General features: G+C 40.6%; 1 protein-coding gene across 1 annotated transcript; it reads left to right on the top strand.

Moving 5' to 3' along the window:
• Positions 1 to 16,802: 16,802 nt before the first annotated feature.
• LOC148034219 (THO complex subunit 4A-like) lies at positions 16,803 to 53,462 on the top strand. The gene is made up of 5 exons (XM_087679194.1): positions 16,803 to 17,137; positions 17,731 to 17,892; positions 17,979 to 18,047; positions 18,238 to 18,431; positions 51,725 to 53,462. Exons 1-5 carry the CDS (start codon positions 16,895 to 16,897, stop codon positions 51,852 to 51,854), a joined length of 798 nt encoding a protein of 265 aa, XP_087535320.1. The 5' UTR covers positions 16,803 to 16,894; the 3' UTR covers positions 51,855 to 53,462.
• The last annotated feature ends 18,627 nt before the right edge of the window (positions 53,463 to 72,089 follow it).

The raw sequence follows: 72,089 nt of genomic DNA, 5'->3' as shown, positions 1-72,089 counted from the left end.
GTACATTTGCATGTCCAATGCGTTTGTGCCAAATTTCAATGTCTACAACAACACCTTTTCCTTTGGCATACATAGCAGCATTCATAGTAGGAATTCCAGCATCTAGAGTGAACATACGTCCAACTCTACTTCCCTTTGCTACCAACCTGCACTTGTCATTGAAATCTTCTACAAAGCAGCCCTTTGCATTAAATCTGACTTGCAGCCCTTGCTCTACCATTTGACCGACTGACACCAAATTCTTTGTAATAGATGGCACATGTAATACATCTGAAAGACTCTTTGTCTTACCATCATGCAAGGACAAGGGAACTTTTCCAATGTGTGAAATTGGGTGGCATGAGTCATCACCCGTCTGCACATAACCTGCATTCTGCAAATCCTGCATCTCTCCAAACCATTCTGCATGGCTAGTCATATGATTGGATGCACCTGAATCGACATACCAAACATCTTCATGTGTTCCCTTTCCTGTAACAGCATTCAACATATGTTGCATAACAAATAGACGTTCATTTTTGTCTTCATTCTGTCGTGAAGACGATGCATAGTTTCCTTGCTGCAACTTACCACTGCGGATATCATCTCTCTTGGCATAACATTGGGCTGTAATATGACCTGTTTTGCCACAGTAGTGGCACACAATACCAGAGTTGTTAGAACCTCTGTTCTGCCATCCACCTCTTCCACTAAAGCTCCCCTGCCTCTAAACTTACCACGACCTCCTGAAACCTGCATATCGCCAAATTGCTGATTCAATCTGTTTTGCTGGTTGTCACTACCACGTCCTGTACCACGGTCTCTTGAAGAGAACCTACCACGTCCCCTTCCTGAACTGGAGTAGAAAGCCTGGACCTGTTCACCACTTATTTCAGATGTCTCACTCTGCATGTTGATTTCTTCAATAATCATTAGAGAGACCAACTCATCAAAATCTGGAAATGGCTTTCTGACATATACGGAAGTTACAAAAGACTTCCAAGCCTTTTCATTGTTAAGTCCACCCAAGGTAGACGACACCAAATCATCATCATCGGGCATTGCATCAATCGCTGCCAATGCATCTGCAATGCTCCTTACCTTCAATGCATACTCATTGATAGACATCTTCCCTTTCTTCAATGTATTCAACTCTTGCTTGAGTTGAATCTTTCGTGCCTTTGTATTTACAGAAAACATACTTTCAAGTATGGTCCAAGCTGCATATGCATTCTCTGCATTTCTAATGTGTCCCAACATATTATTGTCAATTACTGCAGACAACCAATACATGATCTTCTTGTCTTTTGCATTCCATTCCTTTCGTGCCTTTATCTCTTCTGCAGTTGGAGGATCACTCACCTCCGGCTCCTTTTCTTCACCTGAAACGAACTCGTAGAGGCCTTTTCCAATAAGAAAGTTCGTGACACGGAACTTCCATGAAGGGTAGTTATTCTTGTCGAGCTTCTCAATGATGGGGCTTCCACTGTTCTCTGCCATTATCACAAGAATAATACCAAACAACAAGCAAATCTTCTGCAATCCTCGACCTGTAGTGCACAGCAATACACTAGACAGCCTTTTTCACTGTCTGCTCAACAATACATGCAATCTGCAACCTGTTTGCAGATAAACCTCGTGTTTACTCACTGGTAAACACCTTTAATCCTACAGATCTGAAATCTGTAACCTGCGCACCCACTGTCGGTCGATATAGCTGAAGTCACAGCGTACCCTGAAACTGTTGTCCGCAACTTGCGGCTCTAAAACAGGCCCTAAAACGGCCGCAAATGCCCAAAATAACTGCGGTCAAGCCCTAAAGGGCTTATCTGCAGAATTTACAGTGCTCTTCGTGCACACCAAATCTCACTGCAATCTGAGATTTTTGCTCTGCCCTGCTTCCGGTGCCTCCACAGGCACTATCCAAGAGAATGAGTGGAAGAATGGGAGAGATTCTTACCCGTAGCTTGCTTGCTCGAACCTTGCTTCTTCTCCTTTGCTTCAACCTTCGAAATCAGCCTCTCTCAATGGCGCGGCTCTGATACCATGTCAAGAATCGCGTGGTGGAGGAGGTTGCTCAAGATGCTGTGCCGAACACACACAGAATGCACAAGGAGAAGCTCACTCAAGAGACAAGAAGAGAGATGGAGGCCAAAACGTTTTCTTGCTGATTTCTTCTTCTTCTTCCACACTCTTTACAATGTACACAAAGTATAGATAAGATACAACATAAAAGGAAAGTGGCCTACTAAGTCAAACAATGCATAACCGACTACACTAGTCGACTGGTGCTATAACTATGCCAGCTGTAAATAGGTGTAACAACCTGAATATAATAAGTAATGAGTCAGTGGCCATGTGAGAGTCATAATGACCACCGACGTGCTAAGTGTAGACGTGTGGACCCATCTAACCAGGCGGTCCATCATCAATGTCCGCATGTGTTGAGCTTGTCATCTCAACAAGAGCATGTCAAGCGACACCCATATCTTGATCGCCTCTTGACCGAGGAAGAGCTCCACATCGCTAGCCACATTGATTCCAACGATTTTCTAACCGATGTCCTCACTTACATCACACACGTAAGTACCCGACCCTTTGCTCTACACCCCAAGGCTCAGTTGGAATACAACCTAGAATTCTATACTTGGCTCATGCGCAAGTAAACCTTATACCCAAACGCTGCATGCCCTGGATCTCCTAACCTTCGATCCTAGGAAGAATTCTTCTCATCCTGTAAAGTTGAAGATTTTCGAGCCACTCCATTAAATCTCATTCACCGCCCCCCTACGGACAAGGACTAACAAGTCCCTATTACTAAACCTAATAAAAAAAAAAGCATCTGCACACCGGTCCCGACACATTGCTCACAATCCCTCCACCTAGGGGTCATTAAGTTAGGCACATCCAGTGACCGCGGTCGGTCGGCCCTGCTCCTAACCCCCTAGCCCTTTCTTGCCCCCACTTCACGCCTATGATACACCAAGGGTAAGACACACCTAGGGAGGTAACACTCACCTATGGTTAGACCTGTCACCCTACGCTACACTCACCGCCCCTCCCTGCCGCACAAACAGAGTCCTCAAGTGTGGGACATCACCCAGGCCTACCTGTGGTTAGACCCAGCTCCCCCTTCCACAAGCACGCATACAAGGCACCCCACAATAAAGAAGATACTCCCGTTAGGTAAGAGCACCGCACTTTCTCTTCGCAAACAGTGCAAGATGTGCCAAACCATCAACTTCGAAGGCCCCATCACCCACTTGACAATATTACCCACACCCCCACGGCAGCCCAATCCACCTATGGCCCTACCCACAGTAGCCCAACCCACCTATGGCCCAACCCACCTATGGCCCTACCATCGCCTGACCAACAACTTTCCAACCACCTACCCTTCCCCAACAAACAGCTCGATGTGCCATGGGGCTGGCACCCGTCTCGAAGGGGGGTAATGTTAACCTCAAATCGGAATGGCGGAAACACAAAGGAAAAAACACAAAAAGAACATAAAGATAGCAAAGGCCTACAGGCGGCCTCGAAAACTAAACTGAGGCAAAAATAGCAACTTTCTTTAAAGGTGCCTCAAAAACTCTAAAAACTCTTGTAAAAGAGTGCCAGGCTCCCTCTTATGCCCCTTGTAAAAGAATAGACGAGTATAGGCTTAGGGCATGAAGCAAGAAGAGGGAATTAGAAAAAGAGACCTTGCCACAATGGCTGGTCATGTAACAAGGGATAGGCACCCATGGGGGTTTTAGGGTTTGTATATATAAAGTTTGAAAAGTGAATGAAAGCTCATTCTTTGGTGTGTGGCTAACAAGAGTCCTCTCTTCTTCTCTTCTTCTCTTCTTCTTGCTTGTGTGTTCTCTTGAGGGAGGGAGTGTGTGAAAGTGAGGGATCAAGAGGGTGAATATCTTCACCATCTCCTCTTTTCTTTTCCTCTCTCTTCTCTTCCCTTCTCTTACCTTGCACGTGGCTATGGAGAATGGAGCTTGGAGATGGAGGAGGCTTGAGAATGCTTGAGCTAGCATCTAGGATCGTGGAGCTATCTACTTATGTGAGGGAGGAGGCAACTCGTTTTGGCATCAAGGTAAGCTCACTACCCCTCGAGAGGATCGACGACACGTCGGCTAGGTGAGAGATAGCCATGAGAGCTCTCTTGGAACGCTTGAAGCAATAAGCGGTCCGTGGGTCTTGGCGATTGAGTGAAAGCTCCCACAGCCACAGTGACTTCTCTAAAGTTAGGTCATTGTCGATTTACCACCACCCATGAAATATAAGGAAGTTCAGTTCTTCTTGGGACACACATGATGCTATTGGAAATTCGTTGTAAACTATGCCTTGATCTCTAGACCCCTTTACAAATTACTGATCATATTTGAGTGGCCGAGGAGTGTCAACATGCTTATGAGAAACTAAAGAAGGATCTTACAATTGCACCAATCCTAGGAGCCCCTAATTGGAGCATAACATTCCATGTGCAAATTGATGCATCAAAGTTTGAAGTGGGAGCTGTTTTGTGCCAAATGTGGTGAGTATAATCTTGATTATCCTATGAGCTTTGCTAGAAAACAACTCATAGATATGTAGATAAATGCCTCATGATGGAGACAGAAGGCCTAGCCATGGTGTTTATTGTAAAGAAGTTCCATCATTATCTTTTACCTATGCCCTTCACCTTCTTCATTGACCATCAGGCTTTGCTTTATTTAGTCAATAAACCTTGCGCTATAGGACACATAGATAGATGGTTACTTTTGCTACTAGAGTTTGAATTCTCTATGGTTGTGTGCAAGGGTAAGTAGCACTACATGCCATACCATATGTCTTGCATACCCACAGGAGAAGTTGCTAGACCAGGGCATCGTAGACAACCTACTAGACATGCACCTTTTTAGCATGCCCATTGAGAGAGACCTATTTAAGGTCGATTTTACACCATATTGGGCAGATAACATAGTCAAAATCCTAGATCATGGATTGATTGAGAGACCTATAGACAAATCTATGCTAATTTTTCTTATCCTCGAGCTTCAGTACTATCAATTTTGATAGCCCACCACCTCTATAGATTAGGACAGGATGGATTATTACAAAGATGATTATGTGAGTACAAGATGGATGACATACTTGCTAAGGCACATGAACATTTTAGTGGAGACACTACAACATGCAACGTACTACAATCTCAGCTATGGTAGCCCACCCTATTCCGCGATACAACTAAGTTCATGAAGCATTGTGATGAGTGCCAAAGAACCAAAGTCCCCGTCAAGAAGGACAAGATGGAATTGACCTTGGTAATAGCACAACAACCATTTGACTTCATTGGGCTGATCAGTCACATTGTAGCACAATACTCACAAGTAAAATACATAATTGTAGCAATGGATTATCTCATGAAATGGATTGAAGCTCAAGCCACTAGAAAGAATGAACCTAGAACCATGGCTAAGTTCCTTTGGGAGTAGGTGATCTCACAATTTGGTTGCCCCATCGAGCTAGTCAGTGACCAAGGCACACACTTTATTAATGAAGTGATTGTCCATTTGCTAGCCACCTTCTTGATCATCCATTGGAAATCCTCACCATATTACCCCCAGGCGAATGGTCATGCACAAAATCTACAAATAAGATCCTAGTACATGTCCTAACTAAGATAGTCTCCACTTCACACAATGATTGGGACAATAAGCTCATGGTAGTGCTATGGGCCTATAGGATATCTTACAAGATGCTTGTAGGGTAGACACCATTCAAGCTAACCTATGGGACCAAAGTAATCCTGATAGTGGAGTTCTCCGTTCCGAGCTTGTGAGTGGCAATACAAGAGAGATGGCATGGAAAGGAAGCATGGACAGAACCCCTGGTAGAGTTAGAACACCTTTCTGAAACCCAACTTCTGGCAACTCATGTGTTGATCTATGAAAAGAAGAGATGCAAGAGGTGGTCCAACAAGCATGTAAAACAACATGACTGTGAGCAAGGTGACCTATGCTCCTATACTCTGTGAAGGGCCATTAGTAAAAGATGAAGTTCAAGGGATTGGGACCTTTCAAGGTTTGCAACATTAGTTGAATCAACAACGTAGAGCTCAAGACTCTAGAGGAGGGAGAGCATAGGCTTCTTTAATGGCAGTGGCTTCAAGAAGTACTGCCCTCCAACGCATCCACTACATGAACCTCCAATGCTGGACCTACCTATAAACATAAGAGTAACTATTATGAGAAAGTATATAGGTGCTTTAGCATACTTGTGCATAGCAATCATCACTAGCCACAAGACATATGCCTTTGATGCACTCATTGATGAGGGGGTTGATTGTAATGTCTTGACACATGATCATTGGATTCTCATTGGCCAACCCTAGTTGAAACCTACTAGTGCAAAACTTAGCCCATTTGGGGGGAGGGCATTCTTATTCACTACTGGGAAAGTGCAAGGTGTTAGTCTCTATTGAGACTGAAAGCCTACCAATGATCTTTTATGTGTTCCTAATACCAAATCCATTGGTAAGGAATTACTACTAGGACATGCATTCAAGAAATAAGCACACTGCAATGTCCACTATGACTCACATCACATTCACCTTGGGTCATAGTCCAAGGTTTACCATCCCTTCTCCTCAAAAGGAGATCCCATAACATATAGGCATAAGATCTCGTAGTACAAATATAGGAAAGCACCTCTCGACTGATTGCTACGGCTCCACTGCGACTCTCCTACACCTTGGGGAGATTGGCCCCAAGATGCGTCGCTCCAACATAAAGTACACACAATACAAGCTCCACTCTTTCATTTTGAATGTATTCCAGGAGATCCCATGTGTCCTTACCAAACAATTCCCAAAAACGATCAACTAGCCTACAGATTAGGTTGTCTCACACACTCAAGTGTAGGTCATCATAACAGAAAACAGGTGCTATGCATCCAATTCTTCATATTCTGATACCATGGCTGATATGCATATGCAAAAGTGGATGATCCTAATGTGCTCAAACATAATTTTCAATCATAAACGTGTCGTGCACAATTAGGCTTTCCAATGCTCAATTACTAGCTCGTTGTGGTGATGTAAGGATAGCACCGAGACAACGCTCATGCTACTATCCTCAACAATAATCAACACCCAAAATGCATCATTCAGACACCCCACCCCTTACTTTTAGGTAGTGCTTCTATTGCATAAGTGTAGGGGTTCATTTTGTCATGTTTTAATGTATGAAAAGCGATAAATCATAAACTTTGACAAAAAGATAGGGTAAATTGAGGCTAAACCTCATACTCTGTCACTATCATACATTCACAAACACTCATTATATTTTTTCTTATTTTTATGAAGCATATTTTTATTTTTTCTTTTTTTTTTAGCATTCATTTGATAATAATCACTATTATTTTTTTATTTTTCTTATACCAATCATTTCAACATACTAAAATTTAATTTTATTTTTCATTTTTCCCCATAGGAACACATTTCACCCACCTGAAACAACAAAACCATCATTTTACCCTTAAAAACCGCATTTCGGGTTTTGCCGGATTTAAATAGCGCATGTAAATCATTATAAAATCTGAATTTTTTATAGACAGTAATTAAACATGGTGCAACCAACACTCAAACAATTTTTCATCGCATAAGAACATCATTTCCTTCATAAAAAATAGTCATATCATGTTTCTATGAAACCCAAGATGCATTGAATGATTGCGTGACTAGCGGACAGAGCCTCCATTGCTCCCAATTACATACTGCACATCATGCTTCAGCATCTCCATTAATCTCCATCGTCATTTGCTTCAATCTCTTTCCCGATTCTTCCTTCAAGGTAATGTGCATGAACATCCCATAGAGGGGAGAGAGAGGGAGGAGAGAGAAAGACTAGTTTTTGATCTCTATGTCCAGGTAGCCATTGGAGGACTGGAGAGCGTAGGCATCAAGCATCAAGCTGCTGTGATCAAACTTGTATGGGTATATGGAGGTGGCATTATCCCTATTTCTCTCCTCTCACGAAATCATCGTGTAGAACCATGGTGCCTACATCTTCTTCATGACCGAAAAAAAAATGCCCCGCGCTCTTTCGTGAAATCTTAGGGGGCCCAAGGCCCCCCAAAGGGTTGCATCCCTTCAACTCTCAAGTGGCTAGCCATTTTCGGGCACTCCTCCCACATCTGGCCTCCAAATCGACTTCTGAAAAATTCTGGGCATCTGTCTCGAGGTCCTGCACTGCTTCGCTCTTTCTGGGGTCCATTCCAGCAGATGAAAAATTATGAAAAATCTGTAACTGCCAGTTGGTGTATCTTTAAAACACTTTAAGAACCCAATAGCTACTTCTTGCTTAAAATCGACTCGATTGCCTATGCCGCCTTCAACAAAGTCTAACTTTCCCTTGAAATTTGGATTTTTGAATTTTGAGCATGTTTCTCAGGCAAAATCCACCGCTCACACGTATGGTTTTACATAAGGCTCATCGCCGCTAGGCTCGTCCACATAGTGGCCCCCAGCGTCACTCGATGGGTGGATTACGTAGGGTTCAAGTGATCTAGGGATACCTGTAGGATTTATTTCCATCCTAGGGATAGGTGGCTTAGCATCATTAGGTGTCAGGAGAGCCAATGGGGCTCTCCTTCCAAAGAAGTTCGGTGGCCTATTCTCAAGGTAAGGTTGACCGTAAGGCTATGGGTATGGGAGTCTTCGAAGTAGTCTACAACGCATGGTGTCATGGCCGAACCTACCACAATTAGCACAAGGTTGTGACCTAGGGTCCTAGCACTCGTCTGGCAAGTGGTTCCCACCACAATGCATGCATTGGACATGTGGGCACATTGGCCATCTCATCATCTCCTGTAGTTTGGTTATGTCCATCCTTATCTTTGCCAGCTCTTGTCCCGAATCAGTGCCCTTCCCTTTGTCTTGCGCGCTTGGGCCTGCTCTCTCACTTGGGATTGAGGCCCTTTCAGAACTCCTGGTACTAGACTCTTTTCGAGTCTCTGGAGCTTCTTTTCTTGAGCTGGTCATCCACTCTAATAGCTTCCTCAAAGACACTTGCTAGTGCGTCTCACTGCAAGCTCGAGTTGCAGGAAAAGGCTTTGTAGAGCTCTTCATTTTGTATTCCACTGATGAATACCATGGATACCACTCTTTCGGTTGGTCTCTCACCCATTGGGATTCTCTTGAAGAGGCTCCTCACATGGATCATGTAATCTCGAATATCCTCTTTCTCTCTCTACTTACGTTCATGAGTCGCACTAGCAGATTATCGGAGTACCCAAGTTCAGAAAATCTCTTAATGAAGAGATTTTTCAAGCCATTGAAATTGGCACGCTCTGCAGCATCCAAACTTGTGTACCAAGTCCTGGGCCTTGTCACCTAAGCACATTCCAAAATCTTGGGAGCATTGAATAGGATTGATAAGGCCGTTGGCCTTGCAGACCTGCTCGAAATGTTCCATAAAGTTGTACAGGTCGTTATTTGCTTGGTATTTATCCAACTACTTCGCCACCTTAGGAAATTTTTATTGCCTCTTAAAGCCTTAGTTAACCCCTAACCTTGCTAGCAGTGATGTTCCTAATGCTACAGCGCTTTACTCTATTGCCATGTTATCTAGCACTCACTTCGTGCTCAGTGTGAGGTCTCCCTCTAGCGCTCTCTCACTCTTCGATCGATTTCTACCTATACTAGGGCTAGCAATCTCTGGATGTATCGCGTTTCCATGCTCTGGCGCAAGCTCCTAGTTTGCTTATCCTGATTGTATGCGACTAGGTCTTGTAGATCTTTTCAATGCCAGCTTCCTCTCCTCCTCAAGATCTGCTATGATGTCCTCTACAGGTCTACCTTGGTGTTCTAGCAAAGTTTGAGCATTGTATTTGTGCACTAACTATTGGATGGCCTTAGGAAATTTGCCTAGGTCCAGCTCTTCATTGTTTCTATGGCCTAACCTGCCCTCTTCCATGTACAAAGCTTCATGTTCTGCCAAATTGTCGATCAAGTTAATAAGGCCGGGTAGATCCACTTCCATGATAGTGCCTGTCCTTATTGCTTTTTGGCTTTTTGGCTGTGTTCTTCACTTAGGCCTACCTTTGGGGATTTGATCACCCTTCTATGCCTTTGGGTCTTCTCTTACTGGTAGGTTCCTTCAAGGTCTTGAGTCTCGATGAGTTCCTTATTAATTGCAACCAATCCTCAAGTTACCCTCACTCTGTGCTTGTGTGCATGTGTGTTCTTTTCCATGCACTAAGCGAAATCAAGCTTCTAGCTCTTTTCAAGTGTGCTTTGAGGGATGGAAATCAAAGTGAGTGAAAAAACAAAGTGTCTGGACAGCTCTAGCACTCTCGTCGTGGGTTTGGCCTGATAGGCTTGTATGTTCGTCCTCATTGCTTCATAGGATTCTCTGTTATGCCCTCCGCTCAATCATGATTCGTTAGCGCTCTACAACTCCGCTTGATGTGATTGATGGCTGGATCTAGATGGTTGACTAGTGTCACCTCTATGCCTGCATCTCGCTGATTCCTTTGTTACTTGTGCCAAAAAGGTATCTCAAGCATCTGTATGGTCTTCAGATGTTCATACGGCTGGTGTCTAGGTGGTTTGGCCCAAATTTCAAAAATTTTGGGGAAAATCAAACTCGGCCCAAGAGGTCCAAATTGCAGGGGTTGACCGACTAATTCGAACAAGCCAAGTGACTAATTCGGACGGGCCGAGTTCCTAATTCGAACGGTGGAGTCTAGTGTCCAAATGTTCCCTGGTTGAGTGATGGGCCTGAGTGATGGGGCATCCAAGTGTTTGATTCAGACGGGGCCAAATAGTGGGTGTTTGAGTTAAGTGGGTCGAGGGCCAAATACAAGAGCGGGCCAAAATTCCACGTGTCCAAGTCGAGTGGGCCGAATGGCCAAATAGAAGTGGACCGAGGGCCGATTCTAGGGCTTGTTCCAAGATTGGTGTAATTCAGACGGGTCAAACACGGCACATTTTTTTCAAGTCGACGAAAAATTCATCGCGCCGAGCGATTGTGGGCTTCACACTAACCGAGCACCTCCAGATCCTACCTGTGCATGAAGGAGAAGGTGTAGGTGTACCTATAGTAGGCAACAAACTTGTCGACAACGTGATTGAAGTGGGTCTACATAATGAAGCTCACTCTCACTCTCACTCTCTTAAACAACCAGAGTTTCAAATGAGCTCCCCCTTAGTCTCCTAGCTATTAAACCCTTGTTTCACAAGGTTCTTGCCACTTCTGCCCTCTCACTTGTTGACCTTAACCCCCTTCAATACTCCTTCCCGTTTTTCCCAGATCTATGCCATGTTTTTCCTGTTTTACGAAAACAAACCCTACACTTTTCCCTCCGATCTCTTAATCTTAACCTACTCTAAATGCAACAATAATAGAAAGCCAAGTATTGGGATGATTTCTCCTACTCAAGAAATCATCAAAAACCAAAAATACTTACTTGTAGCATGGATTAAAAACCCAAAACCTCCTATCTATCTCAAGCTCTAGTTTGGGGATGAAACCCTTACTTCGATGCGTGATTTGAAGCATGCAAGTGGTCAAGCTTGAATCCATTGGTCTTAGCAAACGGAACCAAAATGTAGAAGCAAGGTCAACAAGCTGAACCGCCAAGACCCACGAGCTATTTATTGGTCAAGCATTTCAAGCGAGCACTAATGGCTACCTCTCACCACATAGCCGACACACTATCCCTCTATATGAGTGTAGTGAGCTTACCTTAATGCCCGATTGAATTACTTCCTCTCTCAAGCACTATGATAGCTCCACGATTCATGATGCACACTCAAGCATCCTCAAGCCTCTTCCTTCAATCTCCATCCTCCATAGCCATGTGTGAGACAAGAGAAGAGAAGAGAAGAGAAGAAGAGATGGTGGAGGGCTTCACCTCCAAGATCTCTCACCCTGAAACTTCTCAATGAATGCCAAATAATCCATGGATGGTCATTCTCTCTGTTTCTACTCTTCAGTTTGTTCCCAACAATTTGCCACCAAGATGCACGTCTATGTTGCTTCAACAGGAAGAGGAAATAGTCCACCACATAGAGCCTACATCATGATGGTAATATGTTTCCGCTATTGTGGGATGAACTTCTTGTAGAAAGTGGATTTCGCAATAAGAATCCCCAACTCTTCAATGGAAGAAGGAACTTTGCAAACATCCATTGAATTCTTCTCTTCTTGGCAATGCCATTTCCTTCATTTTCAACATATTCTAATGCCTGTTGATGGCAAGTTTCCCCGGCTACTCACAAAAAACATGAAGCCCCAAGAGGAACACCAAGGAAAAGGGGTTTCTACTGCAATAAAATCTATCTTGTAACATTAACAAGCTTTTATTTCATTCTTTTGAGAACCACAACAAGAAAAATAACAAATCTTCACGCATCATCATAGTAGATATCTCCCATGGATTTAATAGAATCAACTATAATCTTCAATATCTTCACAGAATCCATCAATATAACAATGAACACAAAGGAATACACCACTTTTGAATGGAAATCAATCACATAGTATTCATCTTCATTGTCTTCATAGTTCTCTCTCTATCTCTCATAATAGATACATTGTTTTTAGGCATAGAACTGAGTTTCTCTCCCTTCTCTCTTTCACATACTCTTGCTCTCTCAATAATACATCATAGCCTCACTACAATACTCAATAATGGCACTCAATTCTCCTCTCTTGGTCGTGGATACACCTCCCGAAAGGTATGTCAAATGCGAAGAGATACCAGAGACATCATAGTGTCTTGTGAAATCTGGCTTCTGTTACTGTTCTTCTGTAACCTTCCGTGAATCTTTAGCAGCAGCTACTTCTTCACTTCAATTAGCTTGAATAGAGATTCCATTCATCCTTTTCTAAAACAAAAACACTTCCCAAAATATCCATACATCCAACATAACACTCAACGAAAATGAACAGAACAGACCACAGAGCAACAAAAATACAGAACAATAGAACCACAGAACCTTACAAAAGATCAACAGAGACCATAAAAATCATAAAAACCAAACCAAAACCAATTCAATCTTTCATAAACCTTTTAACACAACCTCAACAATCTCTCAAAAGATTCATTCAACCATCTCAACTACCAAAACAGAAACAAAATAGAAGAAAATTAGACCTTACAGAACCAAACAGAAAAAATTACAGAACCCTACAAAACAACATATCCTCATCAAAAACCATCATAAACCCTTTAAACATACCCAAACCATTCCAAACACTTCAAAACATCTTCAAATTCAAACAATCCATCACCAAAAACAACCATTCAGCAACAAAAACAATAAAAAATCAACCCAAAAAGCATATCATTTCAGCACTCAACAAGGTGACCTCGTGATGACAATATATTTAAACTATCTATGTTATCTAGAATCAAAGAACGATTTGAAAACATAGTATCGTGGGATTGGAAATGCTATGTACTTAGAGAAAGTCAACATGCTATCTCTAGCCTCATTTCCTATTAAAAAAGTGAAAAATAAATCTTCTTTAATAAATTATTGCTTTTTTTGCAATACAAGAAATGCCTATTTATGATAATTTAGGCCTGAAACATCCTTCTCTCTCTTCCTCTTGCAAATTGAGAGTAGTCAGAGATATATAATGAAGTCCTGATTGTCAAGACACCAAGGTCTACAATCATTTGGATATTTTTTACAAGTTTTGCTCATCTCAATAGGTTGAATGTCAAGATGGCATAAGATGGGCTACTTGACAATATATGACAAAGAGAAAGGTCTAAGAAACTCCTTACAACCATGTAGTATGTGGGTAGTAGACTTGATTAGTTGATTGATCAATGCCACATCAAGAACCATTAGGTGAAATCCTTGAATAAGTATGGATACTTCTTATTACACTTTACAAGCTTGAATGCATAAAAGAAGAGCTTAAAACTAAAACCCTTTTTAAAACTATTCAACAAATATATAAGAAAGGTTGCATTAGAATGGATGGAATGGTGATAAGCCAAAAGGTCCCAAAAAAGCATGCACCAAATGGATACAACAACATAGTATATTCTTGAAGCTAAGATTGTAAAAGAGGTTAATCCTGCAACATAGAATCCACAAAGGAGAGAGGTTTTGCTAAAAAACAATCCGCTAAACAATAAAGAAATGGAAATGGCATGGCATGCTTTCAACTAGTGAAATTATATATATTTTAAATAACTTAGGGAGATCCATGGATGTTCAAGATTGTTCAAATAATATATTGTAAGAACGTGCAAGAAAATGGACATTTAAAGATATAATAGGGGAATGACTCTATTGATTCAAATTCCAAATATAAGAAGAACATGCAGGAAACACAAGGAAAGCATGAGATCAACAAGATTGAATATTCGATGTATAGGAAGATCTCTTGCACCTCAACAAATCCACTTGCATGCAACAAACGGCCTCATGAGGGATGCCATCATGTTGCATGCTTGATGGATCATTGGTGCAGATAAATTCCTACTAGAAATGGTAGAGAGAGTGTGTGCATGCGTGCATGAGAGAGAGAGAGAGAGAGAGAGAGAGAGAGAGAGAGAGAGAGAGAGAGAGAGAGAGAGAGAGAGAGAGAGAGAGAGAGAGAGAGAGAGAGAGAGAGAGAGAGAGAGAGAGAGAGAGAGAGAGAGAGAGAGAGCGCAAAAGAGTGGGTGAATTGCGAACCAATTCCATAATCATCCCAAGTGCATAAATTGCAAAGAATGCTTGCTAGATATCTATTGCGAGAACCATTTTTATGTTTTGATGTTATCATGCGTGAGCATCTCATCGATATTTGATAGTTCACAAGTGGTGCACCTTTCTAATTGTAGGTATACAAAGAATAACAAATCAAAATCTGATGAAGTGTATGTGCATGCAATAAGTGTTGCAATCAATATTCTAATAGAGACACACTGCTATCTTGAGAGGAACATGGAGAATAGGAAGGAGGGTTCTGCTAAAAACATCACACTCGATGCAAACAAAATTTATGTTGATGTTCTTAAGTTCAACACCAAAGTTGTTTTGGTTTTTTTTTTTACGGGGAAGCCTTTGACGCTCGTAGAAGTAGCTACTTGGTTTAATAAGATGCTTAAGAGGGGTCAATCAATTATACTATGGGGGCAGGGGGTTCTTTGAGGCGGTCTTTGAAAAGCACAAGGTTGCATAGAAGGTGCAAAAGCAAGGGGTGTATTTTTGGGACTTGATTTGGTCTATATTATACCCTAGCAATTGGTGGAGATGGGCTGAGATCATCTTAGGATGGGTTGAAATTATTGACTTGCCAGCATACCTCTAGATTTTACTTCTAGATATTGTAAAAGGCTGGGGCATGCCTTTGTAAATACCACCTTTGACTCATTCGTTTTGAAATAGGATCTATCTACTATGGGACACAGTGGAGCAGAAGCTTGACTTCATTGACATCAATGTTCCATATGTCAGGGAGCTCTAGTAGTTGGAGCAAGTTTGTGGGGTCCTGTTATCAATGTGACCAATGGGGCCATTATTATAAAGAGTGCATGTCTTTATAGGAGGAAGACAACGTTGAGCCTGCAACAACAAATAAAGATAGGTCATAGGTTGTTGTGGCTAAGGAAGGCAAAAGCAAGGACTTGGCAAAAGGGGGAAGTAACAATGAGAAAGATGGAGAATGGCATTTGGTTGGAAGCAAAAGGAATGGATCTAATGCAAGGAAGCAAAGGACAAACATGAGACCATCGTAGATTACAAATTTTTGGTCCAAAGCTATGATGGCATGGGGAAGTTGTGGCCAGGCTAATGCTTTTACTAACATCAACAAAGCTCCATTGCAACATTTGGAGCAAGAGTATCTAGGTTTGGATGCTAAAATTCACAATGCATCTGATCCTCATAGCATCAAATGACAATATCCCAATTGGTTTATGGCCCACGCTGGCACTAAACAAGCCATTTTGGGAGCGTCTACAAGTACATGGTTCAATGACTAGGCAAATTGGGAGGAAGGTGAGAAGGGTTTTGATAGAGCTCAGAATACACAAGATCTCTCTGATGATTACCCAGGAAAGCATTAGGATGGCAACTTTTAATGTTAAGGAAATAAATGGTGCAACCAAAAAGGGGCTTTTTTTGGAAATGGGTACATCAACTAAACGTTAACACATTTCTAATACAGGAACACAAATTGCATACCAAGAGTGGTGTGTTTTGCCCCCATGGTAATTATACTTGTTGCTATGGAGGGAGCTTGAGGGGAGAGTCAGGATGTGCTACTTTTGTGAAGATTGAGAAAGTGACCTCTTTGAAATATAATTCTCAAAGTGGTATGGCTTTGGTGGTGAGCATAACGTGAAACAATGAATTACTGGATATTATCAATATGTATGGGACAAATAATGTAGGGGAGAGAAGTGATTTGTGGCATGAGTTGTCTAGTTTGGAAGTGTTCAACACGGTGCTTAATGAAGTAGATGCTTCATCGCAGCCAGCTAGAATCCATAGGGTGGAGTTAGAAGCCTGGGGCATTTTTTGCCGATAAACTAGGTTTAGTGAACTTGAAAGATTTCTTACCTAATGGTGACAATCTGCAAACCCCCATGTGACCTCGGACACGATGGGGGAGCCGGTTTTTGTTGGGAAAACGATTTCCCATTGAAAACCGGTATGAGAACTGCTCCATGCACTAAAATGCTGTTGTCTACGAGCACCGGCAGCTGTGCGAATCAAATCGCATGTGAATCGGGGCGAATTTCGAAACACTTGAAATTGATGATCGGTTAAGGCTTCTGTTTTGTTTTTTGGGGTCTCCCAAGAGCTTTCTGTTTCGTTAATTCTCCTGCCTGCCTGCCTTCCTGACTCACTGTGCTCTTGATAATCACAAATACATTTCCTCTTCCCTTCTCTCTGTCAGTCCCTCACCTGCGCACCATCATGACGAGCGCCTTGGATATGCCGCTCGATGATCTTATCAAGGCCAACAAGCAGCAGCAGGGAGGACGGGGTGGTGGCGGCAGCGGCAGCAGTCGGGGCCGCGGGAGGGCAGGCTACAGCAACAGCAGCGGCGGACGTGGAGGAGGAAGAGGAGCAGATAGCTTTAACGGATCAGCTGCAGGGCCGATCCGCAGAGGGGCCACACTCTCAAGCTTCAGACCCTCGCCGTATGGTTCTTTCAAGGTAAGGCATAAGCAGCATCCTCGGTCTGTTTTTATCCGACTGTGCAAGCTTTTTATGTGGAGTAGCCAATGGTGCTTCAACTATGTGAAGCAGAATGACGCCGTGTTCTTGGGCACACAAAATACCCTTGCACCCTCTGGTGGCTAGTCCTTCTGTTTTAGGTCAATACTGCAAATAGCTAGGGGGACCGTTGGGGTGTTTTGGCCTTCTATTTTTCTTTTGAAGGGGTGCTTTGATGTCTGCCAGGCCTATTAGTCCTAAGCGTGTTCTTGTAGATGCAGGCAATTCATTCACATCTGAATTGAGCAGTTTCATGGACATTTAATTGGCAGATGCAAAACTGAAAATTTGTGGATAGGCAACTTGATTTTCTGCTGAAAAGGTTTCTGTGACAAAGGCAGCAATTTACATAATGTTTAATAATAATAATAACAAGGTGTTTAAAGATCATGCCCCTCTCAATATTATAGAGGTTTTGTGTGACAACATGGTGGGTTTGGGCATATTTTTGTGATATCACTGTCAGGTTGTGTTGGCATCAGTAGCATGGGTTTATGATACAAAGTTAAATTCCTTTATTTCATGTACAACAGCCTGCACCAAGAGCAGAGGATGGTCCCTGGCAACATGATCTCTTTGAAGAGGCTGCAGGTGGTGGCCTCACTCGTCGGCCCTTGTCTGCAATGGGGATCGAAACTGGCACAAAACTTTTTATTTCCAATCTGGACTATGGTGTTTCGAATGAAGACATCAAGGTGATCATGCTGACAATCCTGTTTGTATTTGAAGCTGCAGTGAATATCAATCAGTGGAGTTTTAAAAAGTTTGCTTTTTGCATCAGGAACTGTTTGCAGAGGTTGGTGATTTGAAGCGATCATTTGTCCATTTTGACAAGAGTGGTCGTTCTCAGGTAGTGCGAGTTTCATATGCATTCATTTGTGGGATCATTGGTTCTTATTCCTTCTGATTTGATTGGTGTACTGAACCATGCCAGACTTTTGTTCAATGCCATCGGGCCTCATTCTAAGTTCTGCCTGTTGTTTCTGACATCTGTGCGTCATGCAAGTAGTGGTTTAAACTGCTGTTGCGAAATTTTGTAGGGAACTGCAGAGGTTCTGTACTCCCGAAGGGCAGATGCTGTAGCAGCCATGAAGCGTTATAATAATGTTCAACTTGATGGCAAGCCAATGAAAATTGAGCTCGTAGGAACAAATTTATCGATACCAGCCCCTCCTGGACGCACAATGAATGGCACTGCACCTGCTGGGAGAGCAGCACGAGGTGCAGCAGCAAGGTATTCTGATGGTCTTTCTGTGTATAAACACTTTTTTTCATGATGTCTGGTTATAGTTTTGTATAGGCACAGACTGAAGTTATCTTTAAGGAACATTAGCCTAGTGATTCCTGTAGGCTAATTGCTTATTTCAGATTTTGTTTGTTTAGGGTCAGTTGTACAAAGATGTGTCAACAATAGTCCATACTGACTTTGGCATTTGGCAACTCACTGGTGTCATTTAGCTCAATTGCTTTTCTTAGATATTCTATATAGGGTCTTTTGTAAACTTATGGTGGTCTCTGGCTTTTGAGCTGTATCATGGAGTTTTTTGGGGCAATAGGAGCTCTGTTCATTTTGACCTCTTTGGATCGAGTTTAGATATGTTTGGCAACTTGTGTAGTTTGTGCAGTAGCTGTTATGGGCATATCACCTGCCAGCAGCAATTGGGCCATGGTAATGTGATTCTGTAGGTAGGAGTGTCAAGATCTCACATGTCTAGTGCTTGCCATCAAACAGTAAGTTGATTCATACTTGGAACCCACTGGAAGGATTCCAAAGTTAATTATTATTACACTCAACGGTGAGTTGGAATTCCCTTGTCTAGTCTTAGACCTTGGTCTTGAATAGTACTTCTACTGCAGTATGTTCTAGCCAAGTGGGCTGTTGTGTTTAAGTTGGCTGCTGCCAGTTCTGCTATTGGCAGTTGGCTGTGAACATTTGTGTTTTGATTTTTGTAAGGGCTTTGTTCCGAATGGCTGTTCTTTGTTAATTCTTTATGCTCACACCTGTTATTCTTTTACTGGGGTCAGCCTCGCCAGTGACCATCTTGTCATGCTGCTGCGTATTGGAAAAGCCGTGCATTTCTGCCCTGAGTAGCCTTTTGATGCTAGACGACCCTGTGGCTGCTTTCGTCTGAGAATGCTACCACCGCCTGCTGCCCCAAAGTTTGGTGGATTTTCTAACAATCCGAAGAAGCAAATATTCATTTGGAAAGGTGGGCCATTGTTAGGTTTAGGATTCTACAGAGTCTTTGAGTTTTCTCTTGTCTTTCCTCTTGCTTATTTTTGGCTTTGTTTAAGTTCTCTAGAAGCTCGTCATAAGCAACATTTCATCTGTCAGATTAGTATTGAGGCTTGAAGGCTTGAGAAGTTGATCTCAGGGAACTTTGAAAACCTTGAACAAGGCAGCCATTTCTTTTATTGTTTGGTGGTTTTGTCATAGATACAAGTGCTGTCCCCCTTTTCTACTTAAGAATAGGCAACCCTAGGTATAGATGGAGCAATTTATTGAGATAATGTAGAAGAAGAGAGATGAGAACAAAATAAGAGCTTTATTAGTTTTGTTGTTTGAGAAGGCTTACCACTAGAATCACTAGTTGAGGTGGAATAAGAGCTTCAAAACTAGAGAGGAGCCTAGGATAGGGTTGGGAAAATATTGCTATGAGAAAGTTGAGCAGCAAGAGTGTATTTGCGTATAAACGAAGGTTAAACACAAGGGGATCAAACCAATTAGAGTAAGGTCTACAAATGACAAAGGTGTTAGAAGAGCAACACACCAAAGTGTTAGAAGAACAATATATGAATTGTAAGATAGTGAAGGAGATGTTTCACCCTTGAAGCGTTGCATTTGAAACATTCCACCCTTGGTTGGGTCCTACTTGAAATGCCACAAGAAATGGTAGAATAGCACGTTTAAGATATATATATTTGCAAAGCTTTCAATTGAAAAATTTTTGTCCCTTTGAGTGGAAGGCGTAAGTGAAATGTTGCATATTGAAACGTTTCATTAGTGAAACGTGTTTCATGTTTCACACTTGATGAGATGCATTTCATGGAATTATTCCTTGAATTAGGGCTTTAGTGCTCGAGAACTCTTTGCCAATTAGTTTTGTGTCTACTTTCACACACTTAGAGCTTACCTTCTAAGATTTAGTTAAACCTTTTTGTTTGCCTATTTGTTTTGTCGATGATCCACTATAGTCATGGTAAGTTTAGTATCTAGCCTTTTGAATGTAGCTCTCCAAGAGTAATTACTAGACTTTTTGTCTTGATTCGAAACTATATTTGCCAAAAGACCATACATTTGTTATTGGTTATTTGTGAGCAATCTAGTCAATTTAAGAGTTGTTATATCTAATGAGGTTGGAATAAACCTAGGCAACTTGGTTGATCTAACCACAATTTATAACATAGAGTTGTGTTACTCATGGAGAGACTCTTCCATTTCTAAAAAGATTTTTCTAAATGGTGAATAAATTCTCTATTGACTTTGCATTTATTACATTTGGTTCTTAGTTCAAGACACCCTTATATATCCCAAGCCAATAAAATTGGCTCTTAACAAGGCTAAAAGTCTCATTAACTTCTAGATATCTTGCATTAGGACATCATGACAATCTGAGAGTATTCAACATGTTATTTGATAGTTCGGGACACATTCTCTACCCTTGTAGAGTAAGTAGTTATCATTTGTGATAAAATTTGTCCACTTATACCGAGGCTGGACATTCTTTGATGTTTCTTCTTCATTGATTTGGATCCTTATGTTTAATTGTCTTCCATATTTTAGATACATAGGATTAACTTCGACATTTTTTCTTGAATCATTCATGTGAATCGTTGATGATTCATCTTGGATACTCCTTGATATTTTTTCTTTAGTAGTTTGGATCCATTTGCTCAATGGTTTTCCATATTTTGGAATACATAGGATTGACTTGACCCTTATTTGCACGAGTTTTAACCAAAAGGGGTTTGTTAGGATTCACTAAATTCAAAATTGGAGTCGAAGCAATAGCTATCTTCGACTTTCCAAAGCTTTCATATTGATTTATTGTCCATAAAAAATCTTTTCCCTTTCCTTTATGTTGGTAGGTCATGGGAACAACTATCTTGGAAGAATCATGAAAGAAGCATTGCTTAATAAATCTAAGATCTTCAACCCTTTTGAATGCTGTGGAGGTAGCCACTCTAAGATAGCATGTACATTTAACGATCCATTAAAATCACTAGAAATGGTATAGCCAAGGTATTAGATTGTTTTAGCAAAGGATTACGCTCAGATTATTTAGTGATAAGGGAGTGGACTCTTAATGTTTAAAATACTTCTAAAGAATGTTCTTCTAGATTAAAATAACATCAAAGAACACTATAACAAAGTGATCTAGATTGGATCATAAGATGCTAGTCACAAGCTTCATGAATGTGGTGAGTGCATTTTTATTGCCAAAACTTGTAGTGTCCATGCTTGGTTTTAATATTATTTTAGTAACATCCTTGGCCTTGATTTGGATTTGATGATAGCATTGTCTAAGATCTATCTTTGTGAAGAATTTTGCCTCTTATAATCGATTAAAAAAGATTCTCAATTGTAGGCATTTGAAACATATTCATCATCTAATGTTGTTAAGATTTGCCTTTCTTTTTCACCATACAAAGATTTATGAAGGTAGGATTGCATGATGGAGAGGTTGGAAACCCTTGATCAAAATATTGGCATGTTTACACAAATTGAAGAGGTATACATTAATAGATGCAATATGTTTGTCTCTCCAGTGCATGTAATTGTTAGCTTGCTCTATTTAGTCATGCTAGTTTGTCATGTCGTGGTTGTGAGCTCGTATTAGAGTTTGATGGAGACATTGGAGATCTAATAGTTTAGTGTGCATTTCTATGCATTTCCTCCATTTTGGGCACATTTCTTGTGCATTTTCTATGTCTATCAATTGGATTCCACCCTGAGAGTGTACGGGTGGGGTCTCATAGAACCTATCTATCGTTTGCTCATCTTTCACAACAAGCCCCATCTGAAATGAAGGCTCCATGTGATGTGAAGATGCCTTCTTTGATACCCTCTATTTAAATTCCCATTCTTTCTTCCTTATCCAAAGAAGATAAACTTGACGGTACTAACTACTCATTGTGGTTTTGCAAGGTAGCGTGTATCCTCGACACCTTTGATCTTTGGGAGTTCGTTTTCGAGTCTATTTCTCGCCCTCAGGAGGATCCAACTGAAGCTACCCTGTTGGATCGTGTTGCCTTGCGGGATCAGCTTAACTCTTGAGCCCGATCCTTTCTTTTTACGAGTGTTCAAGACTTTGCCCTAGTTCATGTTCGCAGATTGAAGACCGTGACGGAGGCGTGGTGCAAGGTTTGGTTTTTGTATGAGCACAAAACTTTTGTCCACAAGACTTCCCTTGAGAAGAAATTGCGGATGCTCAGTCTTGATGACTCTTCTTCTATGAAGGAGCACATCACGTAGATGGAGGGCTTGAGAGGCGAGCTTGCCTCTCTTGGACGGAAGATATCCTCCAAGGATATGGCTATGATCCTATTGATGTAGTTGCCATCTCTTAGGTTCGATGTTTTCTACACTAGTCTCATCACATGGAGGACTTGCGAGAGACTCTGATGGGAGGAGCTTTCATTGCTTGTCTTGGAGCATGACTAGGGACTCAGAGAGGTAGGGGCTAGTGGTTCTGGCTCCTCCAAGGCTTTTATTGCAGGTACCGGCGGTGGGAAGAAGGAGAAGGCCATGGACAAGAAGCACGAGAAGAAGCCCAAGGGTCCACATTGTGGGACGGGCACTTATCCCAAGAAGTGCTAGCAGAAGTACTCCCATTTGAACCCAAAGGAGAAGGATTCAAAGGATTCAAAAGCGATACCTGGTCATGACAAAGTTTGTCTTCGTGCATGTCTTTGTCAAGCAAGATGTAGCCTTTGCTTCTTACACTCAAGAGAAGCTGTGGCTCGTGGATAGTGGAGCTTCTTCTCACATGACCTTTTGGCAAGATTGGCATTAAGACTTGAGTTTTTGAGGGGGCACTTTCACCATTGGTGACAATGCTACGGTTCCAGTTGGTGGAGTGGGGGCCATTCCCCTATTACCAGACAGGCAATCTTCCTTTGCCAAAGGTCTTTATGTACTTGAGTTGGGCTTTAACCTTTTGTCTGTCTATAGTCTTACCCAACTAGGTATACATGTGACCAGAGATGCAGTTATTGTGGAGGATGAGTCTACAGGTGTAGATCTTTGGATAGGTACACATGAGGCTGGGCTTTATACGCTCTCAGCCTTAGGCATGAGGTCTTCCCATGAGCTTGGGCTACTTTGGCATGCTTGGTATGGTCATTTGAACATGGATGCGATCCAACGGGCTTCTTAGAGGAAGATGGTGGAGGGACTTTCAGATTTCCCTCTTGTTCACACCCTTTGCCCTAGCTGCTTGATGGGCAAGTATCATCGGCGGCCATATCTAGAGGTTGCCACTTGGAGAGCTTCTACACTACTCGAGTTGGTTCACATTGACCTTTGTGATGTTAGCAGTCATGTTTGTCATGCCTTGTCATCTCTTGCCTGTGAGCCTCAGTCTGAGTCAGATGAGGACTTTAGGAGCTCTGACTTGTCTATCACTTGTTTTGACGGAGGAGGTAGCTCATTCTAGAGCACTCAGATGTGCATTTCTCGGGGCAGTTTCTGCATTCTTCAGCCTGCCTCACCTGCTGGACATTGTCCACCCTTTCCGGGATTTTTCTGAGCATTCCTGGCATTTTTACCAGCATTAAATGCTGGTCGGATCAGCATTAAATGCTGGTCGGACATATTTATGGCCTCAAATTTCAGGTCGGCCAGTTTTTTGGGTTTTTTGGCTATTTATAGCCATTTCCCACTTGCCAGTCAGTTGTATTATCATCTTCCCTCCTTCTTTGGCAGGTGCACACTCCGACTCCGTCATCTTCCTCCGTCTTCGGTGCTGCCATCATCATCAGCCTGATTTGGTGCCCTCACTGATGCTTCGGGCTGCGTGCAGGGACTGATTAGTCCACAGTTTTGTATTCAGCATTCATTACAGTCAGTGCAGATTTTCTTCCTTTATTTTCTGTTGTCTCTCTCTCCTCCTCTGTGTTCGTGTTCTTCTTCCGTTGCGCACTCTCACATGGTATCATCGCCTGACTGAGAGCACGGAGGACCTAACCTTGTGGAGAGATACCTCACCCCTCTTCTGCTGCTGTCCCCTCATCTCCAACTGCCCAGGCGGCCCCTCTAGGTGGCCATTCTTCTTGCGTTTGCTGCAGACGACTTCTCCAAAGGCTGCCACATCATCAAATGACTCCTCCTGCTTGCGTTTACCATCAGGTGGCCCCTCCTTCAGCTGGGCGACACATCATCAGGCTGCGTTTTCCTGATTTGGTGATCATTTCCACTCCTGGCGGCTCATCTCCTGCTGGTGACCCACTCCTAGGCTGCGTTTTGGTGCTGGCGGCTTCTATTCTGGTTTTTTTTCATCAGATACCCTTGCGTTTTGCAGCTCCAGGTGTTTGTAGGCTATCACAGCCTGCGTTTTGGTGGTTGGTGACCAGACTGCTGGTCATTATTCGGCATCGGCAAAGTTTTCTTTGGTGTTTGGTGTTTTGCAGATTGGAAGATGTCTTTTCATCAGTGTACGGGCTTTGATGACTCAGATGACGAGCTTTTGTCTCGACACTCATCTGAACGGAGGCGTGATTTCTATCACGAGGACCGTCGTCCGGAGTCTATTCCTCTTTCTCGCCCCCCTTCTATTCATGTATTTCGGCAATCCCCTTCCAGTGGGCCGAAGATGCAGCCTTTGGTACCCCCTGTACAGGTACCCGTACTTCCTCAGCTGCCCAAAGAGAACCGGTTGGATGGCTCCAACTTTTCTCTATGGTCCTGCAAGGTGGAGTGTATCTTGGACTCCTTCGATCTTTGGGAGCTTGTTTCTGTTTCTATTCCCCGGCCTAAGGTGGATCCCGCAGATGGGACATCTATGGATTGTGCAGCCTTATGGGATCGGCTTAATTCTAGAGCCAGATCTTTCCTCTTTCTGAGTTTGCAGGATTCTGTCCTTGTTCATGTTCACAGGTTGAAGACTGCAGCAGACGTGTGGAGATAGCTCGTGTCTCTCTATCAACAGAAGACGTTTGCCCACCGGATATCTCTCGAAAAGAAGTTGTGGATGCTCGCTATTGATGATAGTCCTTCCATGAAGGACCACATCAACAGATTACAGGATATGAGGGATGAGTCTGCATCCCTCGGTCGGACGATATCTTCTGCAGACATGGCTATGATTCTTTTGACTCAGCTGCCATCGCCTCGGTTTGATGTCTTCTACACCAGCCTTCTTACATCGAGGACCCGTAAGAAGCTTCTATGGGAGGAGCTATCCCTGCTTGTCTTGGAGCATGACGAGCGACTCAGAGAGGTCAGTGCTAGTGGATCCGACTCCGCTAGAGCCTTTGTTGCAGGTTCGGGAGGACAGAAGAAGAAGAAGACGAAGTCAAAGGCTAAGAAGAAGGACAGTTCTTCAGGCTCTGACTCAGATTCAGAGATACCGAAGTGCCCACACTGTGGGAAAGGGACACATCCTGAGGAGAAATGCTGGAAGAAGTACCCTCACCTTCGTCCGGGAGCAAAGGGTGGATCTACATCGGATCCTTCTTCTACCTCTACACCAGCTGTTACCCATGAGTCAGTGTTCCTTCATATCCATGCTTTGGAGGAGGATTTTTCTTCCGTGGCTGCAGTGTCTTCTGCGCAGCCTTGGTTAGTGGACAGTGGTGCTTCGAGTCATATGACTCCCCGAGGTGATTTGTTACAGGATCTCCGTCCATCAGAGGGTTCAGTCACTGTTGGTGACATTTTATCGGTGCCTTTTAGTGGTGTTGGCACATTGCCTTTGTTTACCGCCCGACCTTCGAGCTCCTTTTCCCAGGCCCTACATGTTCCGGATTTGGGCCTTCCCCTCCTCTCAGTTTATGGTCTTACGAGGCTTGGCACACGAGTGATCTTCATCGAGCATCCCGTTGTTATTGAGGATTCTCTTACAGTAGCTGTCTTATCTACAGGTTGGCAGGAGAGCGGGCTTTACAGGCTCCATTCCCCTTTTTTTGATGCGGGGTCCTCCGAGGTAGTCTATTGCTACACCCGTTCCCGCTTGTGCACCTTCTATTCCACAGGTTTCTTCCCATCCCCCACCTTCTCCTCCGGTGGTTCCCTCGTACCCCCCATCCCTTTCAGAGGGGGACGATCTCTGTGATGCGGCTGTGGTTTCCCTGGCCCCTAGTGTTTTAGAGGGGGATTCCCAGGATCGTGAGGAGCTCCTTCAGCAACAATCTACATCGATGGACTTCATCGACCTTGGCATTCCTCTTGCCACCCTAGGATCCGTTTCTCCCTTGGCCTTCTGCCACATCCAGGATCTGAGAGGGGGTGTTAGCAGTCATGTTTGTCATGCCTTGTCATCTCCTGCCTGTGAGCCTCAGTCTGAGTCAGATGAGGACTTTAGGAGCTCTGACTTGTCTATCACTTGTTTTGACGGAGGAGGTAGCTCATTCTAGAGCACTCAGATGTGCATTTCCCGGGGCAGTTTCTGCATTCTTCAGCCTGCCTCACTTGCCGGACATTGTCCACCCTTTCCGGGATTTTTCTGAGCATTCCTGGCATTTTTACCAGCATTAAATGCTAGTCGGATCAGCATTAAATGCTGGTCGGACATATTTATGGCCTCAAATTTCAGGTCGGCCAGTTTTTTGGGTTTTTTGGCTATTTATAGCCATTTCCCACTTGCCAGTCAGTTGTATTATCATCTTCCCTCCTTCTTTGGCAGGTGCACACTCCGACTCCGTCATCTTCCTCCGTCTTCAGTGCTGCCATCATCATCAGCCTGATCTGGTGCCCTCACTGACGCTTCGGGCTGCGTGCAGGGACTGATTAGTCCACAGTTTTGTATTCAGCATTCATTACAGTCAGTGCAGATTTTCTTCCTTTATTTTCTGTTGTCTCTCTCTCCTCCTCTGTGTTCGTGTTCTTCTTCCGTTGCGCACTCTCACATGTGAACCTTTAGGCACGGCCTCCCTTAGGAAGGCCAAGTACTTGATGTTGATTGTTGACGATTAATGTGACATTAAAGTGATATTTAATGTAACATTAAGGTCACAAATATTGAATGTGACATTAAAGTGACATTTAATATGACATTAAGGTAAATCTAGGGGAACACGCACGAGGATGACCGTCCGGGCTCTTGGGCGCCTGAACGGGGTTAAGGGGAGCCTAGAAATAAAGAGAGTCCAAGAATAGTAGGACTCACCAAGGTTTGACGGCTGGCAATCGGATCATGGTGGTCTGGCCAGCAATATACTAGGCAAGGCTGGGAGGTGAAAAGGATCACTCGTGCTCACCCATCGCGACTGTTTTCTTCTGGCTTGAGTCTTCTTCTGAGTCATTGGACATTGGTATCAGAGCTGACAGGTTTAGCCGTGTGGATTCGTGGAGTTCTACGAAAAGGCAGTGACGGATTTTCATTAGTCCCGCTATCCATTTAGTCGACAAACGTTTGGTGACACGTCACGTAAAACTTGACGTGACGATTATTTTCATCACGAATTAAAGGCGGGGCAGATATCTTTTACAAAAAATGTCGTATGCTGGATCGTGCAACGTCGTATGCTGGATCATGTGCCGCCGAATCCTGACCCATGCCTGTTCGTGAACGCACCAACAGATCACACACGTTCTTTTCCCTTTTCGTAGGCTGAAGCTGAAGCTATTTTCTGATGTGTGTCTGATCAGTCGACTGCGCGTTTGGATCGACTGCACTTGCATCACAAGGACAAGCTCAGCAGAGAGCAAGTTCAGGAAAGGGGCATTGATGGCCTGCGTGATTATTAAAGAAGGGGGCTGAATATTAATTGTTTCTGCAAAGAAGCTCCATTTCCTTCGTGACCGACTTTGTTCGGGCGATAAAATTTGTTCCTTACTCTTCGGGTTTATTCATAAACCAGCAACAACTGCCTGCCATTAAAATCAGGGAAGTACTTTACTTTGTATGTAAATTTCTTATCTTTGCTTTCCAATTCCAGTGTATTAATGGCAGAAAAAGGGAAAGAGAGAGTAATGGAAGGTTCTAGTTTTGGGGACCACCCTATGGTAGATCCCCATGAACCAGAAATTCAAGAACAGTGGGAAGAATTTTTTGCTACACGAGAGCAATTTGATGATCTTACTGCTTGTGTGCAAGCTCAGGGGGTTCAAATGGAATTTTTAACCCAAACACTCACTGAAATAAAATCTCAATTAACTTTATTGTTAGAAAGAGATAAAAATAAGATAGAAACCTCGGATGTCCCATCTTCATCGAAAGATTTAGATGTGACTATGCGAGATCCTAAGGAACCCCACCATAAATTGAGGGATAATCCAGTTCTAAAGGATATGAAACCACCTCAATTTCACGGGGAGGAAAAAGATAGGAATAAAGATACAATCTTTAATTTCCTCCAAAAATGGGAAGATTTACATAAACTTAAGAATGCCCCACCACATCTCCAAGCATTGGAGGCTAGTTTAACTTTGGAGCCCAAAGCATATAAGTGGTGGCGAACTTTAAAGGAGGCAAATAAAATACCTGAAACTTGGGCTCAATTTGAATCCGTCTTTTTGAAAGAATTCCTTCCTGAAAATGAAATGGAAAGAAATTGGGAACATTGGGATTATGTCAGACAAAAGGGAAGACCCGTGTTGACATATCTGGAGGAATATCGTGAGATAATCCTCAAATTGGAAGGAATTGATGAATTCCAAAAAACAAGAGGATTCATTAGGGGACTAGACAAAGCCTGTAAAAAGGAAGTAAAAAGGAGTTCACCTAAGACGCTGGAAGAGGCAATTACATTTGCATTAATTCATGAAGATAGTATACGTCCAAGTACACTCACTAGTCTCACTGATACGGAGCCCAAGTCTAAGGAATTGGAAACCTCAAAATTTGTGGGCCAATTTAAAAGGAAAATGCCATTCTTTAAGGGTAAAAAACAACCTTTTGAAAAGAAACCATATGTGAGGCCAAAGTTAAGTCCTGATGACTTTGATAAGGCCAAAAAAGAAAAGTTGTGTTTCAATTGCCTATCCCCTAACCATGCTGCTTGGAATTGCCCTCAAAAGAAAAAGGGGGAAGACAAAGGAAAAGATAAGGACAAGGGCAAGGGAAAAGAAAAACAAATCCATGTAGTGCAGACCTTAGAATTAAAGGGGCATGAAAAGTACAAATCTTTAGAGGTCTTGCACATGGATGTACAACATAAGTGTTGTATGTCAACTTCTATGTGGCAGCCTACTTTTGGGCCACATGATTTACTTAGAGTACATGGATTGATAGCTGGAAAACGGGTCAGAGTCATGATTGATGACTCTGCCGATTGATAGCTGGAAAACGGGTCAGAGTCATGATTGATGACTCTGCCACACATAATTTTATAAATTATGCACTTGTCAAAAAATTGAAACTTCGCCAACAAAACAGTGAGCATCAATATGTTGTCCGTATGATGCAAGGCCAAGACAATAAAATATGGGATACAATGGTATCCAATTTGGAAATCGAGATTCAAGGATATAAAGATAAGCTTGATTTCCAAATAATGAACATGGAAAGAGCTGATATTGCTCTAGGGAGGGAGTGGCTATGGGGATTGGAACCATCCTTAAAACGTAGCTATTACCATAATACACTGGAATTTGAAAGGGATGATAAGACTTTTGTCATTCAAGTTGAACATGAAGTATCTGATAATCCTTTGCTGTGTTCTACTGAAGTTCAGAAGCTGATAAAGAAGGAAGTTTGTGAGGTATATATGTTATGGTCTCTTCCTGTACAGAACACTTTTACTTTCTGTAATATAAAACAACAATTTTCTTATGTTTGTGAGTTGAATGTTAATAATGAATTAAGTAGTTTGTTAGATGATTTTAAAGATGTGTTTCCTTCTGATTTACCAAGTGGCCTTCCACCAGATAGGGGTGATATAAATCACCCAATTGATATAAATAAGGATACACACCCTATTTCTAAACCACCGTATAGGTTAAGTGAAACACAGCATCAAGAAGTTGAAAGACAAATTAAGGATTACCTGGATAAAGGGTTTATTCAACCCAGTAATTCACCTTGGGCTTCACCAATTTTATTGGTAAAGAAAAAAGATGGTTCTATGCGACTTTGTGTTGACTATAGAGCACTTAATAAAATAACGGTGAAGAATAAATTTCTTATGCCCAGAATGGAAGATCTTTTTGATCAATTGCAAGGGGCAAAATTCTTCACAAAGATAGATTTAAGATCAGGTTATCACCAAGTAAGAATTAAGGCACAAGATGTTCCCAAGACAGCATTTCGTACTAGATACGGACATTATGATTTTTTGGTGATGCCTTTGGGCCTCACTAATGCACCAGCTACCTTTATGAAGCTGATGAATAGTGTTTTACGGCCCTATCTAGGACATTTTGTAGTAGTCTTCTTGGATGATATCTTGATCTTTAGTAAATCAAGAGAAGAACATTTGGAACACTTACAATTAGCATTCCACTTGTTAAGAACACATTCCCTTTATGTGAAGAAAACTAAATGTGAATTCTTTGCACAAGAGGTCAAATATCTCGGGCATATTATCTCGAAAGAGCGAATCAACATGGATCGAGAAAAAGTTAGGGCAATTATTGAATGGCCACCTCCAAGGAATCTGGAAGAGCTGCAGATCTTCCTAGGTTTATCTGGATTTTATCGTAGATTCATTCGAGATTATGCCAAAATAGCTGTTCCAATGACAAACCAACTTAAAGGGAAAGGGAAAAGTTTTAATTGGGGAACAGATCAAAATGAAAGTTTTCAAAAACTTAAGGTAGCTATTGCTACAGCTCCAGTATTATTAATATTGGATCCCAATAAACCATTTGTGGTTGAAGCTGATGCCAGTGATAAGGCAATAGGCGCGGTCTTATTACAAGAAGGTCGACCAGTTGCTTTTGAAAGCAAGAAATTAGATCGTGCAAAACAGAATTATTCTGTTTATGAGAGGGAGCTGTATGCAATAGTACATGCAATGAAGAAATGGAGGCACTATTTGTATGGTGCCAAACTTTTGATTTTATCGGATCATGAAAGCATTAAGTGGCTTAATGATCAACCAGATTTACACGGGCGTAAAGCCAGATGGGCCGAACTCCTCCAAGAGTTCGACTATGAGATCAGATATAGAAAAGGAAAGTATAATATAGTAGCTGATGCACTCAGCAGAATGCCCATCATTAATGAATTGAGTTTTACTCAGTTCACTTCCAACTTGCTTGAATCTTTAAAAGGGAAATGCCAGGTTGATCCGGCATATTCCAACATATGGGAAGCAATAAAAAATGGGGATCCAACTGAAAGTGCTTTTACTGAGGAAGGAATATCTGAGGATGTTCAACATGGAATTGGAGCATTAGGGGCTGCTCAAACTGGATTCAAGTGGAAGAATTTAACATTGATAATGGTTATTTACTCTACAAGGGTAGGGTATGTGTCCCGAAAGATATAGAAATAAGGTGCGAGATACTCTTTGAGTGTCATGATACCCCTAGTGCGGGACATCCAGGAGTTAATAAGACTTACAGTCTTATTAAAAGGCAGTTCTATTGGCTTGGAATGAATAAGGACGTCCTTGACTATGTGGTCAAATGTAATAAATGCCAGGTTAATAAAGCTGAAAAATTAAAAATGGGAGGACTTCTCCATCCATTAGAAATTCCTTCGGGAAAATGGGAGAGTATCTCCATGGACTTTATTGTTGCTCTACCTAGAACACAGAGGGGGCACGACTCTGTGTGGGTGATTATGGATAGGTTAACCAAAATGGCTAGGTTTATTCCAACTTCAACTGATGTTAAAACACCAGAATTGGCTAGATTGTTCGTAGAGAACATATACCGATTGTATGGCCTTCCGGCAAATATAGTTTCTGATCGGGATAGAAAATTTGATAGCCAATTTTGGCGTGCGGTATTTAGGAAATTGGATACTAAACTTAGCATGAGTACGGCGGATCATCCGCAAACAAATGGGCAAACTGAAAGGGTTAACCAAATTCTTGAAGATATGCTTAGGGCATATGTAAGTAAAAGGCAAACTAATTGGGAAGAGTATTTACCAATAGCAGAGTTTGCATATAACAGTGCCAAGCACTCTTCCACTGGATGTAGTCCATTTATGTTAATGTATGGGTTTCAGCCCAGAGCTCCTTTTGCAGTAGGACTGCATAAGGAAAAGGTTCAGGCAGTTAAAGACTTTTTGGAGGATATGAATAGTATGTTAAAATTTGCTCAAGAAAATATTAAAAAAGCTCAAAATCAAGCTAGAGCATATGCAGATCCTCACCGAAGAGACATCTCCTTTGAAGAAGGAGAATTGGTCTATCTTAAGGTGCCTGAACAGACTAAAACTATGAAAAAGGGACAATGTCCAAAGCTTTCACCAAGGTATTGTGGTCCTTTTATAATACTTAAAAAGGTGGGAGAATTGGCTTACAAGCTCCAACTACCTGCTGGTAGTAAAATACATCCAGTTTTTCACATAAGTAAATTAAGGAAGAAGCCGGGTGATTTGGATAATCTAATCTTAAATGATGACATTGAGGAGCTATTCAATGACCAATCTAATCCACATGATCCAGAAAGAATATTAAATGTTCGTAATAGACGAACGATGAATACTATTTATCAAGAATGTTTGGTTAAGTGGAAAGATTGTTCAGAAGAAAGCTCAACATGGGAGCGAGTAAGTACTTCAAAGAAAAGGTTTCCCGATTTACAGTTAGACCTTCCAAGTATCGTTTTCGAGGACGAAACCGATTCTTAAGGGGAAGGAAATGTGACATTAAAGTGATATTTAATGTAACATTAAGGTCACAAATATTGAATGTGACATTTAATATGACATTAAGGTAAATCTAGGGGAACACGCACGAGGATGACCGTCCGGGCTCTTGGGCGCCTGAGCGGGGTTAAGGGGAGCCTAGAAATAAAGAGAGTCCAAGAATAGTAGGACTCACCAAGGTTTGACGGCTGGCAATCGGATCACGATGGTCTGGCCAGCAATATACTAGGCAAGGCTGGGAGGTGAAAAGGATCACTCGTGCTCACCCATCCCGACTGTTTTCTTCTGGCTTGAGTTTTCTTCTGAGTCATCGGACAAAGACCAAGCTCGACTTTAAGTGGAGAAAGCTCCTCTTGTGGGATACAACACTACCACGAAGGGATATTGGCTCTATGATCCTACAACACAGAAGATTGAGGCAAGCAGGTATGCGATCTTTGATGAGGTTGGAGCCTTTGAGAATCCAATTGATGGTTCTAGTGTAGGGATTCTTCTTCATCGACTGCCATTCCCCCGCCCTCGACACCTCTCCTTCCCTTGAGGTTACCTCTCCGCATCCCTCCTTTGTCATCAATTCCTCCCCCTCCACCACCATCTCCTTCTCCTCCTACTCTAGCTTCTTTACCACTAGTGACGGGTTCCTCTACTCCTTCAAAGAGTATCCCTACCCTTTTGGGGATGCATAGCCATCAGTTGAGAGCTTCATTCGGGATAGGAGGATGTACCTTCACTTAGTGAGGGGGAGTTCTTTCCCAAACAAGCGATTTGCGCGTATCGGAGGCTCCACAACCTTGTAGCATGATGAGCCTATCGCCATTCCTCAGTGGTATCGGCGGCTCATGGAGGATGCATGTGTCATCCATTTTCTTGCGACTCTTACATGTCCACGTAGATCAGCTCATTTATAGGTGAAGTGGGATAGTTCACTTTGTGTGAACTATGCTCTTATGACCTAGATTCTCCATGACAGTGAGCCTACTTCAGTTGATGGGGCTCTTGTACAAAATATTTGGAGACAAGCTATGTAAGATGAGCTCGACTCTATCGAGCGAAATCAGACTTGGGAGTTGGTTCTGTGTCCTCTGTAGCGGAAGGTGATTGGTGTGCAATGGGTCTATAAGTCCAAGTATCTTGCAGATGGTTCCTTGGACAAGTCATAAGCATAAGGCTAGGCTTGTTGCCAAAGGTTTTGCACAATGGAGTGGTTTGGACTATTTGGCTCTTGTAGCCCACCGCTGTTGGCTTGTGTATCAGATGGGCGTCAAGTTTGCCTTCTTGAATGGTGTCCTTGATGAGGAGATTTTTGTCTCCTAGCCTTGCGGAAGGTCCTCTATGGCCTAAAGCAAGCTGTTAGAGCTTGGTACTAGAGGATTGATCGCTTCTTTCGTGACAGTGGCTTCCAGAGATCAGCTCATGACCCTAACCTTTAGTATCAAGTTGAGGGTGACAAGTGTGTTTTGATTGTCTTATATATGGATGATCTTATTATCATAGGGAGCCCTTCTACAGAGGTTGATTGGATTCGAGATATTCTGAGACAAGAGTTTGAGATGACGGATCTTGGGATCCTACACTTCCTCCTCGGTTTGGAGATTTATCAGATGGCACAAGGCTTCTTTATCTTGCAGCATAGGTATATCTTCGAGTTACTTTCGGAGTTTGGTATGGCCGAGTGTCGGCCTATTTCTTGCCCCATTTACCCTGAGTCCAAGCTTGTGGCAGTAGGAGATCCCATTTCAGATGCTACCTGTTACAGGTGACTTGTTGGCTTCCTTATCTGGCTCCTCTACTCTCGGTCGGATAATTGTTTTGTGGTGCCTTTGTTGTCTTCTTTTATGAAGATTGCTACACAAGATCGTTGGAGGGCAGCCTTGCGTGTTCTTCGGTTTTTACAAGGGGAATCGATACTACATGATCATGTATGGAGAGGGGATTAGTCTTTCTGGATGGACTTACTCTAATTGGGTAGGTGATGTGGATTCGAGATGGCCCAGTACAAGTTATGCCTTCTCCTTTGGATCAGGAGCTATCTCTTAGAGCAATAAGAAGCAGCCTATTGTGGCCCTTTCTTCTATAGAGGTTGAGTATTGTGCCCTATGTTCGACTGTTATGGAGGTAGTTTGGCTTTGTCGTATGTTGGCGGAGATTGCTTTTTGACAGATAGGACCCTATGGAGTTGCACATGGACGACCAGAGTGCTCTTGCTTTGGCGAAGCACTCGGTGTTTCATGCCCGCGCGAAACACATCGAGGTTTCAGCATCACTATGTTCATGAGTGGATCGTGGATTTTGAGCTAGGGGTGGCCTATTGTCCCACAGAGGACAATGCGGTAGATCTCTTCATGAAGCCTTTGCCCAAGGCTTCTATGCTTCACCATATGAGATTGTTGGGTCTTCAAACACTCCCAGCATCTGAGAGGGGGTGTCAGCTTGCCCTATTTAGTCATGTCAGTCTGTCATCTCCTGACTGTGAAATCTTGTCAGAGTCAAATGGAGACATTGGAGATCTGATGGTTAAATGTGCATTTCTATGCATTTCCTCCATTTTAGGCACATTTCTTGTGCATTTCCTCTGTTTGTTAGTTGGATTCCACCCCCTGACAATGCCTACTTGCTCCACGACTGCTTGGGATATTTTGTCATTATTTTCCCAATTTTAATTTGCAGTCAGACTGCATTTATTGCAGTCGTATAACCTATTTTAGCAGGTCGACCAGATTTAGAGCCCTTTTTAGCAGTCAGCCAGTTTTAGAGGTGTTTGGCTATATATAGCCACAGCCCACACTTGGCTGATCACTTCTTGTAGATTTCAGCACACTTTGGCTGCTAGACACTCTCCGATGTGGTGCTACCATCATCTCAGCCTGATTTGGTGCCCTCACTGATGCCTTGGGCTGCGTGCTGATCTGCCCACATCATTGTATTCAGCATTCATCTTCAGTCAGTGCAGTATTTCTTCCTTCATTTTCTGCTTCATCTCTCTCTTTCTCTCTCTGTGTTTGTGTTCCTTCTTCCATTACACACTCTCACAGCAACAACATATGTATAATGTGCTTGATCTTGAATTTCAAGGCAAGTATGAAGAGAGGGACATTGAGGTAGCCAAGGCTTGTAATGTCGTACTTGGAAGGTTGATTCTTGGTTATTAAGATGTATGGGAAGATTAAAGAAATGGTATGTTTGGTGCTCAAAGTGCACAAGAGAACATGATAGAGATTGTGGGGGTACTTTATGGTAGGAGGATTACAAGGTAGAAACTATAGAGCTATAGAGTTTGGCTATTTATATTCAAAGTCAAATAGTTAGTTCTTCTTGTTAGAGCGGCTATGGAGCTCTTTTAAGTTTTAACCATATTCACTCAAATAAAAAAATTTGTCTTGGTTCAATGAAGACAAATGTATTAGTTTATGTTAGTTCCGACCTTTATTACTAGCTCGTTCATCAACCAATCCTTTTGTGCAGTGAGATATTAGATGAGGATTTTGTTGGGCATGATGAAGAAGAGTACCTAGGTTGTTTGAGTGTTGACGTGCTAGTAGCTACTCGTATCTTTAGTGCACATTTTGCGGCTTTTTCTGCACATCTTTCCAATTATGGCTGATTATCGCTGATGGTTGATTATGACTGATTAGTTTGTTTCAACATTTGGATTATCGTTAACTAGTGTGTTTCGTCTTTCCTTGGATTGTGGCTGATTTTGGAATCAAAACGGTAAAGTATTAGTGGCTGATATATGGCTGATCTACGTGTATATGGCTGATTTTGAAATTAAAATATTAAAGTCTAAAGTTTCAGTAATTGACATATGGTTGATTTACATGTCTTTTCAATTCTTTATATCTCCTAAGTTTTAAGCGTCTTTTTGTGTGTGTGTGTGTTGTTCTTGTTCCTCCATTCCTGTTCCCTGATCCTGGGGTTTCCGTTACTTCCATTCCTGTTCATTGTTTTAGGTGACCCTGGTGTTGACCACCACACTTCTATATGGATGCGGCCAACATGCCCTACCACTAGCACTTGCTCATACTCCCTCTTTGGCATTAGATAGTCACGAGGTGTGATAGCACCACTAGGGCTAGAAAAACGATTCTAGGGCTGTTGTGGTCTTTGTTGCATGGCTAGAATTTGCTTGTTCTTCTGTGTGTCACCCCTCTCTGAAGTAGTCAAAGCACTAGCAAGGGGGCTGTTGGAATGAGTGGAAATCTTCTCTATAATCATAAGGTAGACTCATGCTCAAGTAGTATTGTTGTGATGTGTTGGAAGCTAATGGAGGAATTCAATGTCTAAGCTCGTAAAGTGCCTTCAACACCATCAAACTTGAGAGGTAGTTTATAGAGAATAATATACTAGTTGGGCTTTGGGAAGAGTAGATTGCATGTTGCGAAGCTGATCTTGGATGTGTGTGATTTGGAGAATGAACGACTTAGTTGCATCAATTGCCTTGAATCACATATTCGATAGTCATAGCTGATGGAGCCTTGCATATAAATTGGAGCTTCTCCCACATCTTGGGAAATGTTGTTGTGGAGGTGACTCTTGAGACTCTACAGGACTTCCTTCGAGATGTATAAAAAAAGAATTGAATAGACTTTGGTATTGTTAGTGTCCTAGTTTAGGATGGTTAATGCCCTAGTTTAGGATTGGTTCCTGGTGATTGTCTTTGTCCTAATCAGATGGAAGAGGATAGGGTTTTCAGGAGTACAAGGCAGATCTTGAAACAATGTACCGAAGATGCTTTTGCACAAACTGTGCTTTCATCATTGCAATCCACATTAGACAATCAGGGTGTTTAACTGCATTGTCGATGTTACCACATGGAGGGGCCATTGATAGAATGGCATGTAGAGAAGATAAGCAAGATTTTGGAGAGAATACTCGGGGCACTTTATGGGTAATAAGCTCAATATCAATTCAACAATTTAGGCACAAAAATACAGATTGGTTAGCATTTCATAAGATCATTAATGCAAGTTGGCCAACCATAAGTATGGTTCTTGCTCATGTGATGGTATCTTGAACCATGGAGATGAGGAGGTTGGTGTAGAATCTAATATACTTCGATGATGGAAGATGTGACAGAGGGATGCGGTAGTGTCCTCCAAAGCAATCTTCTTTCCTAGGGATACAATCCATTGTGCAAAGGTACGAACTTGACAAAGTGAGGACAATTTGGTTTAAATATTAGGTGCATAGTGGATACATCTAACATGCATAACCATGGAGTCATGGTAGCTCATGAAGAGAAACAATCGTGCTTGGGAATTGAGCTAGTCCTAAAGGATTGCTTGATTTGTAGTGGATCCAATGTGGGGATCCATGATGGGTTGGGGAATAGTCTGAGTAATAGAATCCAAAGTTGAATGTATAGCAAGCTAGATCACAAATGATTGATACACTACTCATAAGATTGGTTATCACACATGAAACAAAGGAGGAATCTAAAATTCCTCTCATTGCCAAACACTTACATAAGTATAGAATAGGGATGATTTCTACAAATTTATAGAGAGCAATTTGAGCAGGTAGTGAGAATACCAACCTTATATAAGAATTGACAACATTGGATCGTACTCTCTCTTTGTCGCTCTTACTCACCTGCTCACTCCTATTGTAGCACTCTCTCAACAACTGGTATCAAAGTTGACGAACAAGCCGGCAATCACTGCACACATTTTCAAATTTATTACTTGTATGGCAGCTTGCAGCAGCATTTATTGCTTGTTCAGCTTGCATTTTGATCCGTGTAGTCATTGTTTTTCAGCTTTTGAATATTCTATTGCTGCATTTTCGGCATTTATTGCTCTTTGAGATTGGGTGACAACATTTGTTGACATTTGATTGTGTGTTGGCTGTCTTCAATTTTCTACAGTCAAATTTTTGTAATCAGCTTTGAAATATTACATGTGAACTCTATTTTTTGTGTTGTTAGGGTGGACTTCTCTTTTTGTTTACCTTCTATCTTCTTTTCTTATCCTCTCTACATGGCTCCTTTGTGCACTTCTACAGGTGATAAGTTACATGGACCTAACTATCTTACATGGAGTGCTGTGATGAAAGCGTGGTTTGTGTAGAAACAGATTTGATACATTGTTTGTGGAGCTAATTCACGTCCTTAGTGTCCTTTTTCTCTTCTTGAAGATTTTGATGTATGTGTCTATTATGCTATTCTTCAACGTATTTGTAAAGAGGTTCTATTGGCGGTTATTTCTTGCAATACATCTCCTAAAGTATAGTCAAAGCTTCAAATGCTGTATGAGGCACCTTTCACCATGTGTGGAGTAACCCTTTATGGAGAGCTTCAATAGATGAAGTTTGAGCCGAATGACATCATTTAATCATTTTTGCTTTGTGTTACATATGTACATGACCAGCTTTGACACATGCAGTCTGTCTTTCCAGAGGCACATCTCGTGGGAACATATCCCAGAGTTTGATGGAGTGGTGAATGCTTTGCGGATGTAAACATCATCTACCCCTGTGAGGTTGACATATATGTTCTTGGTGCTACTTGAGCATAAGACATCTTTGCATTTATAGGGGAGGCTTCTGCCTCGTTATGGAGGTTTCAGTGAGGCTTTATTGGCTTCATAGAGGGGTGATGGGAAGAAGTAGTCCAAGGTCCAGTGTTATCACAATGGTATGAAGGGCAACTTGCAAAAGGACTGCAAGGAGTTAGTAGCCTCTCAGAAGAAGAAAAAAAAGAAGCGGGATGTGGACTCCTTTGACAAGTCATCCTCTTCCTTAGACTTTGACCCTGATCCTCTAGTCAAGGCCAAGTCCAAGGCGTGGATCGGATCCACTTCTTCAGATCGAGGGAAGTGCTTGGTGGCCCCTTTCTTAGCTGCTTTCTAGTTGAGGGGATGTGGTCATCCCTCATCACTCCTCAATGCCAGAGAGGAAGTGTGAGAGGATAGTGAGATGGGGCAGCCGAGCCTCATCTATATAGGTATACAGGTCCACTGGTTCCAGAGAGAGACGTCCTTGACGCATCGATTGGAGTCTAGTAGGTTAAAACCTTAGAGTTGGGATTGACATCTAGATTCATAATGGATTGGTATTTGACAAAGAGCGGAATTGGATCCTAGTCTTGTGCTCTCATGAGGGGACACTAGGGGACACTTTGACAGTTTGGACGGGGATTTCTTGGTCTCATATGTTTAGAGACATTTTTGGGAGGATGGTCTTTTGTATGCTATTGCGAGACATTGATGATGGACACAAAGACATGCTATGGTTCTCTATTTTCAGGTGTTGATAGGATTGACATTAACATTAGGTTCTCTTTGAGGCATATTGGTGGTGACTTGATCACCCATTGCTTGGGTATCCATGGTTCTAGTTTGGTGATTCTATGTTGTATAGCTTGTGATGCATTATTATCATTGTATCATTGTATAAAGAATTGCTCATGGATATTGGAAGATTTAATTATTGGCTAGTGAAATTAATTTTTTGAATATTAGAATGATTATTAAATTAAATTTCAAAGTGAATATTTTAAAAATCAATTTAATAGGTTGGATAATGTTGAAAAATGAAATTATAAGGTTGTCACTTTGGTAAAACTTACCCATGCAAGTGGGAAAAACGTTTCTAGGGGTTGGTGGAGTTTATTCCAGCAATTGTGAGAGAGGAGTCTATTAGAGAGTGAGGAGAGGCTACTGGTGTGATTTGCAGCTACTAGGGATCAATCCTACAGCATGTGATAGCAGTTTGGAGCCCTCCACGAGTAGGTGACATCAGCCCAAGGTCCTTCTGGTGTAGGTGATAGCATATAGGAAGGGACAATAGTCTTTTTGGTGGTCCTAAGCTGTAGGTGACAGCTTCCATGGCTATATGAGTAGGACAGCAACAATTTTTAAGTGTTTCTTGTGATGAAACTTTGAATTTTTTCTCTGCAGCGTTTTTGCTTATCCCCCAACCATCTCTCAAGTTATCTCAACAGTTTCTAGTAGTTTGAGTCATCAGAGGAAGAGATTGCAGTCAATTTTTGATGTAAATCCTAAGTTATACTATAAATTAGGGTTTTGATAGTCGCCTTGGGATTCGTACTTAGAATTCAGAGTCTAGGACTTGAATTCCAATAGTTGAAATCAAGGAATTTTAAGGCGATTCAAGAGGCCAGCTAGACAATGTTAGATTTGGGATTGAATTTGTTTTTCAAGGAGTAGGGTGTGTCAAAAGATGACGTACTAGCGAGACAATAGGGTTGGCGGGGAGGAACACGGAGTGAACTCGGCAAACATGGAGAAGAGAAGAGAATAGAGAAGAAACTCTGATGAATGGAATGATGAAGTTTTGAATCATGGAGTGAATGTGATACAAGGGAACAAGGGTGCCGTAGCACAAGGAAGATGTGAAGATAGCTACGAACCACGAACCGCAATATCCTCGTGAAGGGGTGTGAGGGTAGTGGAGAGGTTGGAGAGAAGAGGTGACGGACCGAATGAATCAACCGTGAGGAATGAATGAGAGAGTGGCCTATAAATAGGCACAGTCAGTCTAGGCTGGTGCCGCTTTTGGAGATTGCAAACCCTAAACTCTAACCCTAACGCAAAACGTAGTAACATAAAAACACAAATTGCGGGTGAAGGATTTCTCAACACCCCCTCTCAGGCCCAAAAAGGGGAATAAGAGAAGAGTGAGGTGGAGATGCAATGCTACTTGTTGAAGACTGCTCATATAGTAGGTGTCACTTGGACAGTGTTCCTCGTGGGAAAATTGTTCACTTACCCAACCATCCTAGTACAAAGATGATGAAAACATGCAATGCATAGGAGGAATGTCAGACTTTGTGTGGTGCCGAGAACCATAAGGATATGCCTGTACTCGATCTCGGGAGGTGGCTCCATGCTGACCAAGTGACCAAGGCAAGAAGATGTAGAGGAGGAAGAAGATGTAGGGGATTCCTCAGATCCAAGAGTTCCTCTTGAAAGGTAACTTGCAGTAAAGAACAATAGACAGAGTGAATTGGAGAACCCAAAACTCAACCTCGGGAGAGAAGCCACTAGCTCCATGCGTTCATGTTGGAGGAATACGAAGGCCTCGCCACCAAGTCGCAGCTGAACCTTCGAGGCCCCGATCTAGGTGATACTTGAAGATCTTGGGAATCAGTAGAAGAGATGATTGGTCGAAGACAGCCATCCCAAGAAAGTAGAGGATGGGTGAAGAACTTCATGTGGAGTAGGTTTCCCCTCTGAGGTGGAGGTGGAGGGGCCCCCGTTGAAGTCGAAGAAGAAGTAGATGCCCCCTTTGAGGGTAAAGAAATAACATCCCCCTCTGAAGTAGATAGGAAATCTAAAAACTCATGGATCATGGACTCCGAAATGTTTGATGACGAAGGAAGTGTTGCCGGTCGTGCCAAAGAAGGTATCTGGGGTGTCGAAGAGCTCCCAGAGGTAGCCTCTCGAACCTGAGTAGTCGAGGGTGTGGAAGGGTGGGGCTCAAAATGAGCAAGAGGTGGGCAACAGTTGCTGCCTCTTCGTGGAGCAGACTGGGTAGCCAAAGAAGAGAAAGGAGTTGAGCAACCATTGTCTCTCGAAGGAGCAGACTGACGAGGAGATGGTATCAAACAATCATTGTCTCTCGATGGAGCGGATTGTAGAATTGCGGGCGGTGGTAGCCACTATATCCGAAAATAGGTGAGAGAAGACTGTCGCTGGCATTGCGACGATCTCCAGGAGGTCATAGTGCCAATCGATCCTCCATGTGCTCGAAAGGACTTAGTGGGCATCGGATGCGTCTTATTGCCTTGAGCATAGTACTCAAATAGCCGATGCAGAACGATCTTTGTGGCCCAGAAAGGAGAGGTGGCACAAGAAGTGCTTGGTGGAAGACGTATATACTCCTGGGGGGTGGGGAGCAAAGGTTGAAGTCGGCAAGCATCGGTGGTGTGTCCGGTGATGCCACAGTAGGAGCACCCAGTAGTCTGGACATTTGTTGGTAAAGAAGCCATGGGTACCATTGTGCCTTGCTGAAGAAGGAAGAGGTCAGCCACGATGAACCACGAACCGCAATGTTCGCCTCAAGGGGTGGGAGGGTAGTGGAAGGGCTAGAAGTGAGCTGTCAGTGGGAGGAGGATGTGACCTGCAGTAAGAGATTGCAACCAGTAGAAAAACGCAGGTGAGGAGAGATAGAGACTTAAAACGCAGGCAGGACAGCCTGCAGGAGAGAAAGACTAAAAACGTAGGCAGCAGGAGAGAGAAAGAGTAAAAACGCAGGAAAAAACAGCAGCAGTAGTCAATATGCTGAAATCAGCTCCGAACAGTGTGTGATAGGCTAGAAATAGGCGCCAAACTGTTGTAGACAGCAATGGTCAGCTTGGACCGCGATGTCCTCCGTGTCCGGGGTGTGGGCAGCAAGTTGACATACCTGAAATCTGCAAAAACGAGATTTTGATGCAGCAGAAAAACAAGAGAAGTGGATGCCGAACCCGCCACCGGTCTTTGTCTTCACACTAGTGGAGGATCTTTGCCGCTGTTTGAGCAGATCCAGCTTTGATACCATGTCAAAAGATGACGTACCAACGAGACAGTAGGGTTGGCGTGGAGGAACACGGAGTGAACTCGGCAAACATGGAGAAGAGAAGAGAAGAGAGAAGAAACTCTGATGAATGGAATGATGAAGTTCTGAATCATGGAGTGAATGTGATACAAGGGAACAAGGGTGCCGTAGCACAAGGAAGATGATGATGACAGCCACGAACTGCGAAGCAATGTCCTCGCGAAGGGGTGTGAGGTTAGTGGAGAGGCTGGAGAGAAGAGGTGACGGATTGAATGAATTAGCCGTGAGGAATGAATGAGAGAGTGACCTATAAATAGGCATAGTTAGTCTAGGATGGTGCCCCTTTTTGGGGTTGCAAACCTTAAACGCAAACCCAAAACAAAAAAACGCAGAAACGCGAAAACGCAAACTACGGGTGAAGGGTTTCTCAACAGGGTGAAGGCCAAATCCTAAGCAAACCAAGGGGAAAATTGGTTTAGAGGCTTGCTGGTCAGATTTGATAGCAAGAGGCAGTTGGATTAGCAGAGGAGGTCAGAGAATCGTTGTTGTACTCCATCCATTTGCAATAAAAGTTAAAGAAATATCACAAGGGGTGCCGGTTTTGGGGCCAATAGGTTGTCCAATGTCCAAGATTGTATGGTACAGTTTGCATTTCAGTTTGTGAATTTGTTAATTGCTGTAATTAGTCCTTAATCAGGCTATCACCACCCTATCCGAACAGGAAGGTTGGTTTCCACTATAATCATCATCATCCTTCACTAGGCGGACTCCCTTTTGAGATAGGAGCCGGTGCCAGTGCCCACACAATGAGTGACCCATTGTTGTATGCCACTATCTCATGTTTGGTATATGGATTCCATTTCCTAAGGACATCTTTGAGTTCTCTTCTTTTGTATTGTTCTTCTATTGTGTGACATTAAAAGTGATATTTAATGTCACATTAAGGTCATAAATATGGAATGTGACATTAAAAGTGACATTTAATGTCACATTAAGGTAAATCTAGGGGAACATGCACGAGAATGACCGTCCGGGCTCTTGGGCGCCCGAACGGGGTTAAGGGGAGCCTAGAGAGTAAGGGAGTCCAGGAATAGTAGGACTTCAGGAAGTTGATGGCTGGCAAAGGAATCCGGGTAGAGGGCCAGCACTTATCTAGGTGTGGTTGGGAGGAGAGGAGACTCGTGCTTTCATCGTTTTTGGTGTATCTGTCTCTCCGTCATCTATCATTAGGATACTCGTGCTTTCATCGTTTTTGGTGTATCTGTCTCTCCGTCATCTATCATTGGTATCAGAGCCTATGGTTCAGATCGTTAATCGTTCGTCAAATTGTCAGAAATCCGTCAGGTTGTCAGTCGCCAGTCAGGCCGTCAGTCTTTTGTGAAGTCGCGTGAGTACCAGGTGACGGGCCGTGAAGAAAAATAAAGGTAAGAAACGCCACGTCACATCACGTCTACCAGGCGCCGTGAAGAAAAACGAAACGGAGAAGTGCATCGCCACGTCACATTAATGTGACCCGTTACGTTACGGGCAGAGAAAAGAAAAAGAAATCCGTGGATCGCGAGGATCAGGGTCGCGAGGACCAGACCAGGCGTGGGACCAGATCAGGCGTGGAGTCGCCATTATCAGACGTGGGGTCATGAGAAAACGTGACTCTGTCATGACTGTTGTTGACGGGCAATTGTGACTACTCCTGAGACGGATATGACTGCGACTGCTGTGAGAGGGACAGAAGAATGTCATATACGACTGAAGTCAAGAAATTGAATTTCCAGCATGATTACTTCACTGTTCTAATCTGGGAAGATACAATTTGTTTCTTACTCTTCGAGTTTCTTTCCGAATCAACAGCTACTATCTGCCATTAAAAATCAGGGAAGTACTTTACTTGTATGCAAATTTCTTATTTTTGCTTTCCAATTCCAGTGTATTAATGGCAAAAAAAGGGAAAGAAAGGGTAATGGAAAGTTCTAGTTCTGGGGATCAACCTATGGTAGATCCCCATGAACCAGACATGCAAGAAGAACAATGGGAAGAATTTTTTGCCACGCGAGAGCAATTCGATGATCTTACTGCTTGTGTGCAAACTTAGGGGGTTTAAATGGAATTTTTAACCCAAACACTTACTGAAATAAAATCTCAATTAACTTTATTGTTAGAAAGAGATAAAAATAAGATAGAAACCTCGGATGTCCCATCTTCATCGAAAGATTTAGATGTGACTATGCGAGATCCTAAAGAACCCCAAACTTACCATAAATTGAGGGATAATCCAGTTTTAAAGGATATGAAACCACCTCAATTTTACGGGGAGGAAAAAGATAGGAATAAAGACACAATCTTTAATTTCCTCCAAAAATTGGAAGATTTACATAAATTAAAAAATACCCCACCACATCTCCAAGCACTGGAGGCTAGTTTAACTTTGGGGCCCAAAGCATATAAGTGGTGGCGAACTTTAAAGGAGGCAAATAAAATACCTGAAACTTGGGCTCAATTTGAATCTGTCTTTTTGAAAGAATTTCTTCCTGAAAATGAAATGGAAAGAAATTGGGACGATTGGGATTATGTCAGACAAAAGGGACGACCCCTACTGACATATCTGGAGGAATATCGTGAGATAATCCTCAAACTGGAAGGAATTGATGAATTCCAAAAAACAAGAGGATTCATTAGGGGACTCGATAAAGCCTGTAAAAAGGAAGTAAAACGGAGTCTACCTAAGACGCTTGAAGAGGCAATTAAATTTGCATTAATTTATGAAGATAGTACGCGTCCAGGTACACTCACTAGTCTCACTGATACGGAGCCCAAGTCTAAGGAATTGGAAACCTCAAAATTTGTGGGCAAATTTAAAAGGAAAATGCCATTTTTCAAGGGTAAAAAACAACCTTTTGAAAAGAAACCATATATGAGGCCAAAGTTAAGTCCTGATGACTTTGATAAGGCCAAAAAAGAAAAGTTGTGTTTTAATTGCCTATCCCCTAACCATGCTGCTTGGAATTGCCCTCAAAAGAAAAAGGGGGAAGACAAAGGAAAGGACAAGGGCAAGGGAAAAAGAAAAACAAATCCATGTAGTGCAGACCTTAGAATTAAAGGGGCATGAAAAGTACAAATCTTTAGAGGTCTTGCACATGGATGTACAACATAAGTGTTGTATGTCAACTTCTATGTGGCAGCCTACTTTTGGGCCACATGATTTACTTAGAGTACATGGATTGATAGCTGGAAAACGGGTTAGAGTCATGATTGATGACTCTGCCACACATAATTTTATAAATTATGCACTTGTCAAAAAATTGAAACTTCGCCAACAAAACAGTGAGCATCAATATGTTGTTCGTATGATGCAAGGCCAAGACAATAAAATATGGGATACAATGGTATCCAATTTGGAAATCGAGATTCAAGGATATAAAGATAAGCTTGATTTCCAAATAATGAACATGGAAAGAGCTGATATTGCTCTAGGGAGGGAGTGGCTATGGGGATTGGAACCATCCTTAAAACGTAGCTATCACCATAATACACTGGAATTTGAAAGGGATGGTAAGACTTTTGTCATTCAAGGTGAACATGAAGTATCTGATAATCCTTTGCTGTGTTCTACTGAAGTTCAGAAGCTGATAAAGAAGGAAATTTGTGAGGCATATATGTTATGGTCTCTTCTTGTACAGAATACTTTTACTTTCTGTAATTTTAAGCAACAATTTTCTTATGTTTGTGAGTTGAATGTTAATCATGAATTGAACAGTTTGTTAGATGATTTTAAAGATGTGTTTCCTTCTGATTTACCAAGTGGCCTTCCACCAGATACGGGTGATATAAATCACCCAATTGACATAAATAAGGATATACACCCAATTTCAAAACCACCGTATAGGTTAAGTGAAACACAGCATCAAGAAGTTGAAAAACAAATTAAGGATTACCTGGATAAAGGATTTATTCAACCTAGTAATTCACCTTGGGCTTCACCAATTTTATTGGTAAAGAAAAAAGATGGTTCTATGCGACTGGATAAAGGATTTATTAAACCTAGTAATTCACCTTGGGCTTCACCAATTTTATTGGTAAAGAAAAAAGATGGTTCTATGCGACTTTGTGTTGACTATAGAGCACTTAATAAAATAACGGTGAAGAATAAATTTCCTATGCCCAGAATGGAAGATCTTTTTGATCAACTGTAAGGGGCAAAATTCTTCACAAAGATAGACTTAAGATCAGGTTATCACCAAATAAGAATTAAGGCACAAGATGTTTCCAAGACGGCATTTCGTACTAGATATGGGCATTATGATTTTTTGGTGATGCCTTTTGGCCTCACTAATGCACCAGCTACCTTTATGAAGCTGATAAATAGTGTTTACGGCCCTATCTAGGACATTTTGTAGTAGTCTTCTTGGATGATATCTTGATCTTTAGTAAATCAAGAGAAGAACATTTGGAACACTTACAATTAGTATTCCACTTGTTAAGAACACATTCCCTTTATGCGAAGAAAACTAAATGTGAATTCTTTGCACAAGAGGTCAAATATCTAGGGCATATAATCTCGAAAGAGGGAATCAACATGGATTCAGAAAAAGTAAGGGCAATTATTGAATGGCCACCTCCAAGGAACCTGGAAGAGCTGCAGATCTTCCTAGGTTTATCTGGATTTTATCGTAGATTCATTCGAGATTATGCCAAAATAGCTGTTCCAATGACAAACCAACTTAAAGGGAAAGGGAAAAGTTTTAATTGGGGAACAGATCAAAATGAAAGTTTTCAAAAACTTAAGGTAGCTATTGCTACAGCTCCAGTATTATTAATATTGGATCCCAATAAACCATTTGTGGTTGAAGCTGATGCCAGTGATAAGGCAATAGGCGCGGTCTTATTACAAGAAGGTCGACCAGTTGCTTTTGAAAGCAAGAAATTAGATCGTGCAAAACAGAATTATTCTGTTTATGAGAGGGAGCTGTATGCAATAGTACATGCAATGAAGAAATGGAGGCACTATTTGTATGGTGCCAAACTTTTGATTTTATCGGATCATGAAAGCATTAAGTGGCTTAATGATCAACCAGATTTACACGGGCGTAAAGCCAGATGGGCCGAACTCCTCCAAGAGTTCGACTATGAGATCAGATATAGAAAAGGAAAGTATAATATAGTAGCTGATGCACCCAGCAGAATGCCCATCATTAATGAATTGAGTTTTACTCAGTTCACTTCCAACTTGCTTGAATCTTTAAAAGGGAAATGCCAAGTTAATCCGGCATATTCCAACATATGGGAAGCAATAAAAAATGGGGATCCAACTGAAAGTGCTTTTACTGAGGAAGGAATATCTGAGGATGTTCAACATGGAATTGGAGCATTAGGGGCTGCTCAAACTGGATTCAAGTGGAAGAATTTTACCATTGATAATGGTTATTTACTCTACAAGGGTAGGGTATGTGTCCCGAAAGATATAGAAATAAGGTGCGAGATACTCTTTGAGTGTCATGATACCCCTAGTGCGGGACATCCAGGAGTTAATAAGACTTACAGTCTTATTAAAAGGCAGTTCTATTGGCTTGGAATGAATAAGGACGTCCTTGACTATGTGGTCAAATGTAATAAATGCCAGGTTAATAAAGCTGAAAAATTAAAAATGGGAGGACTTCTCCATCCATTAGAAATTCCTTCGGGAAAATGGGAGAGTATCTCCATGGACTTTATTGTTGCTCTACCTAGAACACAGAGGGGGCACGACTCTGTGTGGGTGATTGTGGATAGGTTAACCAAAATGGCTAGGTTTATTCCAACTTCAACTGATGTTAAAACACCAGAATTGGCTAGATTGTTCGTAGAGAACATATACCGATTGTATGGCCTTCCGGCAAATATAGTTTCTGATCGGGATAGAAAATTTGATAGCCATTTTTGGCGTGCGGTATTTAGGAATTGGATATTAAACTTAGCATGAGTACGGCGATCACCCGCAAACAGATGGGCAAACTGAAAGGGTTAACCAAATTCTTGAAGATATGCTTAGGGCATATGTAAGTAAAAGGCAAACTAATTGGGAAGAGTATTTACCAATAGCAGAGTTTGCATATAACAGTGCCAAGCACTCTTCCACTGGATATAGTCCATTTATGTTAATGTATGGGTTTCAGCCCAGAGCTCCTTTTGCAGTAGGACTGCATAACGAAAAGGTTCAGGCAGCTAAAGACGTTTTGGAGGATATATTCGTATGTTAAAATTTGCTCAAGAAAATATTAAAAAAGCTCAAAATCGAGCTAGAGCATATGCAGATCCTCACCGAAGAGACATCTCCTTTAAAGAAGGAGAATTAGTCTATCTTAAGGTGCCTGAACAAACCAAAACTATGAAAAAGGGACATTGTCCAAAGCTTTCACCAAGGTATTGTGGTCCTTTCATAATACTTAAAAAGGTGGGAGAATTGGCTTACAAGCTCCAACTACCTGCTGGTAGTAAAATACATCCAGTTTTTCATGTAAGCAAATTAAGGAAGAAGCTGGGTGATTTGGATAATCTAATCTTAAATGATGATATTGAGGAGTTATTCTATGACCAATCTAATCCACATGAACCAGAAAAAATATTAAATGTTTGTAATAGGCGAACGAGGAATACTATTTATCAAGAATGTTTGGTTAAGTGGAAAGATTGTTCAGAAAAAGCTCAACATGGGAGCGAGTAAGTACTTTAAAGAAAAGGTTTCCCGATTTACAGTTAGACCTTCCAAGTATCGTTTTCGAGGACGAAACCGATTCTTAAGGGGAAGGAAATGTGACATTAATGTGACATTAAAAGTGATATTTAATGTCACATTAAGGTCATAAATATGGAATGTGACATTAAAAGTGACATTTAATGTCACATTAAGGTAAATCTAGGGGAACATGCACGAGAATGATCGTCCGGGCTCTTGGGCGCCCGAACGGGGTTAAGGGGAGCCTAGAGAGTAAGGGAGTCCAGGAATAGTAGGACTTCAGGAAGTTGACGGCTGGCAAAGGAATCCGGGTAGAGGGCCAGCACTTATCTAGGCGTGGTTGGGAGGAGAACGATACTCGTGCTTTCATCGTTTTTGGTGTATCTGTCTCTCCGTCATCTATCATATTGTCTTGTGTTCAACAGTGTATTTAAGAAATTGTCTATGCTTCAATTGCTGCACCACTTTTGACAAAGAGGCAGGTTTTGGTTCCTCAACACACACACACACACACACACACACACACACACACACACAGTCTCTCTTTGGGGTGGGACCTTTTGAGGGTGGTGCTCTCCCCTTCTTAGGGCAGCTTTTGGGGCTTGAGAGGGGGTGTTAAGTAGAACTAAGGCATAAGTTAATCTGAATCTTTTGGCCTACATAACTCTGAAAACAGCCCTAGAAAAGAAAACCTAGTAGAAAAACATGTTTGGTAGGACAAATGTCTTAAAAAGTCTGAACTTTTCATCACAATCTTTTTCTACAGCTTGTCATTGCCAGCCAACACAGCCTGCTGCCCTCAGTGCCATCACCCTCATCCACAGCAGAGGGAGTTGCAGCTGTTTGTGCTGTTGCTGATAGGCACACTGCTCTTTCAGGTTGTGATAGTGGTGGTTGAGGCTGCTTGTTGCCTGCATTTTTTGCAGCCTATGCTTATGGCTGCCTTCTCCATTGGCATGCTGCTGGTTGCTGCCCTTGGAGTGTGCATTTTGCATTCTGGAGGACTGCTGCCATTGTTTCTGCCCTTCAAAGGTTGACACATCACCGACGGTGGACTGCTGCGACTGCTTTTGGGGGATGTCTTGGGTGCCAGCCCTGGTCTTGGAGACTCAGAGGCCAGTGGCCCCTTAAAACATTCCCATCATTTCTGTGTACCCTTCTTCTCTTGAGCATTTATCAGACTGTCTTATTGTCCGTTGTGCTTTTTGTGTCTTCTATGTTTGCCCTTGCATTGCCTAACAGTTAAAACCTCCGTTTTCCCGTAATTTTCACTCCTATGGACGAGAGAGAGAGAGAGAGAGAGAGAGAGAGAGAGAGAGAGAGTCTCTTTACGAAAAAGAAGAAGAGAGAGAGTCTCATTTGCTTATGTATTATCTTTTGTTCCTTTTTCAGTGGAGCTCGAGGGCGTGAAGAAACATCTAGGAGAGGCCGGGGTCATGGCAGAGGTCGTGAAGTCAAGACTGCAGCAGACTTAGATGCCGAGCTCGATAGCTACCATGCTGAGGCCATGCAAATCTCGTAGTTGTTCAAGCTATTCATCTTTAAGAACTTACACAAGGTGCTTATTGCGGTGTGGTTATCATTTGGAAGAAGGTGCCTGCATGTTGTAGTAAAGACTAATCTGAATTCTGCCCTCCACTATGTGCCCTTGTTCTCCAGCATTGACTAAACCGGTATATCTTTATTTCATGGGGCACTAGCCATGATTTTAAACTTGGGCTCTGCAAAACTCAAAAGTTTCTGTGCTGCAGTCAGCTCCAAGGATTCAATTGAATTATTAGCTTGGCAGGGTGGTGAGGCTGGCTTCTTCTTCTTAGAAGGAACAACTTATGAAGCAACCTGGTAGTTTTGCTGTTGCCCGACTCTTTTCAACATCTTATTAGGCTTATTGGAGATGCCCTTGGTTTTCTTCAGCTAGTATGCTTCAGCAATTAAAGCGCGACTTTTATGTGGGAATCCTGGATGCTGCATCTGAAATTTTACCCTCCCTCCTACGGCCTGCATCAGGCCTAGCTGGATCTTGATGATCTTAATCAAAACAAGCTGATTTTACCTCGTTGTGATTTGGATTGCATGTTCAAGAAAAGACAAACAACAGCTGGTATGGTCTTGGTGGGGTATACTTGACATTGATTGAGCTGGTATCATGCAAGCTTCTACACTTAACCAGCTAAGCGGTTCTTTGTGTTCTACTTGTCACGTCTCAATAAACATGGAAGCTGATGGTTATAAAGTCAATACAGAAAGTTTGCCACCATTTGAGACACTTCACACATCAGCTTTACTTGGTTCTTATTAATGGAAGATGCATGTTTTCTTGGGAGTATTTGCCTGGCATCTCACAAGGAGCCTGGCTTATAAACCTGTGCTAACTGCCCACTGTCCAGAAACCTAGCTTTAGTTTGTCATTTATTGTTTCACAAACAGGTTAGATCTTTATGAACAGGCTTTATGGAACATGAACTTGGGGAAATGATGGAGCTCTTCTGTTAATACTCTACAAGTACCAAGCATGCTTTGCAGACCCTGATATTAATTAACAGGTCTTGTTGGAGGTGGGAGTATGCTGAAAGTTCCATCCTGACTGGAAAATGCTGTCGGCTGTGACGCATCCCCAGTTCATCGCATCTGTTTTGCCTGATTAATCTGCACGATTGTTCCAGACAGTTGAGTCTATAATCTGTGGGCTTAGCATTGTGGGAGGCAGCAGCTGGAAGTTCACTTAGGCAGCGTGCAAGTTGAGGTATTGGTGTCATCAGTGAATCAACTCTTAAGGAAGTGGTTAAACAGAAACATTTTGTCTTGGTAGACAACACGATGGATTTCCATGCTTTGATGGAAAGGGAACAACTTGCTTGGAAGGAGTTACATGCATGGCACGTTATCCATATTTTAAAATCAATTCTCTTTGAATGTCATCAGTTTATAGTGGGCTGTACTGCCTTTTTAAAGCTTTGTTGATTCATATAGAGTAAGTAAAACTTATAATTCTGTAGCTATATTGATGGACAATACTGGGTATTTGTAGTCTAAGAAGACCACTAAGGCTATTGATCCTGCTTGAATATGTCAATTAGGACATTGTGTATGAAACTGTTCAGAGGATAGACGGGTAATGTGTGGGTCAGAGGATAGATGGGTAATGTGTGGGTGGGTGTTTAAGTTTTAGATGTATATGAGCTGCTGATGCCCAGTATCAAAACGGGAAAGTGCAGCTCTATTGTTGATATTTCATTTTATAGCATTACAATTTGTTGCATACAAAATGACCCTATTACATAAGCGAAGATTTTTTGTAGAGGACTTGAACTGTCCTCCATTGGAATCAGTTGATTCTTTGTACATTGCATAAAGCAATGTCTGAATACTTCCAACTTCAAAGTGTGTACTCTAGACATGAAGACCCCTTTTGATTAGTTGGGAAAATCCTTACAATACCCCTTTGTTTCTGCTGTCCAAAATGGCATTTGTGTTAGATGTCCCAACAATTTGTGTTGTCTGTTGAACTTCAAGAAGCTTATCCATATGAATGTCTCTATATTGATTTCCAAATTGTTATGAGCATTAAACGCTCAGGATTAAGTGTCCTGGTATAGTTTCTGTGCCATTTGTCAACCTCTTTATCTGCCGGCTCAATTGGAATGTCCACTGAGGTTGTTTTCCTCCACAAGGCAAGGCCAGGCCATGTTGGCATTCGTCTCAAGTGTAGATGCTTGAACATCAGAGCTTAACTGTGTGTGTTTAAGCTTGATCCTTCAGGTTGGTTCTACCAACAATGACTGTTTTGAGTGTTTGAACGGGCAAATGCTTGTCCACACTACACTTGTATGACAGACCAAATGAATGTGGCTAGACAAGTGATGCACGTCACAACCTTGTGATTTGCAATAACGTCTCGGGACATCACCCTTAATGCCACAATTCCCCAACTTAGAAGGTAGGAATGTTAGACAAAAGCATAAAAATGGATATCTTTGGCTTGAAGATGAGGTAGGAGCTATATGAATAGGCCTTTGGGCTCTCTTTATATGATATGCTCACAAGTGGTTAATCAGTGTGCTTGGAGCAGTGATTATTCCAATTGGGACATATACGTGACAAGCAGATATTGCAGAATAGACTATTGATTGACTTGAGCAATGCAAATCCGTAAAGAGGTCATTGTCATATTTGAGTCTTAATCTCCTTCCCAAGTTGCTTATATGAGAGAGAGCACCTTACTAAGGCGGTGTTTGACTTGTGTTATTTGAGTCTAAACCTGCCCCTCAAGTTTGTATGAGAATACTTGTGGCACAAATCAGAGAAGCAAATTGTCAATGAATAAAGTAGGCCTCTATCAGTTTGTCCACTCAAACCCTTGTATGCAGGAAGATCTTGATTTTTGACAACCCTACCAAATTCCTTAAGCTTCAAATATAAATCTTATGCTTGAGTTGAACCATGTAATATGCATGACTTATGGGGTTGTTCTTTGAACTTGGAGCTTAATCTTTTGCTTATTGAGCCATCTTGGTGTGAACATGTGTAAGAATGCTTGGGTCAAATTGTATTGTTACATGCCCTTAAGTTCGTTGTACAAGTAGTAAGCTCGTACAAGTGATGCTTATGGCTAGGTCAATTGCCAATTGGATTATGTTTTTTGGTTGAGGGTTTTGAACATTGTTGCCTTACCATTGGTTAGTGATGTCGATCATGAGAGGTACAAATAATGAACATTGTTATTAGGAATATGATCCTAAAATCGATGCTTGGCTAGTTGGTATGAATACAAGGGTTTATTTCTTAAATGATACATTTGAGAATGTGGTTTAAAATCCAAATTGAAGAAAGATTGTAAGTCTTAGTTCTCAAATTTTAATATTAGATCATGATTGGATTTGATGCATTATGTATTCTCTATTTGAATACAAATCTATTTAAAAGCTAAATTCAAGCTATACTCTTTAGTTCTTATTGAAAATCGTTTTAAAACTAAATTAAAGATTGCAAATTATGTTTAGATGATAAAAACAAGTGAAGGCTTATTTGAATGCATGTGCCTTTACATATACTTCTCTCTTCCCGTGACTTTTAACACATCATTCTTGTAGGCTTACCTCATTGGGCCCTACAATTATCATAATCTATGAACAAATCATTTGGTGAGTCCCATTTAGGGAACAACTCTAATATACAATGCACACTTACATGCCCTTGAGATCTATTTCAATGACATAATCGTGGAACATGTAACTATGCATGACTTGAGGTATTGCCCAATTCGAATATGATGACTATGGCTAGAGTGTTCCAAGTACAGTTACCTTTGCATGTGACATCTTTGTATATCCCGAATTCATGGAATAAGATACGACTTCCATTAAAACTCTTTGTTGAATCTACTTAATAGAAACCTTTGCCAAATTTCCTTGAACCTTTACACAATGCACATTTTGCCATTGCCGTTTTACTAGGAGGTGGTAAGCTAGCTTTTCTCATGGACTTGTGTGGGCTTCTTATCATGATAACTAGGCATGTTTTTGAAGGTATATAAATCCCTTGTAGTTGATGTTGGAGCAATTGTCTCATGTTTGAACACCATGTACTTTTGTTATGGATGATCTTAACTTTGCTAATTATGTACCTTTGTTATGGATCTTAACTTTGCCATTGAAGGATGATGCTTGCAAAAGACATTGTTACAAAAAAAGATTGATATGAAATGGCAGGAGAGTTAACCAAAGTCTTGGCCAAAGTCTATGATGTGTATTGTTATGTATAATGGTTCTACTTTAGATGTGATAATAATCTTCTTTGCATGTATTTATTTTTTACCCAAATGTGCACATATATGGAGTGTTTATGAGATGCATCTCAATTGATGCTTTAAGATGTCTCTATCTTGGCTAGCGTAGCTTTTGTATTTACAAGAGTAATTAGATGATGTGAGTGCACTTCAATTGTCTCCAAGCATATCTTTGTTGCCTTGATATGCTACTTTCTTCCTATGATTAGTTGAAATATGCTTTGACCTGTAGACCTTTGGACGGTAAATGTAAGTTTGACTAATAAAGCATACTTGGACTTTGTAAGTTTTGATTTGATAGAATTGAGGATTGCATATTTATGTTAGTTTTATTTGTGAGATCCAATGTCAATTTTGCACTTCACATATGTGCGAACTGTAGGTGGGATTGAAAATAGTGACTTTAACAACAATGGTGAAACATAATAAATTTTGTCATTGATACATATTACTTGAAAAAATGGATCTTAAAAGTGAAGCAAAGAGATGTTAGACACGTTCACAACCAAACATAAAAAGCAATGCAAGAACAAATACTAGAAGTAGAGGGAAGTGAACATTTTTGGTTTGTTTGTGTAGGAGGTCCTAGTGGAGTTTTGGTGAAATTTTTCTTAAAGCAAAAAAAAATAAATCCTAGATGTCTTTGAAATCAAAATCTAGATTTACAATCTTCATGATGTGAGCTTTATCCCATAAGATATAAGTAAATAGTTAAGAGGGTCCATGCTAATCACACACACACACACACACACACACACACACACACACACACACACACACACACAACGATGATGTGGTTAGAACGCCCAATATAGGTTACCTTTGACTTGAAAACACACAAACACACACAGACACCACATTCACAATGATCATGTGGTTAGAATGTCCAATATAGGTTACCTTCGACTCAAATCGATTGTGGGCAGTACCTTATTGTCTTATTACTCAGAATAATTAATGAGAGTGTAGATGTATATTTAGGGTTAGTGAAGGAGAAAAGCATAGAAGAGCATGTGAAGTAAATAGATGCTAGATACCCTCATCAACTCTCAACAATGTGCAAACTTTCAAAGAGCAAACTGAGGGTGAGAAAGATTGTAGGATTATTATTAGTATGAACTTTGACAAGCCCAATAGACTCGTCTTCCATCACTTGATGAATGAAGTGATACTTCACTTCTATGTGCTTGGTCTTAAAATGAAACAGAGGATTCTTTACCAACATAATGGCACTCAGCTACCATTGTGCAATAGTGGTTTGTCTTCTCTAAGGCCCAAATCTCGCATAACAATTTATTATGCCCAATCCTTGTGTTATTGTATTGAGCGATATCTATTCTATCTTCCCCCAGGTCACTAAAGTTCTCTATAGCATGACCAACTTTGGTACTACTTAGCTATATGAGTTGGTACTTTACAAGGAAATTTTATGCAGACTCTTTATGCTTCAATTTTATGAACACCCTTCATTTCTATGTAATAGCAAGAGGTCTAGATACTAAAGATAGGACTTATGAGATTAGACAAGAATCATATGATGACCATAATTCTCAACTTGGTTTTATAACCAAAAGCAAGGAATATAGGGGGGGCACTTGGAATCCTTTGCAATATGTTGGACTTGATGTGCTCTTGTATCCGCAGGAATAGTAGGATGAATGTGGGTCAAGGGACTGCCCTCCAGTTAGGTATTACCCAACTTAGTGACGATGCCACTTGTCAAAAATATGGTAGTTGGACCAACTAATGCAAAAGGATCAGCGGAAGAACTTGCAATGGTGAAACTTGCTATCGAACCCTTGATCATAAGGTCTCTCCTCCTCTTCTTCTTTCTATATTTTCCTTCTCTTAATTTCTGTGTGTGTGTGTGTGTGTGTGTGCTTCTCTTATCCTTCCTCTCTCCCTCTCCCTCTACTCCTTCCCCTCCTTACCTCCCCTTCTCTTCCTCTCCTTCTTCCCTCTTCTCCTCTTCATCTCCTCTTCATCTGCTCTTCTCCTTCCCTTCTCCTCCTCCTTTTCTCTTCTTCTCCTCTCCTCCCTCTCTTCCCTTCCTTCTACTCCTCTTCTCTTTTTCTCCTCTCCTCCTCTCCTCTTTCCTTTTTCTACTCTCTCTTATTATTATTATAATTATTATTCTCTCTCTCTCTCTCTACACACACACACACACACACAGACACACACAGACACACACACAAGCATAAAAAAAACAATGACTAGGCTATTAAGACTTAGCTTATAATTGTCTCTTCCTCTTGATGATAGGCTCAAGGTTGTTTTTGTGTAGTAATCAAGCAACTCAAAGTGGTGATCAGTCCTAGTGATGATTACGAGGTCATGGTTGCTCTTAGTTCTTCACCCCTCGTAAGCCCTTATTCCCACATAGGCTCTTGGGAACATCACACCATTATACCACTAAAGTACCTCAAAATTTCTTTTATTGCTTCCCAATGCTTCTTGCAATCCAAAATAAACAAAACGTGTGAGAGAAGAAATCGGTCCAAACATAGACGAGAAATATGAACAATGCTCAAAACATTATCACTTTACTCTTTGGCCAAGAATAGATGATGATGTGGCTAATTTTGGCAAAAATGTAGAAACACGAGTGAGTAATCGTGATGAAACCTATGTCCTAGAAGTTTGCACGAAAACTTGCTCACTACTCCCACTACAAAGGCAATGTCTATGCGAGTGACAATCATAGCATACATGAGATTGCCCACACATGATGAATATGGAACCTTGGCCATTTCAGTCCTCTCCTCATTAGATTTGGGACAATCATCAATACTTAGTTTCATATAGCAAGGCAATGAAGTACTAATTGTCTTCCCCCCTCCATATTGAAATGTTGCAATACTTTGCGAATATAATCCTTTTGGGACAAATAAAGCAATCTCTTTGTTCTATCTCTGATTATGCATATATAGGAATGTGATTTACATGTCCCAAATTCTCAATTTCAAAGGTTTCCATTAACCTTTATACATGTTTTTTCTAGCTATCAATATATCATCCACATAAAGGATTAAGACTATCAAGCTACTATCCTTAGCCTTTCTAGTGTATAAGCACTCACTTCTCTTGTAGCCATGAGACTACACAAAGGCATCAAACTTATTGTACCATTCCCATGGGGCTTGCTTCAAACCATAAAGACTCTTCTTTAGTTTGTAAATGAGTTTTTTCTTTGCCATTTTTCACAAAGTCCTCTGGCTTTTGCATGTAGATCTCGTAATGAAAGTCACCATGTACAAATGCTGTTTAACAACCAATTGCATAAGGTCCATATCTTCTTTAGCCACTAAGGCAAGCACAATGTGAAGAGTAGTCATTTTCACCACATGTAAAAATATCTCATCAAAGTTCACATCTTTCTCCTGTGCTTGAAGTCTTTGGCTACCAAATGTACCTTATACTTTGGCTTAGCATTATTAGTTGTCACCTTCAATTTGTAAACCCATTTATATGGCAAAGCATTCTTGACCTTTGGCAAAGGAACTAACTTTCAACTTTGATTCTTCATGTTAGAATGCATTTTTGACTGCATAGCTAGCTCCCACTTAAGCTTGTCATCATGAGTCATGGCTCTTTATAATGAGATGGTTTCTCAGAATCTGTTACCATCACATAGTCAACCCCAAGCTAAAATCTCTTAGGGGGATGAGAGACATGAGTAGATTTTCATAACTCAATGAGCTCACTTAAAGTGGAAATTTTAGTCTTCACTCTTTCCTCACGATATATCATAGTGTTATGAATTGCATGGTGGGGGGACTTGGTTGAGGTATTACATTGATCAACACACATAATACACACAAGATGAAGCTCACTTAAGAACACGAGAAGATAGATGGAGGCCAAAACGTTTTCTTGCTGGTTTTCTTTCTTCTTTCACTTACAATACAATGTATACAGAGTATAGATAAGATACAATATAAAGAAAAGTGGCCTACTAAGTCAAATAATACATAATCGACTATACTAATCCATTGGTGCTATAACTATGCTAGTTGTAGGTAGATGTAACAAACCAAATATAATAAGTGATAAGTCAATGGCCATGTGAGGATCATAATGATAATTGATATACTAAGTGTAGATGTGTGAAGCCATCTAACTAGGTGGTCCATCAATGTTTGCATGTGTTGAGCTTGCCATCGCAATACCCCCCTCAAGCTCAATTGCATTTCTACAACTCCAAGGAAGCTTAAAAATTTTTGAAGCTTCTATGTACCCAATGCCTTCTTTAACCTATACACATATGTAGGATGCTCTAAATCCTCATAACCTATTATTGGCTACTCCATATATATATCTTTTTGTAAATTGTCATGCAAGAAGGTATTCTTCACATCTATTTGTTGTAAAATCCAACCCTTGAAGGCAATCACACATTTAATAGTTGCCATTCTAGCAAGTGGACTAAATGTCTCTTCATAATCTATGCCATATGTATGTGCATAGCATTTTGTAACTAGTCTCACCTTATACTTACTAATAGATCCATATGTATTATGCTTTATTTTGTATACCCTCTTACAACCAATGAATTTTTTTCCTTTGGGCAATGGTACTAGATTCCAAGTCTTGTTGGCCTCTAATGCATTCTTAACTACCTTTACCATATAAACATAATGATAAGTTACATAACCCTAAAAAAAAAAATCTTTAACATGGTATCTCACCTTGCTAGACTTGCGTACCATTGGATCGCTGTACGGAGCCTTTACATTACCATGTGCTCTCTGTACACTTGGTGTCCGAATTGAAAGAGTATGAAGCTCATCATCCAAGATCTCTAAACCACTAGAGTCTCCACCGAGCCGCATGCTTGATAGATGCATTATTATTCCATCATTTGACACTTTTTTCTTACCTTTGTCATTGCCTGTGAAACTAGTAGATACACCTGAAGATGTGGGGCTGCTCCTTAGTCTCATGGACCAAGGAGTGACTGTAGATCCACTACTAGATGATGTCTTTGGTCCACTAAGAGTATGTGATTCCTACTTTTCTACTTATCGACTATGATGATCATGAACATTATCCAATGCATCTCCACTAGATGTATACTAACTTCTCATCTTATAAAAAATAACATCCATGCTCACCCTAAACTCACCACTAACATGGTTATAACAAAACAACACCCTTTCTACTCAATAGAGTATTCGATGAAAATATAATTTTCAGCCTTAGGATCTAGTTTTTTCATTAACTCATCAAGCACATGAACATATTAAGTGTGATATATCATGTTTCTTGCATGTAAAACATTTCTTGGGAGTCATACTATGAACTATAGCTATGGGAGACCTGTTTATAATGAAGATAATAATATGAATAGCCTTAGAAAAAAAACCATTGCCATATTCTTTTTAGCCATCAATACATGTGTAACTTTGCAGCATGTCTATTTTTCCTTTTTGCAACCCTATTTTTTGTGGGGTATACTTGTATATAAATTATTGCTTTATTCCAAGAGACATTAAAAAATTGTTGAACTCATTAGAGAGGTATTCTCTCCTCCCCCCCATTTGATCTCAAACACCTAATTTTCAAGCCAATTTTTGTTTCAACAACAATAGCCTTGAAAGTTTTGAAGTGCTCAAACACTTCACTCGTTTTCTTCATAAAATATACTTAGAGTTTACTAGGGCTATCGTTAATGTAACAAAATACTTACTGCCATCAAGAGATATAATTTGGGTAGGTCTCTAAACTTGTGTATGTAGAACATCAAGTATATCCTTGCTTACATTCCTTTCATGCGAAAACAGTTGCCTTGCTTGCTTCATAAACTGACATGCTTCATAAAATTTATGTAATTTTGTAACTTTGAACGTAGGCAAATGTGTAACCAATCCTTTGGACTGAATTAATTTCAACCTTTGCATATTGCATGTCTAATATATTTGTGTGATATTTGAATGTTTGCAACAACCACACCTTTGCCTTTAGCATACATAGCAACATTTATATTAGGGATCCAACATCCAACATAAATATGCATACAACTTTGCTTCCTTTTGCAATCAACATGCACTTATTATTCAAGTCCTCAATAAAATAGCCCTTTTCATTAAATCTAACTTGCAACCCAGTAGATAAATACTTTGTGATGGATGGCACATGTAAAATATCCAATGAACACTTTGTTTAACCATTATGTAGGGATAATGGAACATTTCCAATATGTAAAATTGGATGGCATGAATCATCATTTGTCTCGGTATAACCTAGAGTTTGTAGATCCTACATCTCTCCAAACTATTTACAATGGCTAGCAATATGATTAGATGCATCCGAATCAACATACCATACAACATCACGTGTCCCTTTTTCTGTAACAACATTCATCATATAATGCATGATAAATAAATGCGTATTTTTGTCATCATTTTGTTTTGAAGATGATATATAATTTCCTTCTACAACTTGCCATTGTGAATGCCATCCTTCTTATCAAAACAATGGGCTTTGCAATATGACTTATTTTTTCACAATAATAGTAGACAATACCATAATTGCTAGAATCTCTATTCTACCATTCACATTTTCCTCTAAAGCTCCCCCAAGAGGTATTGTCTAGCAATTATGGTATTGTTGCTGGTAACTAACAGTTCGGTATTGATCTCTTTAATCATGAGAGTGACCAACTTGTCAAAATTTGAAAATAGCTTACGCACATAAATTGAAGTAATAAAAGATTTCCAAGCCCTCTCATTATTAAGGCCGTATATGAAACCCAATCATCATCATTAGGCATTGCATCAATAGATGGAAAGACATTTGCAATCCTTCTCACCTTCAAAATATGCTCATTTATGAGCATATTTTCTTTCTTCAAAGTATTCAACTCTTGCTTGAGTTGAATCTTTTGTGCCTTTGTATTTACTAAAAGCATATTCTCGAAGGTTGTCCAAGCTGCATGTGAACTTTTTGCATTTTTGATATGCCCCAATATAGTGTTATTAATGATTGCATATAGCGAACACATTATCTCTTCATCTTTTGTATTCCATTCTTTCCATGCTTTTAATTATTCTGTCATTGTAGGATTACTTAGCTCTAGCTCATTTTTTTCACTCGAAACAAACTTGTAGAGGCTCTTTTCCATAAGGAAGTTTGTCATGCAAAAATTCCATGATTGGAAGTTTATATTGTGTAGCTTCTCAATGATGGGGTTTTTCACTGTTCTTTGCCATTATGACAAAACTAAGTACTAAACAACAAGCAAATATTTTGCAACCTTCATAGAATGTATACAACAACACTTCAGACATCCTTTTTCATCGATTGCTCAACAATATATACAATCTACGATATTTTTATATATAAGCCTTATATTTACTTCTTGATAAACACCTTGGAACTTACATATCCGAAATTTATAACCTGTGTACCTAGAAATGACTAACATAGCCAACATAAATGTATGCCTTGAAACTATTTGCTAATATAACCTTGCAAATCTAAAACAGGGGTTGAAATGGCCTCAAATGGCCAAAAACATAGTGGATAAGCCCTATGGGAAGTGTTTGTAGAATATATACCAGTGTCCTGCTTTTGGTGTCTCTATAGGCACTATCCAAGGGGAAGAGAGAGAGAATGGGAGAGATTCTTAACAATAGATTGCTTGCTTAAATCCTTCCTCATTCTCCTATACTTCAACCTTCAAAAACCATCCTCTCTCTTAGTGGCACTACTCTGATACCATGTCACAAATCACATGGTGGGGAGGACTTGCTTGAGCTACTACGTTGAACACACATAATACACATATGAGGAGACTCACTCAAGAACACAAAAAGACGGATGGAGACCAAAATTTTTTCTTGTTGGTTTTTCTTTTTTATTTCACACACAATACAATGCACATAAAGTATAGATAATATACAATATAAAAGAAAGTGACCTACTAAGTCAAACAATGCATGATGGACTATACTAATCAACTGACGCTATGACTATGCCATCTATAGGTAGGCATGGCAAACCAAATATAATAAGAGATAAGTTAGTGGACATGTGAGGATCATAATGACCATTTACGTGCTAAGTAAACATGCAGAGCCATCTAATTAGGCAATCCATCATCAATGTTTTCATGTGTTGAGCTTGCTATCTCAACACATAGGGCTTTCAACCTACTACTCAACAAATCCACCTACTTCTTGCTTAATGGCACAAGCACCACTTAAGCCCTCTCTCCACACAGTTGGTGCACTAGCATTTTCTCTTTTTGGCAATTCATCATGTGGTGGCAACACATCTTGGAAAGTAAACCTTCTTGTTTCCACTTCCTTGAGGGGCTATTCATGCATCTTTTTCTCATTGAAGATCACATCATTACTACGTATGATTTTCCTAGCCTTTAGATCCCAAGGGTGATAACCAATTTCACCACTCTGTCCACAGTCTATGAAAATGCATTTTTTGGAGTTAGGCTCGAACTTACTATGCTTCTCTTTTAACACATGCACATAGGCTTCACAACCAAATACTCTTAAATGATCATATGATGGTTTCTTGCCTATCCAAGCCTATTCAGGAATACCAACATCTAGTATAGTGTTTGGTTACTTGTTTACTGAATGCACAACCATCATTCATCCCAAAAACCTTGAGTAAGTTCAGCATTTAAAAGTATATTTAACACCCTTTCATTAACCATTCTATTCACGTGTAGATTAGTAGGTGTAGTGAGCTCTCTCTTGATGCCACATGCTTCATGAAAGTTTCCTAATTTGTGAGAGATATACTCTCCATCATAATCAGTCATAAGACACTTTAGTCTCTTTCCAGATTGATTTTCTACAAGTGCCAAAAATTTCTAGAAGCAAGATAATGCATCATCTTTCCTAGCCATAGGAAAAGCCTACATTTTCCTAGTCACACAATCAATAAAGAAAATAAAATAGGATGCTTCCCCTAAAGACCTTGTAGGCATAGTCCCACATATATCATGGTCTACTAAGTCAAGTGGCTCACTCATTTTTCTATTTAAGTTCTTTTTATGGGATGAATGAGCATGTACTAAGTTAAGTGGCTCACTCTTTTTCATGTTTAAGTACTTTTCATGGGTTGAATGAGCATGTTTACCATATACGCAATGCTCATATGTAGAAGAACCAAGGAAATAAAATCTAACAAGTTATCCAAATGAGAAAGCATCTCCATTCCTTTCTTAGACATGTGACCAATGCCACAAAGATACACTTGGCTTCTCGGTTATTGCTACAATTATGTGATCTTTTACAATGGATACATGAAGATGATACAAGGTTCCACATTTGGCTTCTCTAACTACAACAAGTGAGCTCCTATGGACTTTCTATGATTGATTGCCAAAGGTAGTGGAATACCCCAAGTCATCAAGCTGACTAGTAGAAATCAAGCTCTTTTTGAGTTTCAACACATGTTGTACATCCTTAAGAGTAAAGATAGAGCCATTATGAAATGAAAATGACATATCTTCTACACCAACCATGTCAAACACATAGTCATTTTCAAGGTGGACAAATCCACACCTACTACTATCATATGAATAGCACGAGTCCTTATGAGGAGTTACATGAAAAGAAGTGCTAGAATTAAGTATACAATCTTGGTTTAAGTGTCGATTTGATGCAACTGACACATATGTAGGAATAATAGAAGTAAATAGCACCATATCATCTTCATGCATAGTTATTGTATACACTTCCTCAATCTTCACATTTCCTTTGCCATGTTTCTTGTTAATATTATTTTCAGCTTCTTCTTGTCCTTCTACTCTCACTTCCATTTATAACAAGTCTTCTTGATATGACTTTTTTTTACCACAATGGAATCATTGAATATCTTTCTTGGATCTAGATTTGCTACATCACCAACAATCCTAGTTCTTACCTTTATACTATTTTCTACCTTTTTTTGCCAATGCTTGGTTGTTTTTGCCTTGGTACATGGATTACCTATAGGCTTCTTCAGCTAATAAACTTCCCACAATATCATTGAACTTCAACCCAAAAGTCAACCCACCATTTGGATTTGAATTACTAATGGATGTCCTAAAGTTATCCCATGACATAGGAAAGGAACATAACAGAAAGATCACCTTAACCTCATCTTCAAAATTCAATTTCTGTGCCTACATTTGGATGAATATTATGTTAAACTCTATATGCATTTGGCTTGATCCACATAAAAAAGTATGAAAAACCTTAGTTGTGGTATGCAAATCCTCATCCTCGATGACTTTGATTAGCAAGTTGTCTTGGTTGATATAAGCTTTTCCGCATCTCATTGGAAATCTTCATGTTGTCCTAAAACAACTGAAGCTTAGATTAAAGACAACGAATACAAGATTATAAGTAATATAGAGAAATTAGATATAAAGTGGACATGATGGGAGATGCCTCAAGCAACTTTTTCTTAGCTCTCAAATTCAAGCAAGAAAAGCAAACAATTCGTATCCAATGATATCTCATATAGGGTTTTGATCTTAGATGGATAGGGCTGGCTATGTTGTCCATTTTTCCAAAGAGCGAATGACATGGCACTTCTTAGATGGCCCAATATTGAGTCTAGAAAAAGCCTAATATCTTTCGTATGCCTAGCAAGTGATAGGATGATGGTGAGGATACAAGAAGGTCACAATGATAGGATGAAGAGAATATAAGGATGAGAGGACTCTCTCTCTCTCTCTCTCTCTCTCTCTCTCTCTCTCTCTCCATTATCTCCAAAATGATCATATAAAAGGCCTTAGTTTCACATGAGAACATAAGAGTGGAGTTAATAGATACACCAATTGTAGTAGAGGTGCTCACTTGGTCTATCGCATACATACACGTTTTATGGGATCTACCCCGATATAGATATGCCTAACTGGCTCTTGAGTCTTCCCATCAGCTTGCTAGGGAGGGTGACACTTTGTATTGTTATGCACATATGTTAGCTTGGTTTGAGTTACATGGTCTCAACATGGATATACTACTCTCCTTTTAGTACTTCCTTGATGTGCCATCCCTTACTTTGAGGGGCCAAAGATCATCAGGATAGACATCACCCAACTAGACACCAAGAGGACATGGCAAGCACTAGTGTAGGAGTTAGGGATAAAGATGGCTTTCTATAGAAAGCATCTTCTCCCCACTACAAATGATGGCTTTATTGTCAACTCGAGATATATGGATGCCCACATCTCTCATGGGATTAGATGTGCTTTTGACTAGTTGCACACATTCTCACATTAGTTGGAGGTTGAGATTGGTAGACATAGATCCATACCACTCAAGGAGCACATATGTCGGGTTTGTGACTTGAGCTAGAGACTGAAGAGCACTACATTTGTTGGTGCCTAGCTTACTATGAGATATAAGGCCGCTTTCATTACTTGTTCAAGAGATAAGTTTGGCCTACTATCTCTAGAGTCATGGATTATGCACAAAGATGTATTGGCCTCTTTCTCCTTGAGATACGATGGCCTAGAGAGGTTCTTCTCATGAGTATAGACTCAAGACATCGAGAATGTACCTAGAGGTATCTTACATACTTCTTCATGATGGAGATCCATGAGACCTCGTTCTAGTACGAGCCCACACATACAAGGATCACTGATGAGATCCCTACACTACCATTAAAAGGTGGAGCAAGAGAGAAGCAAGTGCTATGAAGGTTCAAGCAAGAGAGATCAAGACAGTATGTGGGAACTTCAACAATCACAATGTGCAACCTACCTTTCTTTATTCTATTGTCACAAAAGGAATAAAGAATAAAGAATAAAGTGACAATGATGGGTGTGTTGAGATGGCAAGCTCAACACATGTGGACATGGATGATGGATCGCCTGGTTAGATGGGTCCACACTTCTACACTTAGCACGTCGGTGGTCATTATGACTCTCACATGGCCACTGACTCATTACTTATTATATTCAGGTTGTTACACCTATTTACAGCTGGCATAGTTATAGCGCCAGTCGACTAGTGTAGTCGGTTATGCATTGTTTGACTTAGTAGGCCACTTTCCTTTTATGTTGTATCTTATCTATACTTTGTGTACATTGTAAAGTGTGTGGAAGAAGAAGAAGAAATCAGCAAAAAAACGTTTTGGCCTCCATCTCTCTTCTTGTCTCTTGAGTGAGCTTCTCCTTGTGCATTCTGAGTGTGTTCGGCGCAGCATCTTGAGCAACTCCCCCTACCACACGATTCTTGACAGGGTGACCGCTACTTATAGTGTATAGGTGTGTAGGCAGTAAGTACAAGTAAATGTAGGCTACTAGGCATAGGTGACATTTAACCCCCAAAACCTCCCAGTTAAATGTGAAAGGGGATGTGTGTGGAGAAAACAAGAAAATAAATTAACAAAATACAATGCCCCTTAAGAGACTCCTAGACAAATAGGCATTGTGGCTATGTATAAAGCCATTGTGCTAATTAAGAATAACTTCTAATGCATCCCTAAAATTTATTAATACTTTGACAGAATGCTTAATATTCACTAATTACTAATTTCACCTTGAACGCCTTTTTACAAAGGAAGTACCCTCTAACAAATTCCATTGTCCACAATATTTTCAAAACGTACTCTAACAAAAAAATAAACTATAGTCTCCTTTCAAACTTTTGACAAATTCCTTTCCTATCTCAACTTATTAATTTTTAAAATTTCTATCCATAAAAATAAAAGTATTCATATTAATTACTTTTAGACACAAAACTTCAAACACTCTTAACCATAGATTATCCATAACAATGAAACTTAAAAAAAAATTCTCATTAGTAAATAACATTATCTCCTTCCAATATTCACTAATTATGTACAAAAAATACAAAAAATTACCATTTCACCCCTTAGAAATTATATATCTTCAAATCTAGCGATTCATAGTGCTTAATTAGAAAAAAAAACCTCTAATTATGTTTTAACTCTATTCTAATATTTTAACCTTATTATGTTTTTAATTTTCTTAATTATTACTTGTCCATCAAGCCATTGAGTTGAAAAAATAATCATACTCCCCCTCTCTAAGCCGCGAGCATCCCTATGCGCACAACAACATCTTTATCCATTGTGCAAGGAACACCTTGAAAACTAGTATATCCTAACAAATAATAGGATCTTCCTTCTACAATTAAAAACTAACTTAATGTGACAATTAAACTAGATCACGAACCACCTTGCCTAGTGATTTGCATGACGTTGCAATTCCCGAGTAAGAGTCTAACAAAAACGAAAGCTACAAGAGTTGCTAGGTCACAAAAAACCTCTCGAAGAAGTAAAAAAATGTTGCGCTACTCTCCTTTTGGATATCCATGACAAAGATGTTGCTTACACTTGCAAGACCAACACTAGACCTCAACAAAGCTGATCTAGGATGCACCACAAGATCTAAGAGTCTCTAGGGAAAAACAGCTCACCCCTCAGAGCATATAAAAACCTGTCATGTATCTGAAATTGTGGAATGTTATAAGGTCTAGCACACGAGCAGGATTAGAACTATTAGCGTCAAGGTGAGGGGTAAGAGCATCCATCCATAGAATCTCCATACTTGTATCTTATTAAGAATTTCCCTCCCCACAGAACAAAATTAAACACCAACATGAGCAAGAAAAAGAAACATACTAGCTATTTACCCAGCCATTTTGATTCATACTTCTCAATTAAGTCACAAAAGGTTTCAAGAGAAGTTCATTAACTTGAAAGGATTCATGTGGTGCCCTTGAGCCTTGAATATCCATTGAACCATTATCATAAACTTCTATAACTTGAAATGGACCTAACCATTGGATATGAAGTTTTCTTGGAAATTTATAGTAATGACTATCATACAACAAAACTAAATCATTCTTTTGGAAGTTCTTAAGCTTCAAGTATCTATGATATCGGGCTTTTCATTCTTTAAGACATGTTTCTATATACGCTGTAAGGCAAACATACGATCTTTGTCAAGTTTAAATAATTTATGCGATCAAGTAGCAAGAGATTTCCACTCTCCAAAAGATGATTATATAATGCAATGTGCAAAATAGGAACTTTCAACTCAATAGAAAATATGGACTCAGTCCCATAAAATAAATTAAAAGGTGTATTGTTAGTCATCACCCTATAGGCAATTCAATATGCCTAGAGTGCCTTTGGTAATCGTTCATCCCAATCACTCTTATTCTCCACTACTGTTTTAGTTAAAATGGTCATCACAATATGCTTGGTAACTTCTATAGCACCATTTTCTTGAGAATAATAGGGTGTAGACTTTCGGTGTTTAATCTTATAGAGATCGATCAATTTTGAAATCAAATTATTCAAAAAATGAGATCCATGATAACTAACCAATTCCAATGGATAGCCAAAGTGAGTAATAATATTCTCATAAAGAAATAGAGGGACATCTTTTCACCTCGATTAGTCTTAAGTGCTTTAGCTTCCACCAATTTAGTTACATAATCAGTACCAAAATATATCTATTAGAACGATATCATGTAGGTGGAATAATGGGATCGATAAAATCTATACCGCACTTCTCAAAAGGTACATGTGCTAATATAGGGGTTAGTAGCATTGTAGAGCATTTATTCGGTCTCCTAGTACGTTGACATTTATCACACTTCCTACAATGTTCATATGCATCCTTATATAACATAGGCCACCAATACTCAGCAAAAAAGAACTTTCTTTGCTATCAAATCTCCTACAAAATGGCCACGATAGGGTTCATCATGTAATGTAGTTAAGATTTGTGGTACCTCATCTTCTCGAACACACCTTCTGTAAATTTTCTCACTAGGAAAATACCTATATAGATATCTTGATATCAAAACTATGATCATGACTGCAATAAAATATGATGGCATTCATGCTTATTTGTAGTTGGTGGGTATTTAGCCGTATTAAGAAAATTAGCAATATCAACAGACCATGGAATTGTGATAGAAACTTTAAACAATTGAGCATTAGGTAATTCATCATCTACATCCTTCTCGATATCATTGATGATTAATCAAGATATATGATCTACAAGAACATGCAATCGGATGGAATGAGTAATTACTTCAAAATCAAATATTAAAAAAGTAGCATCCATCTCGTAACTCAGCCATATTAGAGAATATAAACTTGTTGCCCAATAACACCATATTAGAGAATTTGGGAATCTCCCAAGTCCCACTTTCAAATAAGGGGTAAAGATTTGGCCATGTGGCTAAATATTAACCCACGCATCAAAGTGGGACTTGAAAAGACAACCTATATAGTAATTAGGGTAGACTCCACTTTCAAGTAAGGAGACAAGATTTGATCATGTGGCCAAATATTAACTATATTGGGAATTCCCAAACTATATGAGAATTTCTAAATTCCCTAATATAGTATTCAATGAATAATATCAAAACTTGGTAATGGCAAACATAATCGACAATAAGCACTCTTTCTTAGTTGTGGTATAATTTTTCTCCACATCACTTAGATTTCAACTAGCATAATAAGTTGGATGATCTATGTTCTTATTGTTTGCTTGGCACATAACAACACTCGTTGTATCTGTAGAAGCATCGTCATGAATATGAAACTCTTAAGTCCAATCAAGTGAAACCAAAATTGGGCCTTGAATCAACTTAGCTTTTAATTTCTTAAATGTAGCTCGGCGCATTGAATCCCAATTATAAGCTTGGTTGTTTTTAAGAAGGGCTATTAAAGGTGAAGCTACTACTGCAAATGATTCAATAAAGCATCGATAAAAATTTAGACGACCAAGAAACCCTCGTAATAATTACTTCAAGGTTTGGGATGGAGGAAGATCAACAATTTTTTGAACTTTGGCCATATCCATTGCCAACGCCATCACGAGAACCTACATGCCTTAATAGTATACCATGTGTACTCAAAATATACATTTCTCAAGATTCAACAAAACTCATGTATTCTCACAACGTTGGAATACCTTTTCTATATGATTAGCCATATTATCATTGTCATCATGCACAC

The sequence above is a fragment of the Lygodium microphyllum genome, chromosome 6, assembly GCF_053477565.2.
Source record: "Lygodium microphyllum isolate KBCC chromosome 6, Lygodium_microphyllum_v1.1.10, whole genome shotgun sequence".
NCBI lineage: Eukaryota > Viridiplantae > Streptophyta > Polypodiopsida > Schizaeales > Lygodiaceae > Lygodium > Lygodium microphyllum.
The sequence above is the reverse complement of the archived record's forward strand: the minus strand, read 5'-3'. Positions and strand labels throughout refer to the sequence as shown.

What these genes read in the sequence shown, in the direction of transcription:
- LOC148034219 (XM_087679194.1), top strand. Translation starts at nt 16,895, where the DNA reads ATGACGAGCGCCTTGGATATGCCGCTCGATGATCTTATCAAGGCCAAC. An exon ending in TTTCGAATGAAGACATCAAG is followed by an intron (nt 17,893 to 17,978) that starts GTGATCATGCTG and finishes TTTTTGCATCAG; the next exon opens with GAACTGTTTGCAGAGGTTGG. An exon ending in ACAAGAGTGGTCGTTCTCAG is followed by an intron (nt 18,048 to 18,237) that starts GTAGTGCGAGTT and finishes GAAATTTTGTAG; the next exon opens with GGAACTGCAGAGGTTCTGTA.